Below are 72,089 nucleotides of genomic sequence, written 5' to 3' on the forward strand. Positions count from 1 at the left end.
CTATCATCTGAGTAATTAAAACAGAGACACCACCCTTGCACACATTCAAATTATGTCTCACGGGAGTGTCAACTGTAGAAGCACTCTCATCAATTGCCATGCGTTCTTCAACCATGCCCATGATTTCATATTTTGTTCCAGATCATCATCATTGCATAAATTATTAACAACCATAGTCATATCAACATTATGAAATCCTTCATCAACTTCCATATTACAATCCAATTTGCATACACTCTTATCAATTGCAATGGTTGGAGCAAAAACCCTATAGAAATTTTCAACAACTGGGAAAGTAGTATGAACTAGTTTAGTGTCAGTCATTTCAAAAGAAGGGGAAGACACATCAACATTTGGTCCATTTTCAGTAGTGTTACAATCTAAGTCAAAACTAGTGTCACCTTTTTGAACCTTCACGCCATTGAAAACTTCAATCTCATGTTTGACATGCCCCAAACCCTGCTCAAGAGAAGAAAACTCTTCCTTATATCCATAGTAAATTCCTTTAGAAATTTAATTTGATACTTTATGGAATCCGTTACAAGAGCTATCCTCTGCTCTGCTTTACAGGATGCATCAATTTCTAGAATTAAGGTAAGGTGTCTATCACTTGGTGCTTGAAGAAGCATCTCTTAGCTTGCATTGTTAGTTTCTTCTCTACCAATTTCACTTCCAGTATAAGTGTCTTTAGCAGAGTTGGAAATTCCTTGTGATACAACAATGGATAGATTCAAACTTTTTTCACTGCCAAAGCCATTTGATGTAACAACACTCAATTCCAATTAATCACAATGGGAGTGACCCATATCATTCTCACCAAGAGATATATGTTTTCTGACCTCATCACCTATGTGCCTCTTATCCTCTAATTCAAGAGATTGATCTCTTTCATTCGTTTTTGGATGGTATATCCATGACCAATCAGTGGGGTGTGCCTTTGCCCATGCTCCAACTTCTCTTGCTAGGTTCTTGTGAAACTCTTCACACTTCCGAAAAGTCTATGCTTAGTCCTTCCCAAGAAACATACTAGGTCGACAGTATCATTCCAACAAATATGACAGAGTAAGCACCGCTATCATCTTTTCATCTACATTAGTTTACACAAAACACAGTTTATTTGCTCTATTTTATGTCATTTTCTTTATGATAGGATTTCCATTCAATATGGATAGACATATTATTCAAACTCTATTATTTTCTGAACCTGCTCATATCTTGGGTTTGTGCTTTCAATTTTTTTGTTGATTGGGCTATCGCCTAGCCATAGGCTCGTAGGAGTTTACCACAACTTTCCCACCTTCTATTCTCAGTGCATTCCTTTATGGACTCCACTCGAGAATTCCCAAAGTGATATGTTCCCAAATTTTGACCAATCCTTTTCCAACCAAGAACTGGGTGGCTTTTGTTAAAAAAATGTTTATTAATTTTGTTAGAATTTGTGAGACTATTGTAGTCTATTTCTGTTAGGAGAGTATGGTCCTCCTGGTTTAAGGTCTCTAGGCTATTTTATCCTCTCCAAATGATGTTTTCTTCTTAAGATCAAGGAGGATCTAGCTAACATTCTATTCTTATATCTCAGCAACATCCAAACTACAACACTGCATTACACAAATAAACATTGTTAAAGGAAAGATGCAACATGGATTGGTAGAATCATGTCTTTATCAGTGAAATTTCATCAGATCATTGAACAGTTTCACATTGACAATATTTAAATAAGTTAGAGGAAACGCTTGACCTATACTGTACAAATTTTGGGATGGAAATCAATATGTAGAAATCTTCACTTGGTTTTAATTGGGTAGGGGAGAAATAACTTAGAATGATCTTGTATGTCTTCTCGTTTTAGAGCTCAACTTTTCAAGAAGGCTTTCAGTATCCACATTCCAAGAATCACTAGAAGTGGTTGATAAATAATAAAGGGGAAAAAAACTAACCAGCTGTGTAATCAATGGCTTTCTTGGGAAGTAGATTGACATTGGCCAAGGTAGTGTTGGAAGCAAGTCCAATCTATTGGCATGTTATGACCTACATCCCTAAGGGGTATCGAAATAATTAGAAAGAAATGCTTTAAAGTTTTTGTGGAAAAGTGAGAGGAAGAAAGAGGTCATTCCACTTGTCAAATGCTAGTCCTTGTCTAAACCAAAAGAAACTACAGGTTGGGATTTCAAAGACATTCACTTCTTTGGCAACATTCTAGCTACCAAAAGTCCATGGACTATTATTTCCAAATAGGAACTCTGGAGGTAGGTGATATACCAAAATCTCTTAGACATGGCTCCTCCAACGCTAGGAGGGAAGCCCAAGAAAGGTTAGCACAATTATAGGATCTTTCTTTCTAACAATGTTGTGTACAAGTCTCTTCAATTATGTGTTTTGGAATTGTTTTTTTGGGTGCCAGTTCATGTCATAGGTGTTTGTGTGTTTTTTTTTAGTTGGTTTATGGAATGCCCATGTGACCAAGTGCGTGCCCATTTGTTTCTATAACAACAGTGATTTGGATCGTGAAGTTGGCACTGGAAGTTGGTAAGGCAACTCCAGCTCCCCTTGTTGCTCTAGCATTGGGATCGAAAGGATTTAACATCATGCCCTTATGCAAGGAATACAATGCCAAAACTACAGATAAAGTTGGATATGTCATTCCTGTTGAAATTACGGTATATGATGTGAGTTACCCCATATATCTAGTTTTGTTTTCTAATAAAAAAATTATTGTTATCTTTAGAAACATTGAACCTTGGTGAGAGCAATAATATGCTTTGACTTAGCCACTTGATCATAATTTGTTTGGACTAAAAAATGGCAAACCTTAAGGAAAGCACAAAATTAACTTTTGGGCTTGTAATTTGGTCACGTGAACTAACTACTTGTTAACATGTATGACCAATCCATCTTGATGGGATGCCACCATGTGTTGCCATAAGTTCGATCCCATCTCTGAGTGTCCTCATTGGTATCTTCATGTGCCAGGTAAAACTTTTGGTTTCCCATCATTAACACCAAGCCCCTTCTGTAGGACCTTTGCAAATATTGTTAAATGTTTTTCTTCCAAACTGGAAATGCCCCAACCTTATATTACTAAAGGGGAAGCATTGATCATTCCTTCAAAGAATACATACTATTACTAAGTCATCGAATCTGTTAAGCCATCATTAATCAGAATAGCCTTCCCTTTATCATATCCATTGAAATATGACAAATGTAACAGGTCCAGGTCCTATATCTAGCTTTTTACAATATTTTCTTAAGGCAATCACGAAAATGAACATTGAATAGTTATGGAGCGGAAAACCTAGAATTTGTCAATTTTAATTTCCTCTTTTGGGGCAATCTTCAAATTTGATAGCATATCACTTTTGCCACAAAAGGTGAAAACTGGAAAGTGACCATCCTAGTCAATTGCTGGACAATTTAGACAAATTTGTGGCAGCACCAAGGACTCCTAAGATTTATTGCATGCTAGTAGAGTTGTAAAATAAACATACCTATAAAAAGGGCTTGTATCCTAGTCAAGACCTTCAGATAGAAAATGGGTCCCTCTAAAATGCATGGCCACAATCTTCTAGATTCTGGCAATTGCTATTATCTGGTTTATTAATGCTATTTTATGTAACTTTCTTTCATCTGGGAGCACCATGTATAGAATGAACCACACATGATGCCTCATTTAAAAGGGAACCCTTGCATCCAAAATAGCTTGCATTATTTAGTGTCATTTATGTTTCTCATTGTTGATTTTCATCATTGACATCATCCCAACAATTCCCAAACATAGAATCTCCAATCCTACTGTAGATTGGAACAAGACAAAAGTTTTGAAAACTCAGTAGTCCTCTTACCACTATATGTTATCACAAGACTTGACTTTGACTGGAGCAATTGAAGAGTCTTTAGGCCACCTAATAGTGGGAAGAAAACCATCCTTTAAAATCTTCTATTCTGCAACAGGAGCTAAACCATAGAAAATTTAAATAAAAAAGAACCATCACCAACCTAAAAAAAGCAGCAGTTGGTAAAAGTCCATAGAAAATGCTTTGAAAACCATTCTTAACTCCAATGTTATCACATTGCATAAACATTTCCCCAAAGATATATGAGCTCAGAGAAAATTAGTAGCAAGAAAATATAGAATGTCATGTATGATAATCAAACCTAAAGAAAATAGTTACTTGCATCAAAATTAGCCATAAATTATTTTTTCCACAATTGCTAATATAATGTGTGGTGTGGTAGTTTCTCACCCATATTGCATAGAAGTAACTAGAAATATGAGACATGTTATGCAAACTTATGAATTCATAATAGTTTGTTTTAAAAAAGATACAAAGGTATGCATGCATTTCTCTCAGTGAAGAAATGCCTTCAAACAAACACAAAGAGGCAGTGGATGATTTCTAAAGAAAAAAATATAATGAACAAATCCATTCACAACAAAAGATGAAGATATAAACTAATAACAACCTATTCTATATAATGACAATAAGGGGGTTATATAGGAAAACAATGAAAATATTAAGTACAATTCTTTTTTGCGGCTAGGAATTCTTTTCTGGAACCACTTTGCTCTTTTAACAATAGCTAGACAACCTTGCTTAGATGAGATCTTTTCCATGGAAGATCTCAAAACTCCCAGTGATCAGTATCTCAAGGAGGAGGTAGCATATTTCCAACTCCTTTTTGTGGAATCTACGAAGCAAGGAAGGAATGTGCACTCAAATCATGAACACTTCGTGAGGAAGTTAGAAGAGTTCCTGCAAATAATGATCCAAAACCCCACTCTCCAAATAAAAGCCCGTTTGGTTGTAGAGAAAAGCTTAGTTGGAAAGTTGATGGGGCAATGGCCAAGTTACAAGGACCCTGATATCTAGATAAATGAGTATTGGATCCCTTTTATGAAGGGCTTGGTCATTGTTTTTCTTTACAAAAGAGGACATGGATTTCTTATTTCAGATTAAGAAGAGCCCATGGCCTCATCTTAAAATGTAGTCCCTACTTCCAAAGCTCTCAAGGGCTACATTTGAATCATTGGATGTTGAAATTAAGCATAGAAGAAGATCTCCCTATGGCTAAGTTGGAAAGAACACATAAACATCTAAAAGTTTCCAAAATGGGGATGCTTCGAAACATGAACCCCCAAAATGGGTATGTATGGGCATTGTTATCACTCCAGGAAACTCTCCTAGGTTGCAGCTCGGAGATTCCTAGTAACATATAATCTTCAATATTGTTCTCAGAACTATTGGAATGGATGCTGGTTTGGATCAAGCCAGATAACCATTTCAACTATGTTTTTACTCAAGACATGCATGAACACCCTCATCTTACAAGGCTTTATACCACTAATGCTCAATATTTTGTAGATTCAATGAATGGATGGAGAATACTTACCATACCGGCAGATGCATATATATAAAAACATATGAATAGCTAGCTACAGGCAGCAAATGTGAATATTGACTATACTGGCAGATGCATATATAATAACACATATGAATGGCTAGCTACAGGTAGTAAAGAAGCTTGCAAATCTAATTTATCAATGCAAAGATAAGATGACAGTTATCTGGCATTAGATATAGAAGAAACATGAATAAACTATCTAAGTGCAGTCTTAGAGCAGAAGAGAAATGGACATTGAACATATAACAACAAAAGAAGCTTGTATTACTAATGAATTCAGATGAGAAGCTTGAGTAGCAAAGTCTCAATAGTTTCCAAAAGTCGAACCTTTGTTACCTTTAGTTTCCAGCCTTTTATAGGCCTTTTACAATGCTCCTAAGCTCTCAAAGGCTCGGAGTCTTAATCGACCCTTCCTGTTTCTTTTAACAACCTGATGCCATGACTACGCATGCATAGGCTTGAGGGTTTCTTCTTCTGATAGAACAATAATCGCATTCTAATCTTTTGGCTACGTTGGCAGGGAGCTCTCTCGTGCCAGAGATACTCCATGATCATTGTGTTTGTTTGGGTGAACTACATTGTCCACTCCATGATCACTTCTGTTTGTTTTGGCTGCATTGTGTTTGGCCCTGTTGTTTCCCTTTCCGGTCTCTGTTCTACGTTGGAATGGCTATTCGGGCCCCTGTTATCTTTTAAATGTTTAGAGTGACTGTTTCTCTATTAAACATAGAACAACACAACAACACTGTAAAAATCCTGCCAAGCTATTCCTTTCAGACTTCAAAAGTCCTTAAACATGGCATATATTACTATTGGGTCCACCTTTGGGGTCATATTACATCTCCACCGTTGATCTGGGAGTTATAGATCCAATGGTGGTGATCCATTTCAAGCAACTCTTTTGTACTGGAGTTAACCTCCTGATGAGGGTGGTTTTCTCTATCCTCATCCTGGACACGTGACAGCCGATGTATAGCATCAGGTGGAGCTCGGCCAAAACCATTTACCGCCCACAGCCCACCCAAAATCTTGCCTGTTTCGCGATTTCTTTTGTGTTTCAAAAATGCATTAAAACATTGAAAACCATTAAAAAATGGTTCTGGCAGACCTGAAAAATTATTCATTTTCATTCCCAAACCCTTTCGAGTTTGGGCTTCATTGCAATCGCACTGCCCCGGGCTTCCTTTGTATTTCGTTTAAACAACGAAAATACACAAAAAATATTAAAAAATGGGCTTTTGCAGACTTGAAACCATATATATTTTTCTTCTGAAACCCATCGAGTTCGGGTCTTATTGCATCACGCACATGTATGCAAAGGCCCCACTCCATGGTGATCACCGATGTGATATACCGATGCGATCAATCGCCATCACATGTCGCTCATTCTATAGGTCTTCCATATATTATGGCGTATGTACCCACCGATTGTGACCCACCGATCCAATCATCAGAGATCCTTGATCGAATGTGTCCTTTGTCAAACCTTAAGTCCTCTCTGCTTGCCGATTTGTGATTTATCACTTAGATCTGGGCCATTGAACGGCCAGATCTAACGGCTGTTGTGCATTACTATGCTCAAGCCTACGATACTTGGTTTTTTTACTGTTTTAATGTGTTCTTTCCTCCCCATAGTGTATTTTCGCCCTTCCAAGAGCTCTTGGCATGCGATGGTTTTGACTTTGAATGATCCTTAAGAGGGTTTTGAAGACTTTTGGGGCATACTTGGATCTTTTGGCATGATTTTAAGCAAACTTTGGAGACTTTGGGAGTGTTTTGGGTCCATTTTTGAGCTAAACGCCTCCAAGGCTAACACTGGCTCCTAGTGGGGATGAAATCTTCCCTGTGAGGTTTCAAGAACTACAAAACTATGCCTTTCCTATAAAAAACAAGATCAAATCTTCCTCCTACTGTTACATTGGGCATGGAGTCTATTTAGCATGAAATAAAAACTTGAAAAAACATATTTACAATACCAAGGCTTGAAAGCCTTAACTGAAATAAAGTTTCAAAAACTACCCATTGACTGGGCCATCAAAAACATCTCCTCCTTCCTTTGATGCATCCCTTTTGAGAAAACAGTCACCAAACTGAAAATTGACCCTTTTTACCTTTCTATCAAAGGTTTCTTTCTCTTGGTCAATGTGCATATTAGCAAAATCATCAAAGACTTGCAAATCCTATTGATTTAATCATCTACTTCAAAAACTTTCTAGCATTTGACATTATTAGACAGAGATGGTCTATATTTCACCTCATCTCTGTATGCTTTCAGCCTTGGATGTTTTGCTTGGAAGGTTTTGTACACCTGTTGAATAATAAGGTCTGCTTCATACTCTGCTGTGTCATTTGTGATCTGAAAAGTTAATATAAAATATGAATCAATGCATTCTTGTGTGGGGGACACAAGGACTTCACCTGTTCCTGCAACTTCCTTAAAGTAAGCCCCATCAAAGAACATGTCCCAAATCTGTGGGCCTTCTTCCTCTGTGATCTGGAAAACTGGTTTCTTAAGTTGAGTGGAGGCTTGGATGGCTTTAGGCTCAAGAGCCTCAAGGATAGATGTCTTGAAGGACTCATTCGCTATGGTTGGAGCTTTGAGGACGATAGGATCAATTGTTGGTTGCTTCTACTGATTAGCTTGTTGTTCTACGGGGACAACAGCTTTATGAACAGGAGTTCCCTTGACATTATTCATCATCAACCTCAGATTATATTGGTGTTGATCTTCAGTTTGTAGAACAGCTTCACCATCCCATTCTTGGCTGATCTGGTCATTGAATAATGACTTCTCATAGGCAGCTTTGGCTTAAAAAGGGGCACTACCTTTTTCTTCCATACAATGGATCTCATTCTCTTCTTCAAACTGCTCTTCTTCCATGATTGCATTCTGAAACAGGGTCTGCACCCTTTGGTCTTCATTGGCATCTTTGTTTCTTTGCAAGATCTGCAACTAGTCATTTTCCCTTCTATATGGATTTGTATTTGGAGGACCAAAGGTATTAGCAACCCTTCCTTTCCCAGACTGTTGCTCAACTTTTAATTTGGAAACTTTAGAGGCTAATAACTCTATCATCTCGGCCATTTTATCAATCTTGGGATCTAAAGATGATGAAGGCTCGCCCCTTTGTCTCCTTCTATCAACATTACCTTTGAGCTTTTCTGCAGCCATGATGTTTGATTCCACTTCCAGGGCTGCATCTTTCATATCATCTAAAGAAGCACATCACCTCTCCCTCAATAGTAAACAGAGTCAGAATCAAAGGCACTGGCATAGATGAGTCTAGCAAAGGTAGTGGTGGGTTTCACTTCAGCTGGTATCTTGTTGTACATGCAGTTAAATTTCTTATTAAAATTAGACAACAACTCACCATTTTCCCTCTTTAAGTTCCCAAACTCAATGTGGTAGTAAAGGAGATCCTTCTTATCCACCCAATGCTTTAGAAATGCATCATTTAAAACCTCAATATCTGCTATAGATCTTGGGGTCAGTTCCCTGAACCATTTTCTAGCCTCTCCATCTAGGCTTTGGACAAAGACTCTCATCTAGACATCATCTTCACTAATGTCTAGGTTATCATCACAGCTATAGAATGACTCAAGATGTTCTTCAGCTAAAACACCTTCAGTTCCAGTGAACTTAGGCATATACTTCTGATATTCTCCAGTAGGCATAGCATTCAAAGGAGTGGGCAGTATTAGAGGTCCATACCTAGCAGCTATGATTCTTTTCATTTTGGTAGGTTCTTGTGGACCTTCCATAGCTGTGGTGGCTAAAAGAGTGTTGGCAGTCCAAATGATAGAGGGTTGAGGAGTGATTGATAAGACTAAAGGAGTATGATGGATAGGAGGTGAGGTTTCCTTTGGGCTTACAACAAAAGAAGAACCTAAAGAATAGGGAGCTTTATGTTTTTCTTCACTGCTAATATTAGATGCTATACTCTCAACATGTATTTGTTTTATTACAGGCCTTTCTTGAAGAGATATAGGAGATTGTTTAGGTTTACCTGAACCTAATGCTCCTTTCTGCAATACCTTTCTCTCTTTGATGCTTTTTTCAAGGTCAGGTACTGGGTCAGCTTGTAGCTTCTGAGGATTTCTTCGAGTATGCCATACAAACTGAGCCAGAACTATGAAGTGGAGTTGCCAAGAGGTTCAGCTTCTAGTAGAGTCACCAGATAGATGATTACAACCAAAAAAGTGCCCATAATTGTCTATCATCAAAGCTGGATCTATGTTGTTTCCCAAGGAAGCTGAGCTTCATTTTCCTCTCCCCGACAACAGTGCCAATTATGTTATCACTCCAAGAAACTCTCCTAAGTTGCAGCTCGGAGATGCCTGGTAACATATTATATTCGATATTGTTCTCAAAACTATTGGAATGGATGATGGTTTGGATCAAGCCAGATAACCATTTCAACTATGTTATTACTCAAGACATGCATGAACACCCTTAGCTTACAAGGCTTTAGACCACTAATGCTCAATAGTTTGTAGATTCAATGAATGGATGGAGAATACTAACCATACCGGTAGATGCATATATGTAAACACATATGAATGGCTAGCTACAGGCAACAAATGAGAATATTAACTGTACTGGTAGATGAATATATAATAACACATATGAATGGCTAGCTACATGCAGTAAAGAAGCTTGCAAATATAATTTATCAACAAGAGATAAGATGATAGTTATCTGGCATTAGATATAGAAGAACATGAATAAACTATCCAAGTGCAAGCTTAGAACAGAAGAGAAATGGACATTGAACATATAACAACAAAAGAAGCTTGTATTACTAATGAATGTAGATGAGAAGCTTGAGTAGCAAAGTCTCAATACTCTCCAGAAGTTGAACCTTTGTTACCTTTAGTTTCCAGTGTTTTATAGGCCTTTTACAATGCTCCTAAGCTCTCAGAGGCTCAGAGTCTTAATCTATCCTTCCTGTTTTTCTTAACAACCTGTTGCCATGACTAGGCACACATAGGCTCGGGGGTTTCTTCTTCTAACAGAAGAATAACCACATTCTGATCTTTTGGCTATGCTGGCAGGGAGCTCTCTCGTGCCAGAGATACTCCATGATCATTCTGTTTGTTTGGGTGAACTATGTTGTCCACTCCATGATCACTTTTGTTTGTTGTGGCTGCATCATGCTAGGCCCTGTTGTTTCCCTTTCCGGTCTATGTTCTGTGTTGGAATGGCTATTCGGGCCCATGTTATCTTTTAAACATTTAGAGTGACTTTTTCTCTGTTAAACACAGAAAAACACAACAACACTGTAAAAATCCCGCCAAGTTGTTCCTTTCTTACTTCAAAAGTCCTCAAACATGGCATATATTCCTATTGGGTCTGACTTTGGGGTGATATTACATCTCCACCATTGATCTAGGAGTTCTAGATCCAACGATGGTGATCCATTTTGGGCGCCTCTTTTGTATTGGAGTTAACCACTCGATGAGGGTGGTTTTCTCTCTCCTCATCCTGCACACATGGCAGTTGATGTATGGCATCGGGTGGAGCTTGACCAAAACCATTTACCACCCACGGCCCACCCAAAATCCTTCCTGTTTCACGATTTCTTTTGTGTTTCAAAAATGCATTAAAACATTGAAAATCATTAAAAAATGGTTCTGGTGGACCTGAAAAATTATACATTTTCATTCTCGAACCCTTTCGGGTCCAGGCTTCATTGCAATCACACTGCCCCAGGCTTCCTTTGTATTTCATTTAAACAATGAAAATACACAAAAATATTAAAAAATGGGCTTTTGCGGACTTGAAACTATATATATTTTTCTTTCGAAACCCATCGGGTCCGGGTCTTATTGCCTTGCGCACATATATACAAAGGCGCCGCTCCATGGTCATCACCGATGCGATATAGCAATGCTATCAATCGCCATCGCATGTCACTCATCTCAGAGGCCTTCCATATATCATGGTGTATGTCCCCACCAATTGCGACCCGCCGATTCGATCATCGGAGATCACTGATCAGTGTTGTCCTCTGTCAAACCTTAAGTCCTCTCTACTTACCGATTTGTGATTTTCTGCTTAGATCTAGGTCGATGATCGGCCAAATCTAACCACTACTGTGCATTGCTATGCTCAAGCCTACGATACTTGGTTTTTTGATTGTTTTAATGTGTTTTTTCCTCCCCATAGTGTATTTCCGCACTTCCAAGGGCTCTTGGCATGTGATGGTTTTGACTTGGAATGATCCTTAAGAGGATTTTGAAGACTTTTGGGGCATACTTGGATCCTTTGGCATGGTTTTAAGCAAACTTTGGAGACTTTGGGAGTGTTTTGGGTCCATTTTTGGGCCAAACGCCTCCAAGGCTAACACTGGCTCCTTTTGGGGATGAAATCCTCCCTATGAGGTTTCAAGAACTATAGAACAATGCCTTTCCTTTAAAAAACAAGATCAAATCTTCCTCGTAATGTTGCATTGGGCATGGAGTCTATTTAGCATGAAATAAAAACTTGAAAAAATATATTTACAATACCAAGGCTTGAAATCCTTGACTGAAATAAAGTTTCAAAAACTGCCCATTGACTAGGCCATCAAAAACATCTCCTCCTTCCATTGATGCATCCCTTTTGAGAAAATAGTAACCAAACTGAAAATTGACCCTTTTTACCGTTCTATCAAAGGTTTCTTTCTCTTGGTCAATGTGCGTATCAACAAAATCATCAAAGACTTGCAAAAGCCTATTGATTTAATCATCTACTTCAAAAACTTTCTAGCATTTTACATTATCATGCAGAGATGGTCTATATTTCATCTCATCTCTATATTATTTTAGCCTTGGATGTTTTACTTGGAAGGTTTTGTACACCTGCTAAATGATAAGTTCTGCTTCATACTCTGTTGTGTCATTGTGATCTGAAAATTTAATATAAAAGATGAATCAATGCATTCTTGTGTGGGGGACACAAGGACTTCACCTATTCCTACAACTTCCTTAAAGCAAGCCCCATCAAATAACATGTCCCAAATCTGTGGGCCTTCTTCCTCTATGATTTGGCAAACTGGTTTCTTAAGCTGAGTGGAGGCTTGGATGGCTTTAGGCTCAAGAGCCTCAAGGATAGATGTCTTGAAGGACTCATTCTCTATGGTTGGAGCTTTGAGGATGATAGGATCAATTGTTGGTTGCTTCTGCTTATTAGCTTGCTATTCTGCAGGGAAAACAACTTTATGAACAGGAGTATCCTTGACATTATTCATCATCGACCTCATATTATATTGGTGTTGATCTTCAGTTTGTAGAACAACTTCACCATCCTATTCTTGGCTGATTTGGTCATTGAATAATGACTTCTCATAGGTAGCTTTGGTTAAGAAAGGGGCACTACATTTGTCCTCCACACAATGGATCTCATCCTTTTCTTCAAACTTCTCTTCTTCCATGACTGCATTCTGAAAAGGGGTCTTCACCCTTTTGTGTTCATTGGCATCTTTATTTCTTTGCAAGATCTGCAACTGGTCATTTTCCCTTCTATATGGATTTGGATTTGGAGGAGCACAGGTATTAGGAACCCTTCCTTTCCCAGAATGCTGGTCAACCTTTAATTTGGAAACTTTAGAGGCTAATGACTCTATCATCTTGGCCATTTTATCAATCTTGGCATCTAAAGATGATGAAGGCTCGCCCCTCTATCTCCTTCTATCAGCATTACCTTTGAGCTTTTCTGCAGCCATGATGTTTGATTCCACTTCCAAGGCTACATCTTGCATATCAGCCAAAGAAGCACATCACCTCTCCCTCAACAATAAACAGAAGTTAGAATCAAAGGCACTAGTATAGATGACTCTAGTGGAGGTAGTGGTGGGTTTCACTTCAATTGGCATATTGTTGTACATGTGGTTAAATCTCTTATTAAAATCAGACAACAGATCACCATTTTCCCTCTTTAAGTTCCCAAACTCAGTGTGGTAGTAGAGGAGATCCTTCTTATCCCCCCAATGCTTTATAAATGCATCATCTAAAGCCCCAATATCTGCTATAGATCTTGGGGTCAGTTCCCTGAACCATTTTCTAGCCTCTCCATCTAGGCTTTGGACAAAGACTCTCATCCAGACATCATCTTCACTAATGTCTAGTGAACTTAGGCATATACTTCTGATATTCTCCAATAGGCAAAACATTCAAAGGAGTGGGCAGTATTAGAGGTCCATACCTAGCAGCTATGATTCTTTCCATTTTGGTAGGTGAATTTGGACCTACCATAGCTGTGGTGTCTAAAAGAGTATTGGCAGTCTGAATGATAGAGGGCAAAGGAGTGATTGATAACACTAGAGGAGTATGATGGATAGGAGGTGAGATTTCTTTTGCACTTACAACAAAAGGAGAACCTAAAGAATAAGGAGCTTTATGAATCTCTGAGAGTTTTTCTTCACTGCTAGTATTATATGCTATACTCTCAACATGTATTTGTTCTATTACAGACCTTTCTTGAAGAGATGTAGGAGATTGTTTAGGTTTACCTGAACCTGATGCTTCTTTCTGCAATACCTTTCTCTCTTTAATGATTTTTTCAGGGTCAAGTATAGGGTCAGCTTACAGCTTCTGAGGATTTCTCTAAGTATGCCTCGCGAACTGAGCCAAAACTATGAAGTGGAGTCACCAAGACGTTCGGCTTCCAGTAGAGTCGCCAGATAGATGATTACAACCAAAAAAGTTCCCAGACTTTGTCTATCATCAAAGCTGGATCTATGTCATTTCCCAGGGAAGCTAAGCTTTAGTTTCCACTCCCCAGCAACGGCGCCAATTATGTTATCACTCCAGGAAACTCTCCTAGGTTGTAGCTCGGAGATGCCTGATAACATATAATCTTCAATATTGTTCTCAGAACTATTGGAATGGATGATGGTTTGGATTGAGCTAGATAACCATTTCAACTATGTTTTTACTCAAGACATGCATGAACAATATCAGCTTACAAGGCTTTAGACCACTAATGCTCAATAGTTTGTAGATTTAATGAATGGATGGAGAATATTGACTATACCAGTAGATGCATATATATAAACACATATGAATGGCTAGCTACAGGCAACAAATGAGAATACTGACTGTATTGGCAGATGCATATATAATAACACATATGAATGGCTAGCTACAGGAAGTAAAAAAGCTTGCAAATCTAATTTATCAACACAGAGATAAGATGACAGTTATCTGGCATTAGATACAGAAGAAACATGAATAAACTATCCAAGTGCAAGCTTAGAACAGAAGAGAAATGGACATTGAACATATAACAACAAAAGAAGCTTGTATTATTAATGAATGCAAATGATACGCTTGAGTAGCAAAGTCTCAATAGTCTCTAGAAGTTGAACCTTTGTTACCTTTAGTTTCCAACCTTTTATAGGCCTTTTACAATGCTCTTGAGCTCCTAGAGGCTTGGATTCATAATCTATCCTTCTTGTTTCTTTTAACAACCTGATGCCATGACTAGGCACACATAGGCTCGGGGGTTTCTTCTTCTGACAGAAGAATAATTGCATTCTGATCTTTTCACTGCGCTGGCAGGGAGCTCTCTCGTGCCATAGATACTCCATGATCATTTTGTTTGTTTGGGTGAACTGCGTTGTCCACTCCATGATCACTTCTATTTGTTGTGGTTGCATCGTGTTGGGCCCTGTTTTTTCCCTTTCTGGTCTCTGTTTTGCATTGGAATGGCTATTCGGGCCCCTGTTATCTTTAAATGTTTAGAGTGACTGTTTCTCTATTAAACACAGAAAAACACAGCAACACTGTAAAAATACCGCCAAGTTGTTCCTTTCGGACTTCAAAAAGCCTTAAACATGGCATATATTCCTATTGGGTTTGCCTTTCGGGTGATATTACATCTCCATTGTTGATCTGGGAGTTCTAGATCCAACGGTGGTGATCCATTTCAGGCACCTCTTTTGTATTGGAGTTAACCGTCCGATGAGGGTGGTTTTCTCTCTCCTCATCCTGGACACGTGGCAGCCGATGTATGGCATTGAGCAGAGCCCGACCAAAACCATTTACTGCCCATGGCCTGTCCGAAATCATGTTTGTTTCGTGATTTCTTTTGTGTTTCAAAAATGCATTAAAACATTGAAAATCATTCAAAAATGCTTTTGGCGGACCTGAAAAATTATACAGTTTCTTTCCTGAAACCTTTCAGGTCCGGGCTTCATCACAATCACACTGCCCTAGGCTTCCTTTGTATTTCATTTAAACAACAAAAATACACAAAAAAATATTAAAAAATGGGCTTTTGCGAACTTGAAACTACATATATTTTGCTTCCGAAACCCATCGGGTTTGGGTCTTATCGCATCGCGCACATATATGCAAAGGCCCCACTCCATGGTGATCGTCGATGCGATATAGCAATGCAATCAACTGCCATCGCATGTCACTCATCCCAGAGGTCTTCCATATATCATGGCATACATCCTCGCTGATCTGATCATTGGAGATCGTTGATTGGGGGTGTCCTTTGTTGAACCTTAAGTCCTCCCTACTTGCTGATTTGCGATTTTCCACTTAGATCTGGGTCGTTAATCAACCAGATCTAATGGTTGTTGTGCATTGCTATGCTCAAGCCTGCGGTACTTGGTTTTTTGACTGTTTTAACGTGTTTTTGCCTCCCCATAGTGTATTTCCGCCCTTCCAAGGGCTCTTGGCATGGGATGGTTTTGACTTTGAATGATCCTTAATATGATTTTGAAGACTTTTGAGGCATACTTGGATCCTTTGGCATGATTTTAAGCAAACTTTGGAGACTTTGGGAGTGTTTTGGGTCCATTTTTGGGCCAAACGCCTCCAAGGCTAATATACACAGTATATAAAAAGAAAACACATAGATGTGCAGTTTTTATTAAATAACACATTGTCTTGCAAGAGAGTAAGAGTGATACACATGAATGACATTTTAGGAGACCCATGTCTATGTTGACTCTCATAGATGATTACATGATGCAAAATCCCATAGCTTTGTAACCTATATAGCTGCCCCAAATTGGTAGATCTTGTTGGAAGTAAGAGGATGGATAAACCTGAAGTTACTGGAGACCGTTTGAAGGAGGTGCAATACATAAATAAGTCCCTTTCATATCGAGGTGAATTTATTGCAGCATTGGCACATACAAATCCACAAGCCATATCGAAATAGAAAATTGATTCAATTTCTTTAGGTTTCATTAGGGAAAAGTAAAATGCTTTAATGTTTGGGCACATAATTCCTGAACCAGATTCATATGAGGAGTTGATAAGAACCCTTAAAATTGTGGAATGGGAGTCCCTTTTTGAACCAAGTACTGCTCGCTTGAATAAAAAGAGTGGAGAACTTCATGAACTTAAAAAAAAGGTGGATAGTTGAAGAACTCGTTGGCAAGGAAAGGAAGTTGTTAGTATAAGAAGCTTATCATAGACAAAAATGCAAGAAAAGTTCCCGAGAGTTTTGTTAATATTACCAACCAGGGAACTAAAAAAAAATGAATGATTTAGTGAAGCTTGAGGTGCAGATCATGTTTTCCATCCTTCTTGGATTTGACTTCATTCAAACCATTCATATTTAGTATGCATGTTATCTCCATGAAAGAGAAGATTTAGTTACATGCCTGGATGGGGATGATGTGATACTTCATGAAATAGTTTCCCCTATGGTTTCCTCCAATCTTGGTTCTCTGGGATTTTTCACTGCACATCATTTTACAGGTTTTTGAAGAGATTTGGAGTCCATTATTCATGGAAATATTACAACAATTGGAGTTTACGTAACACTCAAAATGCGACTAGGTAATGGGATATTCCACAATGGGAAAGCTATAACAGGAAATGTGTTTGATGTCCTTAATAAAGTTGGGGATGATCATGTTTCCAATAATTACCTTTGTAAGAATGAACGTTATGAGCACAACCACCTTATAACTAAAGTGCAACTGATGGAGTCATAGTAGCCACCCCTACTAGAAGAAAAACCTATTCTACATCAACTGGAAGCTCCATAGTGCGTCCTAATGTCCCATGCATGGTTTTTACTACAATAATTTTCCACTCACTGTCATTTTAGCATATGATAATTCCATATTCAAATCAGCTTGAATCAAACATTTATGGTGTTGCTCAAAGTAATTCATGGGTATTGTTTGAAGGTAAGAGATGGGAACAACTCTTAGGAGATGATTCTCTCCCTATTTATGTGAGCAAGAAACCTCTTCCAACTATAAATGAATGCGGTCAAGCTAGTGACTGTTTTCAGGAAATTCATATTTGTGTTCAATATGATGATGGGATCAGATCTGTGTTTCATATGTTGATGATCAGTCTTCTTAGAGCCGCGTCTGGAGTGAATAAGCCTAGAATTGAGAAAACGTTAGTATAGTGATGTGGGAAATGGTCAAGTTTTCAAAGATACATGTTGTGAGTTGGACCAAGAAAATATTTATAATCTTGTACGAGATAAATCTAATAGGTAAACAGGGGCTAGGAATTCAAAAAAAGTCCAAGAAAATTGTAAGTGTCCACTGGAAAGAACAAACGATCTATTTTGATACATGCAAGGACAAAGAGGAAGCATCTTCTAACGAAGAAAATACATCCACCCCCTCCACATATCTAGATGCAACTAGTGCTAGGAAATTAAAAGTATATCCAGTCTGGATATTTGATTGATCCAAGAAGCATCTGAACCTAGATACAAGTAGCTCGACTTTCTACCAAATGTAAGGAAGGAAAATTCAAGGATTTAAGCAGACTTTCAAATTAGTAGAATTTAATCTAATGCCTAATAATTATGGCATCAAGGACTAGAATGATATTCAACTTCATCCACTATCAAGAATTAGACTTAAAAATTATTTTCAAATATCTAGGATTTGGTCTCATTCCTAACAACTATGACATCGAGACCTAGTTGTGGTTGAAAAATAAAATTCATTATATGATGACTTACAGAGCCACCAATGGCTTTGTTTAGGTGGCAAACCAGTGTTGGTCAAGAGTGTACTAGAAGTCATTATAGTATTAGATGGCTCTCTCTTTAATTCCCAAAGCATTCTTCCATGAGATAGAGAAGTTGTCATTCAATTTCCTTTGGAAGGGTTCTAGGGAGGATAATACCCATTGGTGAAATGCATGAGACTCACAATGGCTACTAAATCTATATGGATTTTCATCTCTGGAAGGAGTTTACAAAAAATATAATTCTATAGAAATACATTTCCCAAGCAGTAATTTAAATTAGATTAGAAGCCTAGAGAAAACCTATGTGTGAATTTCATTTTTTTTAGAGCCATGGTCTAAACCAACCTTGTAGGGGATTGTCTTACCTACAAGATTTGGGGTGGTACTTGTTGGAGTGGGTATGGATCCTTGGATTGGCCTGAGCCAATATTTCAAGATATCTTTGGACCTAGTCAAAAACCTTCAAAGTTAAAAATATTTATTATAAACAATGGTTACAATGATACTCCAACAGTAAAAAATGGGACATAAGGTGGTTGTTATATGGGGAGGAGTTAGGATTTGGTAGAAAAAAATAACAAGGGTACGAGATCTATAGAATCCATCTATCTAAAGCTTCTATCAAGCTTAGGAGCAAAAATATTTATTAAGTTGGGGAGAAAATGTCAATTCAAGCAATATATCATCAATATGTGTTTTCATGTCTCCTTAAATCCCAATGCTAATAAATAAAATATGTGGGAATGGCTAGGTAATGGTACAAAAGAGAATAAGTGCATGGATTTTTGTTTCAAAGGTGATGCATTGACAGAACACATAACAGGTTTGAAGAGGCCTTCTTCAATCATACATACTGGAAATTGATGAAAATCTGTAGGCGTATGTGAACAAGTCTTACCTCTCTCTTGAGAAGAAACAGAATGATAGAAGCTTCTTATGTCCTTTTTCTTTTAGTAGAACACATTACTTATAATTTGTTGTTAAGCCATTTTATTTTGGTTTTTAAACCAAGCCATTTGAGGAATGTGATATGGACTATTGTACTATTTTTTTACTATTGGTGAAATCCTTCACACAACAAAAAATAATAACAAATAGTTTAAGAAGACATAAGGAATGAAAATAATTTTCAATTGAGTACAAACATGTTTAGAATCATTAACAAACAAAACTATGAGAGGTATCATGGAATAAATGGGAAAGTTGGCATGAGATTCCTTGCAAAGTTCATACCAGTCTAACTAAGGAAATAAAATCCCTTGCCATAATTTCCTTTCAAATTCCATGCTTTCTTCCTTTTCATTCACTTCCAACAAAGCCCCAAGCCACGACAACAACAATGTCCATGAATACCCAACTGATAAGGAACTATAGGACATCCCCATTTGCAGGGGGAGTTAATAACTGGAATGAGAACACACCCAGCTACTTCCCTAAAGTATCTAGCATACACAGTACTTCTAGAATGCACCCAAGATGTCCCAAACATTTTCCATATGTAATTTGTGCACAAAACGTATCCCCTCGATGTGGGGACACATCCATGTGTATCACTCGATATGACACTACTTATCATTGACAATCTAACAATTGGTATTTGCCATCTTGTGGCCACTTTTAATTTAGTTTATTGTGTGTAAAATCTAAATCTAAATATGCATCTGAATAATGTCAATATATCATTTCCCAATCCAATTAACATCAGTGACATTAGTTATGTACTACATGCTCATTACTGCAATACCAATTCCTAGTATCCTAGCATAGCCTATATGTAACCAATCTCCATAAGACCTGCTTCATCCTTCACTATCTAGAAAGCTATCATAACCAACGTTTCCAATAAATGAAGATAAATTGAAAATAAATTGACCTCCCCTCCAATTCAAAACAAAGGTGCAATGCACTAATGGGCACTGCAAGCCCATGGTGATAACTGTAGTTCAATAGGCATGAAAATGTGCAATGTTGTTTATGGTTACTAGTGGGAGGTATAAGTGGTATGGCACCCTTTGAAGCAGGAGTTGAACCTATGGCTGGAGGAAACTTCAGAACTAGGGTCACTGCACGAACCCCTAGAATTGGAGGTCGTGGAAGGGGAATCACACCCATGGTTCTTGGTGGACATGGAGGAAAAGTGGGATGCACCATAGGAGGGTAGGAAGCCAAATATCAGGGCATACCTGCAGGTGCAGCACCAAGAACTGGACAATTTTTGTGTCAAGGTATAACACATTTCCAATAATCAAACAAACACATCATACTGAATAGCACTTATCCAGAAACATATATTATAGGCAGGAGGGAAGGCACCTACATGATCACTGGAGACTTCATTACAATAGAGAAACGAAGGAATGAGAATGTTTACTAACACAATCAAAAGTCCATAATGCAAAGGAACAAATTACTCAATTCACAAGAAAATAGCAATCCATTTCACTTTCCTTCATTATTTCACTTGAGTTAAAACCATCTGAACACCAATTTCTAAACTATGTATTTAAAACTCCAAAGATAGGTAAGGTCTTACAGAACAAAAATGAACAACAGGTCTTCCTTAGCTATTATCTTACTTAAAAGTTCAAGAAATCATTTCCTAAGTATAATAGTGAAACAAATGAAATACTAACAACACCAATACCTTGGTACTTTCTCGTTAAAGGTGATTCATTGTTGTTCAAATGAAGGAACCCCTTGCATGTCATAGTGTTCTTAATCTATAGGAAAGGAACCTACAATGTGGGATTGCTTTCAGATACTGCAGACATGAGGATACTGCTAGTGATGCTGGCACAACCTTTCATTCCTCCTTCGAAATTTGACAAATCTTGAACCAAAAGGAAATTCAAATTCCCAAAGAGTTTGAATATTTGTGTATCTACTCTAAAGAAGATTGCTGCAAAAAGTATTGCCAGAAAAGTACTAAAATATCAGACAAAGTGTTGTTTGTATGACTACAACAACTATATGTGGGGAATTTATGCATACCACAAGAGATGATGTAGAGGGTTATTTAACCAGCTGCAATGGCACTCTTTCCAAGCTCTCACCACAAAATGTGGATACTGTAGGAGAGAACATCTAGTCATCGATTTGCATTGTACTCGTGCATCCATCCCATGCTAACCTACAGACTTGTTGTTCTTTCTACCAATAAAGGCATATCATGCCCTTCACCTATATATTAACTCACCCTATTTCCACTCTTTCCTTTAAAGGTATTGCTTCAAAAAAATAAATTTATTTTCAATTATTTTGCACAGCTTATACTCTTTACATTATTTACATCCACAAAATCCTGATGAATAGCACAACTTACACTCTGGAAAGCTTAGAGGTTTCACTGTTGTTTGCAGTTTGCATATTCTTAACTTGTCCATCAAATAATATGGGGACATTATAGTTTTAAAATAAGAATCCTCTATTGCCCTACTTTCAAAGCATATAAGACAGAAATTGGCATGATTTTATCATGATAATGCTAAGGAACAAATCAAAGAATTCGAATTCTGAATATTTATAGGCCTTACATTAACGGAAAAGTGTTTTGGGACATAATTGATGGGAGTGGTATCTTAGCCCTGCAACATCTTATAGTAGCTGGGGATTTGAAGCTTACTCTTGAGGACCATGAATGTTGGGGGAAGAAAGTTATGGTGGATCCCTTAGTTGGACACTTTAAGAACCTCTTTATCGGAAACTGCTCTTGGACATTGTTCCACAACCGTTGTGCCTGTCCTGGAGGAACGGGCAGTCTAGAGATGATGGTATAGCCAAAATGCTTGATTGGTTCCCAATGCATTCTTCCTTGAAAATGAGGCTAGTCAATCTACAGGCCTTGTCTTTTTTTTCTGAAACCTCTGATCACTATGCAATTATGATCCAATGGAAGGGTGTTGAGAAGTAGGGAGCACTTCCTTTTAAATTCAACCATCATTGGATCGAGGAGCCATATTTCAAGGAATTGGTTGTTCAGTCATGATCTCAACCTCTTTGTCATGCCTTCAATTAGAAAATGGATACCTTCAGCTACAAACTTAAGAGACTTAAAGGAATTATCAAGGCCTAGATCCACAAGTGTAAGGAGGAGAGAACGCTAGAACTTAGGCAAATTGAGGTTGATATCACTACTTATCTAGACCCATCACTTTTTTTTTTTTTTTTTTTTTCTAAATCCCATTTGAATCTAGTTAAGGATCTAGTTCAAAGGAATAATAAACTTATTTTGGCCCAAGAGGAGGAGTGGTTTCTTAAGAGCAGGGCTACCTAGATAAAAGGAGGGGATAAAAATTCTAAATTCTTCCACAGGGTTGCTTCTAAGCGAAGGGTTGCTAATACTATTTGGAATATTAGGAACTCTAAGGGTAGATTGATACATTCTCTCAAGGATATTATGGAAGAAGCACATAGGTTTTTCAGCAAACAGATCACCGAACGGGAGGAGGATAACTTTACAGATAAAGTAGATTTGGCAAGCCTCTTTCCCATTTTTGTTAACGAGGATGACATCAGGTGCATGGATTTTCTGGTTTTTGAAAAGGAGCTCCTCCATATGCTCAAAGAGATGTCCAAAGAAAAATGTTTGGGCCTTGATGGTTGGCCATTGGAGCTCTACTTATCCTATTTTGACCTCATGGAAGCTAAATCGTTGCAGGTGGTTGAAGAATCTCGGGTATCTGGTTGCATCTCAAGAGCCATCAATGCAGCTTTCCTTGCATTGATTCCTAAGAAATCAAAATCTACTTCTTTCTCTGACTTTAGACCTATTTCCCTTTGTAACTATGTTTATAGATTGATTTCTAAAATTGTAGCTAATAGAGTTAAACGATTCTTGCTCTTCATATATTCCCAGAGCAATTTGGCTTTCTTCCTTAAAATAGAATATAGGATGCAGTTGCAATCGCATTAGAAAGCATAAATTCAATCAAATCAAACAAACAAAAAACCTACCTCGCGAAAATAGATCTACTGAGGGCATATGACCCGGTAGACTAGGATTTTCTTCATCTGATCCTTCACAAGATTGTCTTTTGAAATCATGGGGTTAGATGGATAATGGCATGTGTGACTTAGGCATCTATGGTTGTCCTAGTTAATAGGTGCCCCTCTGATTTCTTCAAAATTTCTAGGGGCCTGAGGCAAGGATGTGCTCTCTCCCCACTCATTTTTATTTTAGTTATGTATTCGCTCAGTCGAAGCTTGAGGATAGCAAAATAAATGAGGGATATTACTAGCTGTAGGGTCTCTTCCACATCCACCTCAACTCATAGTTGCTTCGTAGATGATGTCCTTTTCTTGGTGCGGTCAAATTTTTAGAATGGGAAATTATATATTAAATTCTTTCTAGATTGGGTAGAGCCTCAGGTCTCATAATCAATAAGGAAAAATCTGAGTTGATATTAGATGAGATGGATGTATCAACCGTCCAACAAATAGAATCTCAATTTGGGATTAAGTCGATCCCTTTGTATTTAAGTTTCAAATACTTGGGATGCTTTATCAAACCTAGTTACAAGTTGTTGGACTGGGAATGACTAATCACAAAAGTCTAGAAAAAGATTTATATTTGGTAACACCAATGGCTGACCCTCAGGGCATGGTGATCTTGATAAAATCGGTGCTTCAAGGAATTTATGTGTATTGGATGCACTTATTCTTTCTCCCATTCGAGGTCATTCACAAAATCAAAGTTATCATTGCCAAGTTCTCATGGGCAGGATCTAGCCCAGGGAAAAAATACCACCTCATCAATCTTGGAATGCTTTCTGTCCCTCATGATTTGGGTGGTTGCAGATTAAGGGACACAAAGCGGTTTAATCTAGCCCTTCTTAGTTGTAATCAGTGGGGGGATTTCAATTCTCAGGGCTTATGGAGAGATATAATATTAAGGAAATATATTCATCAACAATGTATGGAAGAGTGGGATGCAGCAAGAGCTCCCTCTAAATATAAAAAATATGTTATATGTGGCATCTTGATGGCTCCTAAGATTTGGCTTTATGCAAATATGAAATGGAAAGCTAGAAATGGGGCTAAGATACATATTGGGTTGGATGCGATGAAGGGGATGAATAGGGGTCATTCATTATTGCCATAATTTATCTTGGCATTGCACCAATTGGGGTTTAGACTTCTTGTAGACTTAATGAAGTGGAATTCCCTAGACTACACCTTACATACACGGCCACATTCTTGAGAGTTGGGACTGAATGCAGAACTGTATCTTGAATGGGAGTCTTATAGACTCAATATTATTGAGGTAGGGATAACATCAAATTATAGGAATGATTTCTTTCATGGGGTGACCGAGCTTTTATAGGAAACATAGAAGTCAAAGAAATTTAAGCATTCAATTCTGGTTCTCCATCCCCTAGTTCCTTTGATGAATGGACTGTGCCTATGTGGAAATGTGATGCACCCTTGAAGATCAAATGTTTCTCCTGGTTGACCCTTTTAAACCGCATCTTGACCTAGGAGAATTTGATGAAAAGGGGCCTTCAGGGTCCGGGTAGATGCCATTTTTTCCATTTTTCCATTGAAGACATTGTTCACTTATTTTTGGAGTGTCCCTTTGCCATTTTTCCATTGAAGACATTGTTCACTTATTTTTTGGGGTGTTCTTTGCGGGATATGGAGGTCTAGAAATGCTACAATCTTTGAGGATAGACACCCTGACTGTTATTCTGCCAGTGTTAGATTGTTGGTTACTTTCTTGAGATAGGCTCTTGGGTTCCTAGGTCTCCTCATAGGATTTTTCGAATTTTGGATCTGGAGACACTCTTCCCTACTGGATTTTTCGACGGGGCTTTTGTTGGGGATGATGTGGTTGTGGAGATTTCATTGAGCTTTGTCCCAATATGGTTTTTAGATTCTGTTAGAATGGGGGTGATGGCACTAACTACAGGGCCAATATTGTGCCACTGTCGGGTTTACCTTAGAGTGTTGTTTGGCTGGTGATTGAATGCATTAGGATTCTTGGAGATTCCAAAACTATCATTGACTGGTTGCAAGGGATGAGTGCTCTGGATGTTCCTTTGATACATCACTAGATGGCTAATATTGATTCCCTCCATTCTTATTTCTCTTATTTATCATTCCTCCATGTGTATAGAGAACAAAACATGGAGGTTGATGGCCTGTCCAAGCGGGGGTTGGATAGTATCTTTGGGTTTATGTTTTATGAGCTATGGATTGATGGAACCATTCATTCTTCTGGGTCATTTGAGTTATGAATGATTTTCTAGGATCTGTCTAGTTTCTCAAATATTGTTGTGGCTCTGTTTGGGTTTTGGCTAGCTGTTTGTTTTTCAATGATTGAGAAGCACCTTATGCATCCATCCTATGACAGATGTTCTCGGTTGGTGCCTAATACAAGATAAGTTACATCTAAGCCATTGGCTTCGTTAGACAATAAAAATCAAGATAATTTTATCAAATTAACAAGACCCTCCCACTGTGAATTTAACAAAGCCACACCTACAATAAAATGAGTTAGGAAGCACTCAATACACCTAATAGTATCCATATAATCATCTCGTTGCTCTGATCCTTTATTGTTTCATTCTGAGTAGAAAATAAACACTTGGAGTGGAATTCCCTGGACCACCCCTTACATACATGGCCACATTCTTGGGAGTTGGGAGTGAATGCAGAATTGGATCTTGAATGGAAGTCTTATAGACTCAATCTTATTGAGCCAAGGATAACATTAAATGATATGCACAATTTTCTTTCTCAGGGTGGCCGAGCTATTGGAGGAAACATAGAAGTCAAAGAAATTTATGCATTCATTTCTGGTTCTCCATCCCCCAGTTTCTTTGATGAATGGACCGTGCCTATGTGGAAATTGGATGCACCCTTGAAGATCAAATGTTTCTCCTAGTTGACCCTTTTAAACTGCATCTTGACCTAGGATAATTTGAGGAAAAGGGGCCTTCAGGGTTCGGGTGGATGCCATTTTTTCCATTTTTCCATTGAAGACATTATTCACTTATTTTTGGAGTGTCCCCTTGCCAAGGCCAAATGGGACAATGTGGAAATATTACTGAAGCTTAGGGTTGGTTCAAATTGGTCTTCATTATTGAGTATATTATGTTTCGGTCCTTGAATCTAAGACCATACAAGGTGCTCCCCATGTATGTTCTTTGGGGGATATGGCAGTCTAGAAATGCTACAATATTTGAAGATAGACACCCTGACTGCTATTCTGCTAGTGTTAGATTGTTGGTTACTTTCTTGAGATAGGCCACTGGTTTCCTAGGTCCCCTGAGAAGACTGTTCGAATTTTGGATCTAGGGATACTCTTCCCTATTGTATTTTTCAATGGGGCTTTTGTTGGGGGACAATGTGGTTATGTAGCTCTCATTGAGCTTTGTTCCAGTAGGGTTTTTTTATTCTATTGGAATGGGGGTGATGGCATTAACCGTAGGGCCGAGATTGTGGCACTGTGGGGTTTACTTCAGAGTGTTGTTTGGCTCGCCATTGAATCCATTAGGATTGTTGGAAATGCAAAAAATATCATTGGCTGGTTGCATGGGAGGAGAGCTCTAGATGTTCCTTTGCTACATCACTGGATGGCTAATATTGATGCCCTCCATTCTTCTTTCACTGATTTATCTTTCCTCCATGAGTATAGAGAAAAAAACATGGAGGTTGATGGCCTGTCCAAGTAGGGGCTAGATAGTATCTCTCGGTTTATGTTTTATGAGCTATAGATTGATGTAACCATTCAATTTTCTGGATCATTTGAGCTATGAATGATTTTCTAAGATCTGTCTGGTTTCTGAGATACTGTTGTGGCTCTGTTTGGGTTTTGGCTAGGTGTTTGTTTTTTCAATGATTGAGAAGCACCTTATGCAGCCATCCTAAGACAGATGTTCTCAGTTGGTGCCTAATGCAAAATAAGTGACATCTAATCCATTGACTTTGCTTGACGATAAACATCAGGATCATTTTATCAAATTACCAAGACCCGCCCACTATGAATTTAATAAAGCCATGCCTACAATAAAATGAACCACGAAGCACTCAATACACCTAATGTTATCCATATAATCATCTCATTTATCTGATCCTTTACTGATTCATTCTTAGTTGAAAATAAACACTTGGAGAGGGCATAAAAATCATTAGGGCCAAAATAAAGACACCCCGCATCTAATTCATTCTCAAATAAACCATAACAAGCTCCCCTTCAAAATTAGAAATATGATAAAACCCATCAAGGATGATCATACTATATTCATTACTAGAAAAAAATAATGATGAGCCAATAATAAAACCCCACCATCTTAGCCTGCATGTTATTGGTTCCTGTGGTCACCATTCAGTCTGGGGATTCGATCCAGACACACAAATTCTTCGATTTTTTCTCTACAAATTGTTGAAGTTCTGCAGATTTTAGATCAACAGAGGAGTGAGAAGGAAGATAAGGGGCTAAGAATTTGGTGATTGCAACGAATCTAACAATATACGATACAATGATTTTTTAATGAATTTACTCCTCGCTTCCCAATGAGAAAATCTCAAATTGCTATCGTTAAGATTTGAGATTAATGTTGCCTTATTCATACACTCCGTGTAAAAAGGATGTAAAATGATGTATGACAATGCATAAAAACCTCATCACACAAAACTCATTGATACTAGTTAAATTATTCTAGCCGATACAAATTCCTCCTTAACTTCTCTCCAGTTAAGGAAAAAACTGAAACAAGTTATCCTCCACAAAATCTGTCCAACAATGCTAGTAGTTTATTTATTCTTCTCAATAGCTCCAAAAACCCTCATCTTTCTAAAGAAATTGGACATCTCCTCTCGCTTCTTCTTGGCCCTCTTGTGTGTTTCCATCTTATACTTTGCCACTTTCAAGGCACACTTATCCTTCCCCACTTTTGGAAACTCAGTGATCTGCTTCTAGTATGGGGAAAAACCTGCCACTTCTTCCCTTATCAACTTTCTCACAAAATCTGTTCATTTTCTCCTCTTCCCTTTGTTGGCAGAGTGGTGGGGAGCTAGCTCGTGCTTGGTAACTATATGCCTCTGTTCATGGCTACGAAAATCCCTGCTTTCGGTTGTGCAACGCCAAATTTATTTTAAATAAAATTTACTATTTATTAATAAGTGCTTGGTAACTATATGCCTCTGTTCAGGGCTATGAAAATCCTTGCTTTCGTTGCAAACATTGAGCGCGTTTTCAAATCCTGCGATTAGGTCAAGGAACGCTGCATGTTGAGCCGCCGCCATGGGTGCTCCAGGGGGCGGAGAGGCCTCTCCCCCCCCCCTCCATTCTCTTCTACAACCGCATTTAGAAACCTCCTGTCTCAGAAAGGGAACGTTCATCAAAAAGCTTGAAGAAATACCCCCAAAGAGAATATCCCCCAAAGAGAATGGAACCCATCCTAATACCACCCTGTAACTACCCCTCCCATATTTACCCACTTTGACAAGCTCTGTAGGGTAAAAATGAGTTGAGTGTCACCATGATATGTCTCAATCTCCAAGTTCTAGTTATGGAAGTGGGGCCTACAAACCGAAAGTAATATTATATCCCTCAGAGACTACATATCACACAAGAGCCTACCAACCACCCCATGTGATCAATCCCTAAGTTGGAACTCTTTTTTACTAGGTTTACTCCCCAACCATACCCATAACACTTCATTCATGCAGTTGGGAGGCTATAACTGCACCCATATGCCTGTCTCCATGTAGTTATGACCCATTTTCCACTGTTTTGTGCATGTAGTAGTGACATCTATGTCATTTTCTCAGGCTATCCTCTAGATCACTACCCATAACTGCCTGTAAATTTCTAGAATCATGACAATGATGATAACAATGCTAAACAATCAAAACTTGAGCAAGATATTAACATAGACATGCCTAATACAAGATAGACATTTCATAAAAAAGATAGTAAATATATAAGCTACAGGTCATGAATACATATATGATCAAAAACTTTTGAACTTCACCTAAAAATCACCAAGAAGGCTCTATGCCCTCTTAAGCTAGTTTCCACAACACTTGTTAGCCCATGCATTCATCAACCATTCAATAACTTATCAAATCATGAGAGAGATCCATAGCAAGAGCACATCATAAAACCATGCATATAACCAGCATATAACCTGAATAGAAACTATATGAAATATCAGCCATAAGATCACCATAATAACCAATAAAATTGCTCATAGATCACAATAATAAAATAGTTCATATTAACGTATGAAAATGGCAATAAAGTGAGGGACTTCAATGTACAACTTGACCATATATTAGGTTGAACCAAATCTATCTTTCAACCAATCACCCCCGCATCATATTCGAAGTATGAAAGTGGGATCATAAGGGTTAAACCAAAATAAAACCAACCAGGGCTTCTAGAGGCCAAATGATCCGGATTTAAATAGGAACACAACAAAATACAGAGATAACCATATACACAAAGATGCAGCGGAAATAATACTTCATTTCATTAATGTAAAATACTGAGATATGCTTACAAACATAAATGGAAATGAACCATCTAGGGCAATGGTAGCTTATCTTTGAGAAGAGATGTGGCAGCTACATGCCTCTGAACTGTATTACAATGAGGCTCGAAGGCCTATTTATTGTTGAGAAACAATGGAAAACCCTTAACATCCCAAAACCTAACCCTAGAAGATGAAATGCCAAATTGTGGGCCCCGTTTTGGGTAAGTTGGTACATCAACTTCCCGGGGTCGTAACTTGGCACCCGATCTCCATTTGACGCGTACAATAGCTCATTATAAAGATCTATCCGAGCACTACAACTTTGGGAAGGGAAACATGGGTCCATTGATGCATATTGTCCCCATATTTCCCAAAAACGTCATTTAGGGCTTCAAAACGGCTCCGGAAGTTCAGGACCCGAAAAAGTGCTAAAAATAGTAAACTGTGCTACAATTTAGGAAACTGAAAGAGATAGTTGTGGGGGTCCAAATGGGATAGGTGGGTGACCACCAACATCCACTTGGATCATTCCTCCCCCCTTAGGAATCAATGGTCCCCATTGCATTGAGTTCCTCCATCTGCTGAACTTGGTCCTTAGTGAGTTGTTCTGCAATCTCAAATGTGTCCAGTAATGGTGGGAAGCATGGTCGAGGGCCGTACACATTGAACACTTGGTGCAAGCGAAGGAATGGAGGAATGTTGTGCACCAAAGAATTATTTCCCACAGCCTTAGTAATGGTGTAAGGACCATGTCGGCGTGGTCGGAGCTTCTGATGGGCTCTTATAAGGCGTTCTTTCTGTAGATACAACCAGAATTTGTTGCCCACCTGAAGCTTGTGTGGGACCCCTGTGGGTGAGGAGAATTTTTTCTTGTGTTCTATCATGACCATATTCCTTTGCTGCTGCTGCTACGTGGAGGAACCCTTCGCGGGGGTCATGGATGTGGTGACGATCTTCTCCTTACTTTCGGTGCGAATCAGATAGAAAATGAATTTCCTAGTCTGGGAGATGAGCTTGCTGCCTTTCTTAGTAGAGATCAAAGAAGTGGCAGTAGGTGGGGCTACCTTTGGTATCCTGTATAATGAATTATTCAAAGAAATAATGACAACGCGAGCCATTGAATCATACATAGCATGTCGCATCCACAAGTATGGTTGGCCTAATAGTACATCACAAACATCAAGAGGTGTAACATTACACAATACCTCGTCTGTGAAGGGCTTGATGTTGTAGGGAAGGCGGCACAGCTGGCGAACTTTGAGATCTCGTCCTTCATGAAGCCACCCGATATTGTATGGCTGCGGGTGTGGTGTAGTCGGTAGGCCCAACTGCTTCACGACCTCTGCTGAAATGAGGTTCTTTTGGCTTCCACTATCAACAATGAATTACAGTGGCAAACCCTTCACCCACATCTGTATGGAAAAGATGTTCCCCCTCCTCTGGATCTTCGGGCTCATTTTTCTGGATCTTGGTGCTGGCAACAGTGGCGCTGGGATCTGCATCAATGATTTGCTTCCCTTTTCCATTCCCCTTGTCGAGTTCTGGCTCAGGGTCGGAACATGCATCTGATTTGGAAGCCTTCAACTCGGTCACCAGCGACTACTTGGTCTGACACTCACTTGTGTTGTGAGTGGGGCTCTTGTGGAACTCACACCACTTTCCTGTGTCCTTCTTTGACTTCATGGTGTTTTTCTTTTCTTGTGGCTTTGATGGGTTGTCTTGGGTCATGCCACCTTGGCTTTGTCCTTTGGTCTTCTAATTCGCAGATCCAAAGTCTCGCCTCTTCTAGTTAAACTTTTTCTCGATTTTGGCAGCGTATCGATACGTCATGCCAAGCGAGGAGATATTCAGGAACTCCATCTCTTCCTGGATGTATATTTGTAGGCAGCCATAGTATTTGAGTAACAGATGCAGATCAGAATCTTTGATACCCAACTATGTGTGAAGGGTATGAAAAATTTTGGTGAACTCTGGCACATCTTGGTCCCTTCCCTGTCGCAGCATGGTCCACTTTATGTATTTGTCCTCGTAGTTTTTGATAGGGTAGTACTGCTCCTTGATGGCATCCCGAAATGAATCCCAAGTGGATGCGACTGAAAATAGTGAGCCTGTGCTTTCATCCTTCTGCTCGCAGTAGGTTTCCCACCAGTCCTTGACATGGGGGGCTGCTTTGAGAAGAGCGAAAACAATCTTTTCCCGACTCGAAAATTCATGAATAGAAAAATACCCATCTAGCATATTTAACCATTTATCTACAGCATCTACGTCTATCTAACCCTCAAAGATGGGGATTTCAAAATTAACTTGTACCTTAAATGGTGTGGCATTTCTAGAGTAGCTGCTGGAAGTCGATGCTTCGCCTCTAGGTAGCCGCTGAAGGATCTGGGCAAAGTTGTTCATCATCGCGTTCCTTTGTCGCTCGAGGGCTTCTTCGAGCAATATTTTAATAAGATCTTGTCAGGCGGAAAGAGTCGATTGTGCGGACACAACCAACCTCCCTAGGAGCCTAAGACTCTCTAGTGACAAACAAGACAAATTGGAGCTATCCTTCTCTAAACATGCATTATGATATGAGAAATCAAGTGTTTCGTTCTTACCTTTGTCCAAACGCTGTTGTAGAAGTCCAAGCTTTGTTGATCTGGATGAGCTCCTCCTTTTCTCCAAAACCTGCAATCACCAACAGTCAAACAATTAAATAGCACCTGATTATAACATAAAACAAAGCATATTCAACATATAGACCAAGGAGTACATGAAATAACCCATAAACAACAAGTTATTGAGAAGAATGGACCAATTTGCATTAAAGGTAATCAAAAGGAACCATTACAACCTGAGCCTTGGTGTTGTGCAAGCTCCTTCCAGGGTCCACAAGAGTCTTCCTCTACTTTGACAAAGCTCACCCACTCCCAAATAGAACAAGCAAAGATGGCAATCTCTCCTCACAAGCTTCTAAATGGGAGTCCTAATTCCTGCAGCATTTACCCTTAGAAAATGTATAGCTTCAACCTCTTCTCCTTCTGGCCCAATGCCTGTACTTATAGTGCTCAAGAGGAAGTTAATCAGGTCCACCATCAATGGGATAATCCCCTCTTTGGATGGGATAGCTCCCCTATTGATGGGATAAGTTCCTCTTTGGTAGGAGTGCATGAACCATCTGGAGGCGCTCAATACACGTCGAACAACCTTCTAGAATGCTCTAGAAATAACCACAAGTGACTTTTTAAAGATGAAACTTGCGCATTTTAACCTTTTCAGGGGGACGCACCTGCACCTTTACATACAGAGCGTCCAAAGACGCAGTTTTTGTGAACATTGGGTGCGTCCCCGCAGGTAAGGTTGAGAGAACCTGCATCCCCAGAGATAAATACATTTAGAAATACTTTCTCTCTTTTTTGGAGTTTGACATGGAAAGCAGAGGCATAAGACTTGCCTAAGAGGGTAGCATGACTGTTGATAGAGTCATCCTAACTGTAAATAGTCATGGTGACATTTTTTAGTGTAACAGATTGCCCCCTAAAGTGCGAAGCCTGAAATAGATTAGGGTTTTGTATTATCTAGGAAGGGTGAAGCTCTTTATCATTTCAAGGATTATCTCGTGGAGAGCCTGGTCAGAACCTGCAATTTTCAACACAAAATACATGTATAAGATTATATCATCACTGAGGTAGGCATTCCCATACTCAGATTAAAACTTTAACTAACAGACTAACTACTCTGATACAGGAATGATCTTGCAGTACATCATAATCATAGACTTTTGTAGACACAGTATGGACGCAGCCATCTGTTTGTGATTAGTCTACTTAGATAATGAATACAAAACTCCTCGCAGCCTGGATGGTGGAAACTAGATCCAGGGTCTTCATTTCTACTTCCCGAATTGGTACGATTCTAGCCATGCGAATAAATGAGTTGATGTCGAACATGGTAGAAACCACTTGATTACCAGTCGATGATGTAAACTGTTAACAAGCGTGAGAGAGACCACCAGTAATGTCAATGGTTCTCAAAGTACCCAGTACAATCCATGAGATGTGAATGAATGAGTTGATGTCGAACATTTCACGGAATCCTTTGATCGAAAGTCAATGATGTAAACTGACGTCAAAGGCGAGAAACCTGCCATTGATGCATGCAGACTTCAAGGTACTGACGATCTCTAAGTCATCTCTCTAGATAATGTGCTGATGTCGATAGAAAGCGACTCGTTGCAGGCAAGCCTGCAACACGAAATCATTGTTCAAGTTGAAGAAATGTTGTTGTAAGGACTGACTCAGGGATGGTCAAATGGATGATAAGTATTTTGCAGATGAAAGTTTTACTTGCAGACCTCTTGAACACATAAAGACACGACAGATGGCTTGGTGATAAATAATTCAAAGTTAATCCCCGGAACCCAGTTAAAGACTTTCAAAGTGGTTTGATCAACTGTGAGGTAAGGATTTCCCAACCCAGGTGAATGAAAAAGTGTCGTGTTCAAGAGTGGTAATAAAGTTTCTTCTGAGACAAAAGGTAACAAATAGGCTCATTCTTCTCTCTTTTCCCCCACCATTTCTGGCAAGTACCTCTTTATTTTTAACAAGCTTGAGGAGGATAACATATGCTTGATTATAAGCTCATCCTTCGGATGAGTCCAACCTAGTTTTGATTCGAACCCTAGGAAGGAGTGGTTCGTTCCTGTTTGTAATTGAACAGGTCCTTTACTGTGAAATGTTTAACGAGCCCAGTATAGGAGAAACTCGGCGTTTTTCAATTTTAGAGAGTCTGAAAAACTTAAGAAGACTCCAAGTTGAACTTTTTCGTAGATTTGTGTCCCTCAAGCCCGAAAAAGTATAAAATAATACCTGGGGGAACCGCTTGATCTTGCGACCAAGGAGTACTTTCATAATTAGTGCCACTGACCTGAAAAGTAAAAAGCGATCAAGGACACGTCATTTTATTTCCAGTATCGAGTTTGAAACGACAAAAACCCGGCAATCTTTTCCTAATTTTACGGTCAGAAAAGAGCTATAAGGGGACCGTCTTTTAATTCCGTTTTAACGAGTGTAAAAGAAATGCTCGGCAATCTTTTCATGTTTTAGGAGTCAGAAAAGGGCTTAAAATATGACTCTGAGGTTTCACTTTTTCGTAAGTTTTAACGAGTTCGAAAAAGGGATAAAAATGTACTCATGGTTTTCACTTTTTCGTAAGTTTTAATGAGTTCGAAAAAGGGATAAAAATGTACTCATATGGCCGACTTTCAATTTAATTTACGAGCAGGAAAAGACGGAAAGAACTCGGCATTTTCATTTGTTTTACGAGAATGAAAGATAGCAAAATAATCTCGGGATTTTCATGAGTTTAACGAGTCTTGAAAATAACTGAAATTGACTCGAGATAGGTTTCATTTTTACAAAAGCTTGAAACAGAGAAAAACTATGCTTCAAAGTAGTTTCATTTTTACACAAGCTTGAAACAGAGAGAAAACTGTGCTTGATGCCCCCTAAGCGTAACTGCTAGAGCACATGCCCCCCAACTTCATTTCATTCAACTAAGCACAAGCTGGATGGAATGAAGGTTCATGAACGAGATCATTTGAAAGACTCGACCTAAAACTATAAGAAAATTATGCAAAAAACTGAAATAACTAACCTAAAAACTTAACATTTATAAGATCTCGTCAATCTCTCGACTCAAGTAGAGGAGGATTTGTTTCATTTTTTAACAAGCTTGACACAGGAAAAGAACTATGCTCGGATTCGGTTTCATGTTTACGCAAGCTTGAAATGAAAAACTATGCTTGTTATAAGTCCACATGCCCCCAGCATAATGACACAAATCAAGGTACATGCCCCCCAAGCTTCATTGCATTCAATGAGGTGGATGGAATGAAGCTTTACTTTCAAGATCTTGGAAAGAATTGTGGGAGGTGTTTCATTTTTTAGTGAGGTTGACACAAGAAAAGAACTATCCTCAAAATCCTTGTTTCATTTTTTAAACGAGCTTGACACAAGATAAGGAACTATGCTCATAACTACTCTCTACAACCTACCTAACAAAAAATCTACTCTAAAAACCTTGATTCATTTTTTAACGAGCTTGACACAAGACAAGGAACTATGCTCTAAAATCCTTGATTCATTTTTTAATGAGCTTGACACAAGACAAGGAATTATGCTCATGACTACGCTCTACAATTTACCTACTTAACCTACCCTTGTTTCATTTGTTAACGAGCTTGACACAAGACAAGGAACTATGCTCAAAAATTTCGCATGCCCCCAGTTTAATGATGCAAAATGAGGTACATTCCCCCCAGGCTTCATTGCGTTCAACCAGATGGAAGGAATGAAGGTTTACTTTCAATATTTAACTTGAAAAGGGAGTTGTTTCATTTTTAAGGAGGTTGACACAAGAAAAGAACTATCCTCCAACCTGATTCATTTGTTAACGAGGTTGACTCAGTAACAGGAACTGTCCTCACACTTGATTCATTTTTTAACGAGGTTGACACAGTAAAAGGAACTTTCCTCGTACACACTGATTCATTTTTTAATGAGGTTGACTCAGTAAAAGGAACTTTCCTCACACACATTGATTCATTTTTTAATGAGGTTGACACAGTAAAAGGAACTTTCCTCACAACTCCTTGTTTCATTTTTTAATGAGCTTGACACAAGACAAGGAACTATGCTCATGACTTCCAGTTTCATTTTTTAATGAGGTTGAGACTAGAAGAAACTATCCTCACTACAGCCTATTTCATTTTTTAACGAGGTTGATATAGGAAAAAAGTATCCTCGAAACATCCAATTTCATTTTTTAACGAGGTTGAGAGAGGAACAAACTATCCTCGTACACACTGATCATGGCTTCCAACTGGAAGAAAGACATGTCAATGGACACACCTTGATCATGGCTTCCAAAAGGTCTTCATCAGAAGGAAGAACACTTCTCTGGAAGGAACACATGTCAAGGGACTCAAAAGGGGTAAGAACATCGTGTTCAAATAATCCCATAGAGTTTTCCATGTCAATTACCGGATCTAAATCAAAGGAAGATGAGCAAACAGTGAGAGGCTCACTTACATCGGTAACTGAAAACATGGGACCAGTTGCCACATAATTAACCCGTGGCAGGGTAGATACCACTTTAGAATCAGGAACATTTAGGGGTGTCATATTATTGGTAGTCGAGACAAGACTAGGGAACGAAAGCTGGTCTACAGTCACAATACTGCCATTGTGAGGGAAAGACATCACGCAAAAGAGTGTCGATACGACAGCTTTCATTGCATAAACATAGTCTCACCCAAGGAGTAAATTGAAATCCAAGGGACCTCGAACTACCATAAGATCAATACAGACAGTTTTACCTTCCAAGGTAATAGAAAACTTAGGAAGGATCCCTAAAGGTTCACTAATGGTTCGGTTAAAAGCTTTCAGATTCTGCGTAATAGACGCAAGCTGAGGGGAACCCAAAGCTTTCCAAACAGTTGAGGATAAAATACTAACAGAAGCACCTTCATCTACCTGTGTACGATGTATGTCCCTACCACCAGCCTTGACAATGATTTGGAAAGGGATGGAGGAAGGAAGACGAGGTTCTGTCAGTCTATTCCAATCAAAGGAAAAGACCTCAGTGCTTGGAGGGGGTTCTGGAGAAACAGATGAAATGCCCCCCGGCATAGAAGAATCTGATGTAACAAGAAGAACCTGAGCGGTATGAAATTCACTCTCTAAATGGAAAGTGGGATCGACTGAATGTGAAATTGAATCGACCACTTGATCAACTAATGGACCATCAAACTGAGTGACATGAGTTTCACTCTCCAATGGAAGAGTGTGATCGACTGTATTTGAATTTAGATCAATCACTCCGTCGGTTGACGGTAGGTTGGGAGAAAGTTTACGGTAACCAGTTGGAAATTCTTGTTGTGGAACAGTAAGGTTTTCCAACAATGTTGAGGCTTCATCCATGTGAGGGAAAATGTGAGTTTGATGACTCCCTTTGCATAACTTACAAGGAAACCTAACTTTACCCTTTTTCCCAGGAACCTGACTATCACTGGTTGATGGATCAACGGAAAGTTGATAAGATTTTTCTGACCATACTTCCAAGACCTTTGGAATACCAGGACAATTGACAAGGAAGTGGTCACCCTTACAAAGCCTGCAAGGGTATTTGGGTTTACGATGCATGTCGGATTTTTCCTCAACACAACTAACACTTACAGTCGTGGTTGGTTGGTTGACTTCTTTCTTATCTTGCTTCTTCTTCTTCTTCTTCTTCTTCTTCCCTTTCTTCTTCTTCTTAGCCTCCTGGTTACTAGCATCAAGGCTTTTACCAGGCGAAGAGGAAGAAATGGAGGAAGAAAAATTAGGCGAAGAAGGTAAAGGGTCAACAGAAGGTTGGTGATGTTGAGATGGTGAACTCTGTTGAGGTGAAGCATCCAGTTGAGATGGAACAGTTGGAGTATTTTGGGCCAACGAAGTTGAAAATAACCATATCGGTAAACCTATTGTAAATCCAGGTAATGACAAAGTAGCCATATAAGGAGGACCAACATTTCCAAAGGAAAAGTACTAGGATTCTCGTTAGGAGGGGTTCCTAGGTTGGTAAATTCCGGAACATTTGCCATTATATTCAACTTCAGTGAATTTTATTAACAATTTTTAAAACTAAAATTAACAATTCACAGTTCACACTTAACAATTAAAATTCACAATTCACACCTATGGTCTCTAAAAGTAAAAACAAACAAATTAACACGTGCTATCAAATCTAGGAGTCAAACCACACACAAACAGTAAGCTCTCCGGACTGAAAACACTAGTTGGTGATGAAGCCCAACCTTGCAGAATTCAGTACAGAAATGGCGGGTGGAACAGTTACCCCGGCAACCTGCTTAATGAATAGACTGGACCAAGTTCCTCCACTTTAACCGTCTCGAGTGAAGTGAACCCCACAGAAAATCCAAGTGAGTCTAGCCGACGTCTGCTCCAGGTACAGTGGGATCTTCCCTCCACCGTCACCTTGGGTAGAACCCTAAAGATAATGGTCACTAAGGTCACCAACAGCAACAAATGCACCTGGGGGAACAGTCTACACTCCGACAGCACGCAAGGGCAGAGTATCAAGCTCAATCCCCTTGCCGGCTCCTTGACAATAATCCAAGTTTTACCGACAAGTGACCTCTGGCTCCTCGACAATGGTTAATCCGAGGTTTACCGTTTGTAATACGTGCGTGCCTGGCGTCGTTCCCAATGAGGGAGGATTGATCCCCTCACTGGTTCGGACACGAGCTCGTGCTTCTCCTTTAAGAGGAGCTTTCCCAGAGTACAAATGAAACAATTGGATTTATCCTACCACAAGATGAGCTACTTGTTTGGTTTTGCTGTCTTAGAGAGTTGATTACTCTCCTACTCCAAGACACTAGCCTAAGCTATATTGGTGTATCAGAGCCCTAGAAATGTAAAAATTACTAGATGAATTTTAATTAAGCGTTGTGTTATTAAGGTTGTTATTACTCAAATGGGAAATGGATATGAAACCAATGGTGTTATGACCCGACTCAATTGAATGCAATCGAATATGATAATGTAATCTTTTCAATTCGATGAATCCTAACTAAAGTAAGGAGAGAGTTTCCATTCACTTCCAACAATGCAAAAATTGATCACTAAGAGAAAATATAACAAATTCTCTAATGCACTAATTTCATCAAGAAAAACTAATGCATATCAATTCCAAACCATTTTTTTTATTTTTGTGTAAATTCAAATCAAAGAAAACTGATCTAAATCTACGATTGATTTTTCAGAATGTAAACTATGCAATTGTAATCTATGCACAATTCACTTGAAAAGTATGCAAATGTAATCTATGCACATTTTTCATTAATATTCTGAAGACGAGAATTCTAATTATGCAAATGTGATCTATGCAAGAGAATTCTCAAAGGCGATTAACACTCATACACAATTTAGCCCCCCCCCCCCCCCCCCCCCGGCGAATGAGGGGGAAATTTTTTTGCAAAAACAAAAGCAAAAAGATGCAAAATTGTGAAAGGACTGAGAGAAACCTCCAAGTAATGACCAAAGGAAAACAAATCGAGAATTTCTCAATAAAGAGACTCAAAACACCCAATTGATGAAAGCTTAAAGCAGGAATGCCAATGAAACAAGCTTAGGTGAAGATTTATGGCAGGAGACTAATGGATATGGGCAGTAAAAACTAAGAAAAAGCAAAATCTAAGAGAAAAAATGCAAAAAATGGAATTTTCTTAAATTTTAGCAGGGGACGCAGGCAACTGGTTAAGCCAGGTGCGGGCCCGCTCTGTGCACACAGCGACAGTGCGTCCAGGGACGCACTGTGCAATACTCAGAGGGTGCGTCCTACTGGAAAATTCAAGAAAAACTAAAATGAATCTAACCCTAAGCTAACCCACCCAAAAACAAAGTCACAGAGCCAAAAACCAGAAAATAAATGACTTTTCTCAGAGCAAAGTTGCATACAAAGGAAAAGACTTTCACATTAATGGATTCCCCAGTGGAGTCGCCAATTTGTCAGGCGGAGAGAGTCGATTGTGCGGACACAACCAACCTCCCTAGGAGCCTAAGACTCTCTAGTGACAAACAAGACAAACTGGAGCTATCCTTCTCTAAACATGCATTATGATATGAGAAATCAAGTGTTTCGTTCTTACCTTTGTCCAAACGCTGTTGTAGAAGTCCAAGCTTTGTTGATCTGGATGAGCTCCTCCTTTTCTCCAAAACCTGCAATCACCAACAGTCAAACAATTAAATAGCACCTGATTATAACATAAAACAAAGCATATTCAACATATAGACCAAGGAGTACATGAAATAACCCATAAACAACAAGTTATTGAGAAGAATGGACCAATTTGCATTAAAGGTAATCAAAAGGAACCATTACAACCTGAGCCTTGGTGTTGTGCAAGCTCCTTCCAGGGTCCACAAGAGTCTTCCTCTACTTTGACAAAGCTCACCCACTCCCAAATAGAACAAGCAAAGATGGCAATCTCTCCTCACAAGCTTCTAAATGGGAGTCCTAATTCCTGTAGCATTTACCCTTAGAAAATGTATAGCTTCAACCTCTTCTCCTTCTGGCCCAATGCCTGTACTTATAGTGCTCAAGAGGAAGTTAATCAGGTCCACCATCAATGGGATAATCCCCTCTTTGGATGGGATAGCTCCCCTATTGATGGGATAAGTTCCTCTTTGGTAGGAGTGCATGAACCATCTGGAGGCGCTCAATACACGTCGAACAACCTTCTAGAATGCTCTAGAAATAACCACAAGTGACTTTTTAAAGATGAAACTTGCGCATTTTAACCTTTTCAGGGGGACGCACCTGCACCTTTACATACAGAGCGTCCAAAGACGCAGTTTTTGTGAACATTGGATGCGTCCCCGCAGGTAAGGTTGAGAGAACCTGCGTCCCCAGAGATAAATACATTTAGAAAGACTTTCTCTCTTTTTTGGAGTTTGACATGGAAAGCAGAGGCATAAGACTTGCCTAAGAGGGTAGCATGACTGTTGATAGAGTCATCCTAACTGTAAATAGTCATGGTGACATTTTTTAGTGTAACAGATCTCCTGCCCCCTCGTCTTTCTTTTCATCCACCATGGGAGGCCATTAGGATTTGTGAGGCTGGTCTTGCAAAGGTTCGACCAGTTCAAGCCCTAACTCCTTATATCCCGACCTCGTTGGGGACATGTAAAGAAAAACAGAGAAAAAAGCAGACCACTTTGATACCACTGATCCAGATTTAAACAGGAACGCAACAAAATACAGAGATAACCATATAGACAAAGATGCAGTGGAAATAATACTTCATTTCATTAATGTAAAATACTGAAATATGCTTACAAACAGAAATGGAAATGAACCAGCTAGGGCGATGGTAGCTTATCTCTGAGAAGAGATGTGGCGGCTACATGCCTCTAAACTGTGTTACAATGAGGCTCAAAGGCCTATTTATTGTTAAGAAATAACGGAAAACCCTTAACATCCCAAAACCTAACCCTAGAAGATGAAACGCCAAATTGTGGGCCCCATTTTGGGTAAGTTGGTACATCAACTTCCCGGGGTCGTAACTTTGGCACCCGATCTCCGTTTGACGCGTACAATAGCTCGTTATAAATATCTATCCCAGCACTACAACTTTGGGAAGGGAAACATCAATCCATGGACCCATGTTTCCGCCATATTTCCCCAAAAAACGTCATTTAGGGCCTCAAAACAGCTCCAAAAGTTCAGGACCAAAAACTGCTAAAAATAGTAAACTATGCTACAATTTAGGAAACTGAAAAACTGAAAGAGACAGTTTGTGGGGGTCCAAATGGGATAGGTGGGTGGCCACCAAAATCCACCTAGATCACCAAACCACCTCAACCCGCAAGCATAATGATCTCACCTATATGGTCCATAAATCAGTAAAATTAACCAGATTGGTCTCTACCCAATTTATCTAGGGCTCTAGGAACTAGTAACCCAACCAACAGCCTCCAAGAAAACCAAGTTATTACAGGGATTCATAGATATCCCATCTCAACCCATAACCTCTAGGGAACCCAAGTTGTTTCAATGTTCCAGAGAATGTGTCCCAACCGAACCCACTACATGATGGTTATCTAGGAAATGGACAGGCAAGGTTGAAACCATTGCCAATCCAAGAAAATATCATGCCAATGACAACAAACATAAACAAATAACCAATGCATGCACCATGCATTTGAATCCTATCATGGTAAATCTCATATGCACATTGTTACCTGCAATCTTTAGCTAATTTATGTCCTTATTTATATCTATCCAAGCTTCCTCTTGTGCTCTCTTGGTTTCCATTTCTCTCTTTTCCAAGTGCTTGTTCTCTCTCATTTGCTACACCTGATCAAAAGCTAGGCAAAAGTTGTCAACTATTTCTGAGGTGCTTATTTATCATTGATGTCTAATCTCTTCCTTTCCTTTTTCCTTTTTCTTTCATTTTCCTTCATTTTCTCCCTAATTTCCCTTGCACGCATATTTGTGTCACTTCAACTTCCTTTTCTCATATTTTTCTTTATTTTCATAATTAAATGTCATTTATTTCCTCTTTTCCTATGCCAAATTCCATAGCCATTATTAAACTGCAAGTGATTGCCACTATATTTTTTACCCACCATTCAACTTGGAATATGTGTCCCATGACCTCAGTTTTATTTTGTTTACATGGAAAATCAACCAAGGGCTATTACAAAGAAGAAGGTTGGGCATGGAAGAAACAAATCTCAATGCAGCCAAAAATAAGAAGTAGACCTCCATGTAGTCATAAATGAAAAACCAAACCTCCATGTAACACCTTCAACACATTCTTCAACTCCATGGCACCATCAAGAAACCCCACATTGACGCAGGTGAAACGGGATTCCAACAAGCAGTCAAAGAAGATCAACATCAAGGCCTAATAATTCACCTTCAAGGCCTCTATCCAACCTCTCTTCATCCATTCTACTCATTTCCTCACATTTTCCAAGCTTCTTCCATCATTTCCAAGTCATCTCATCTCTTTACTAGTCACCTGAAATGATATAGGAGAGTTCTTATATTGCTATAAGAAGTTTTCGAGCATAGAAAGGAGGGGAAGACTTGAATTTTTTCACTGTGGTAAGGAAAGGAAGCCTATGGTAGCCCTTAACACCTATCCACTCCATCAACATTCACTTTCTCACCATTGTCCTACTAACCATCTACCAAAAACTCGATCCTCCATCTCATTTTCACCCATCATTATCAAAGAAAGACTCTCTAATTACCCCATCAATATCATAATGAATTATCAAAAAAAATTAATGCCACACTCAGAGAAAATTATGAACATGAGGAGCTTGTGTGGTTTGCTAAATGAAGACACAAAATCTTGTAGTAGCCTACATAAGCCTTATAGGCTCGAATTTGCAGCACTAATCCGAGAACTTTGAGGATCACAACACTTCAGGAGGCTTAGAAAACAAGCCTGAGTAGCTATAGTATTTCATGTAGGCTACTACAAGACCCTTAATCATCAAGAATCAACAACACCAAGTCGGCTACAACAGTAGTAGTATGACAACTTGAACTAGGGAAACTTTCATTAGTAATAAAAACCATAAAACACCTTCAAAGGTAATGAAGGGACTACTCAAACTTATAGATTACATCACCAACAACTTCATGACCATCAAGAGGAGTTACAATAAGCACATCAATAGTTCTAGTAGTAATATCAACAACCTCAATATCACTTGCAAAAACACATCAAGGATAAGGCCCATGTATGCAATCCTTAAAAACTCTCCCACAAATTTATTTTAGCTTGAAAAAGAAGGTTGCAAGTGTATGAAGGAAAATATTTTTTTATAACCAGAAGTAGTAACAGAGAAGCCTTGGTATTATCTAGTAGTCAACCTCACATTTCCACTAAGACACCCACACATGTGGGAAAGGAACAAGACAATACTGAAAAAATCGATAAAGTTGGTTGTAATCATGTAGTCATGATAGAGGATAAGGAGTGTGAAGGGGTAGGTGGGAGCAAACTCAATTGACTCAAAGTACTCAGAGTTTCTTTTTCATCCAATATTTAAAACCATACCATCACCACGGGAGTAAATTACAACTCCATGCACGGTTATAAGAGATAGTCATATTGCTACAAGATCCTACAGGTTTCTATAGGAGATAGACAAATTGCCACAAGAAGTCAATTTTTCCCAGAACAACACAAAAGTTTCAAATGATTTAAAAGGAAAGTGAATATTAAAAATAAACATAATTCACAATCCTTCCCACTCACATCTAGAAAAAAAAATCAAATTATCTCAGTTATCCAAGAGAATTTTCTGTGTTAGAAAAATTTAATTAAACAACAAAGCATCTAGGTAATTTGATTTTTTTAAAGAGACACAATGTGGAAAAATGAATAGGAGTAATCAATGACAAGCCTTTTCCTTTTCTACCTTTAAAATCATCAAAAACACACATGAAGAAAATCGAGGTAGGGAAGATGAGTGGGTTTCTCAAATGGTGAGCAACAATTTTAACAACGGGGTTTGATGGGCCACCAAATCAGATACAAGCTAAGGCCCATCTAAACGTTCCTAACCACATTACACTTTTCCTTTTCCACTTAATAATGTATTTCTTGGCATTAATATGTTCTTAGGAATGTTTAGAGATGATTTTCTATTATGTGCCTAATATTATTTATTTTGCAGAATATTAAGAGGATATTGAGTAAATTCTAAAGATCTACAAAATGAAATAATTTAGGGACTTGCTCCCAACTATAGGATGCTATAGGATGGATAATAAATGAATAAGATATTATGAAATTATTGAATAGATTCTAGAGCCCCATTGTTTGAGAAAATCTAGGGATGTGTTCCTTGCTACAGGAGAAGCTGGAACTTAGTATTAAATGAAGATTCCTATTGTTGGGGACCATATCCACTTTTTGAGGGATTTTGGAGAGGAAAATTGCCTCCTTTAAAGGAGGATTATTCCCCATTAATTTGTGGAAGTACCAATTCGTATTAGCCTCTAGGGGCATAGAATTTTTGGTCTTCTTGTGAATAAAACATCCTATTTAGCAGTTATACTTTCATTTCCAGTAGGGATGTACTTGACCTAATTCTAATATTGAAGTTTGATTTCATTTTCAGCTTCTAAGGCTTGGTTTCCTTCATACGTCTTTGAGTATCCTTGGGCTTGGCCATCCCGGAAGCCTGAGATCCCTTCTTTACAATTTCTTTATCTTTTTCACGTTTCTTATTGATATACATATCTTATTCTTGAACTTCTTAGTTTCGCACTTAGTATTCATGCCTTACTTGTTGTAGGTTAGATTGGTTAAATGATTGAACAAGTTTTTTTTTAGGTCATTTATACCATTACAAGTATGATGCATCCTTAGAACAAATCTATAAAGGCATATTCATCATTGAGTTACTTTGATTGGTTTACTAATTCACAATTCTAAAATTTCTAGAAGTTTCATGTTGCAAAACAATAGTAATTTTTTGTTGAATTTTAGCACATTATTGAGCGGAGAGGCTCATTCTACAACCCAATATGATGTGTGATGTTATTTGTCCATCATAAAATTTGAAATTTTTCTCATGACGTCAAAAATTAAAAAAAATTAAAAATCTAGAAATCTAAAATTAAAAATTAAATAACTATACAAAACATTTAAATAATGTTGGCTCATAAAAAAAATTGAACGTGAAGAAATTGGATCCCTCTTGGCTCATGTTAGATCCGTATTTAAAATCGATATATGCTATTAATAGATTTATTTTTAGTTGATTCCAATTGTATTGACTTCTAAAAGAATTCAAATTAATAAAAACCCACAACATTTTCACTTGATTAGCTTAGGCATTTGGTTACTTAGATTAGCTTACTAGTTCATTGTTTTGGAATTTCTATGTTTAGTAGTAAATTTATGTTGAATTTTATCACATGTTAATAAATATCTTTTGAGTTTATTCCACTTGTATCGAAGTCTAAAAACATTAAAATTAATAATAAAAAATACCCCATAGAATTTCCACTTGATTAGCTTAGGAAAATGGTAGGTTGACTCAACATACAAGCTTACTGGAAGTTTCCAAGATAGCAAAATAGATCTTCTTGTAGCAGTTTGTCTTCAAGCGCTTTCCTTTCCCAGATTCACTCCAAATTCGTGGTATATGTAGATTTATGTCTTAGAACATACTATGAATTATTTGAGACCACTTTGGTTAAGCTAAGGGTTGGTTAGGTTACCATTTATCTTTTGTATTGCTTTCTTCTTAAATGTTGATTTTTGCAACTAGTCTAGATTTCCTTTCCTGCAATTTACTTTAAGAAAAGTGTGATTTCTTCCCCACAAGAGTAATATAGGACTTTCCTTTCCTGGAATTAGAATATATTTCCATGATTTTCCTTTCCTTTCCAACAGGATAAATTTGATTTACTTATTTATATTTACCTTTTGCAACTTAGGACTAACAACTTACCTATATCCTTGCTCATTTGAAGTTGTTTCATTGCCTTCTTTCACTTGCATCATATTGAGTTAGACTAGGAAGAGGAATATGTCTATTGTACATATAGTGTCTACCCCTATTAAGTTTGTACAAACCCCAGGTTGATAATTAAAGTTGAGACCATCAAAGGTTTCAACATTTTTTTGTAATATTGAGGCCCATCAATGTGTTTTGAGCATCCGCTATCAGTAAACCATTTTCTTTCTTTAATTTGAACATATACATCAAGTCCACATTCCTCTTTTTTTTTCTTTCTTTTTTTTCAATACCTTTATGCATTGTTCATTATGCTTGTTAATATATTCTTCCTTTCTTTTCTTAGGAAATCTCAACGTGTTGCTTCTAAAACCACATTCCTTGTGCCCATAGTTATCACAGTTAGCATTCAACATTATCCAAAATGGGAGTAAATGAGGTGTATCTTCTAAAACCACCTTCATTACTTTTCTTGGTCACAAAACCATTCTTTGAGGTCTTATGAGATCCTCTATTTCTATTTATCACATAGAAATTTCCTACACACGCTCTACAATTTAATGCTTTATAACCAAAATTATTACAATAAAATTTATATCCAAATAAGATATGTTGATATCAAGATGTGAAGGCCTTCTTGGTGGATCATATCTTCTGAATTCATTCTTATTAATATTTTGAGAAAAAATAGTTATGTTCTAATCTTCATATCATTTCTTGGTGTTTCTTTCATTATTGAAGGAGCTCATAAGAACATCAACATAGCTTTTGAGATTTTATTCATTTTCCTTTTATGGTGGCTTTCTGCTTGATTCTCCTTTAGAGGTCTTGTGATTTTTCTTATATCCAATACATTTTTAATAAAAGGTATCCTATAAAAACTAACAATATTATCTAAGTTGTCAGTACTCTTTCCAAACTTCAAGCTTTGACTCAATTGAACATTTTATTTCTCTTGTTCCTTTCTCAATGAAATCACTTATGCTTCTAGCTTTTCACAATCTTATTCCTTTCCTTTCAACTGGTTTCTCACTACTTCTTATACCATTTTTTACTCTTCTATTTGTGCGTTCACAATGGAAACTATTATTTCATCGAGATCATGATCCTTTTCCTTCTCATATTTTTGTAATAGCTCCTTCTAGTTTTTTATCTTGCCTCTAATTCTATTTATTTATTCTAAGGAACTAACAAGTTTTGCTTCAAGATTTACTTCCCCATCAATACCATCATCCTATGAATTTGTTTTCTCTTCTTGATTCTCTTGATATTCTTTATCAATAGTCTTTCCATATATGGCTATGAAAAGAAGTTATTCTTTGCCAATATTATATGGATATTCATCACTCTCTTTTGAGGAGCTACTATCTTCTCTCAAATAAAAACATTTTTTCTTGGAATAATTTCCTCTTTTGTTTCTATAATACTTTCTTCCATTTTCATGCTCTTCTCCATCATCACTATCCTCATAATTTTCATATGGACATTTAACAACAAAATGCTATATTCTACCACAATTAAAAAATTTAAATGGTAGCTTACCTTTGTATTTTCTAGATCCTCTTTTTAGATTTATCACAAATTATGCTTCTTCTACATCTAATTCATTACTAACATAATCATTTGATTTAGGTTATTCTATATTCTTTGAATATTTTAAAGCTACTTCCTTCAAAATTGACTTTCCTTTTCTTGTCCTTATTTTATCTACAATGAGAATTCTGTGTAGCTCATTTATCTTCATATTTTCCATATCCTTTCATTTATTTAATAGCTATGATCTTTGATCAAATATTAATGGGATATATCTCAAAACTTTTTGTACAATCATTGTTTCCTTAACTTCTTCACCAAGTCCTATGATAGTATTGCCAATGTCATATGAATGAAGGAAGTAAGATGTAATATCTTCTACATCATTCATCTACAAACCCTCAAATTGTCTTCTATGGTTTTGAAGTATTTCCTTCTTCACCTTCTAATCTCATTAATAGATATTTTGAAGTTTGTCTCAAATTTCCTTTGTATATTAACCACACATTACTTTGACAAAAAATGATTATGATAGGCCACATAAGATGGAATTCATGGTTTTTTCATTATTTACACAAGCCTTCTAACCATGTTACTCAGATGGAAAAGTTTCTAAATCTTCAAAACCATCTACTACAGATTTCCAAATGTCAAAACCCAACACATTAGATAAGTCTTCATCCTTACCCTATAGAAGGAATAATTTGTTCCTTTGAATGAAATAACCTTCATGACTAGCCATGGTCGCTTTGAGATATTCCTTCTAGTGGTTAGAATACTTCCAAAGGAACTAATTCTGATTCTAATTTTTGGATTCACACTTATACTAGGAGGAGGGGGTGTGAATCAACATAAAATAATTTCTTACTCATTTAAACATTCATGTATCATAACTATGGAAATCTCACATATGGAACATAATATATAAATGAAAACTTATTTATAATAGATCTTTGTAGGCACCAAGATATTATAATGAAATATGTAGGAACCTATAGGAGACACCTATTCCCTCTGTTGTAATATATGTAGGCACCAACATAAAAGATACACCAATTCCCCTTACTACAATATTTGTAGGAACCAACCTACAAGACACACCAATACTCTTTTTTACCAGATTTGTAAGAACCAACCTACATGAGACATTAATCCTCTCTACTTCAATATTTGTAGACACCAGCCTACAAGAGACACAAATACCCCCTACTGCAATATTTATAGCCACCAACCTACAAGATACATCGATCCCCTCTGTTGCAATATTTTTAGGTGCCAACGTATAGGAGACAACAATCCCTTCTATTGCAATATTTGTAGGCACCACCCTATAGGAAACATCAATACCCTTTGCTACAATATCTATAAGCACCAACCTATAAGAGATTTCAATCTGTTGGGTCCCTATAATACTAGTGATTACCCCATTACTATTGTAGTTGTATCCCTTATTAATATTGTTGTGCCCCTATTGTTCCCATATTGTTATTACTGTGCCCCATAGAATCCCTCTATTGTTATTTTTGTGGCTTTGTATTATTATTGTTAGGTCGGTTGGGTTATATTGTTACTCCTTAGAGGTTTTGTCATTTGAATCATCCAAGAATTGTTCATTTATGTAATGTAAAGGAGGTTTCCCCCTCGAAGAGGTTAAATTCCAAGGCATTGATCTATCTTTTCTATCTTTTCTTGAGCTGGTTTCATAACATTTGGTATCGGAGCTTTAGATTCTAGGGTTTTGTTGCTCCAAACAAGTCATCGTGGCATTTTCGCTATAACTTTTTTTTTTGCGACGTTTCAGAAGCTAAAAAGAAAAACCCATTTGAGAAGAGATCGCACTGAATCTCAAGTCCGAATTTCAGAGCTTTTTGCACTATATTTGCGGAGATATGATATGAGGAAGTTGGTATTTTTGCAGACTCCTGAATTACATTCCAAACTAGTGACCTGGGGAAAATCGTCATAACTTTCTCTCTGAGCATCGGATTTAAATTTCGTAAGAAGGTATAGAAAGAGGATGGACTGTAGTTTCTTATATATATCTATATATATATATATATATAGATATAGAGAGAGAGCAAAAGGTTGAAACAGTGACTCGTGGCACATCGTACAAGTTCGCTCTACTGAACTAGTCTATAATCAGGTCACTATGGGAGATTTCATATAACTCTTCCTTGGAGAATCCAATTTGGACCACACTTGTGGCATTAGAAAGAGGACACAGAGGGCTACTGCAGGTCGCAAGTTCAATACTGGATGATCCGAAAGTACAGAGATACATCAGAGGCAATATCGAGCTCCTACAAAGTGAAAAAAGGTGTGTAGATTTTTTTAAATTTTTGGTTAAGCTTGGTTTGAAAATTTATATTGAAGGAATTCAAAGGGCATAGTAGAGAATTATTATTGGTAACTGATTCCCCGAGGAAAGAAAATGCAAACACCTAATGGACACACCTAATAATACTCCACTTTATCATAAATTTCCAATGATTGAGAAATATATATTCCAATCAAAAGTTACACCACTTGTAAGTTAAACCTAATTTGGATTGTTTGGGTAGTTGAGCTTAGTCTTAAAATATTTTTGAAATTTTAACCTTTTTAAGTTTGAAGTTTATTCCAGTAGTAATTTGATATCTATTATTAAAAACTTGAAGATATCACAATCTGACAATTCAATAAAGAAAAGTTATAGTAAACATTTCAAAGAGACGTGTTGAAGGCTAATTTAGGACTAGTCAAAACCCCAAACTTCCACAAGTTATATCATATAAAATATATTGAGTAAAAATATTAAAAAAAAATCCAAATGTAACTATATATGTCATTAAAACTTTGAAAAATTTAGAGTCTAAAACTTCACCAAAAAAAGGTTATAAAAAAAACTCTAAGATCTTTCTTTTAAAATTGATTTCAGGATTAGTTACAAACCCTATATTCTGTAGACTATATTTATAAAATTATGGTGAAAAAAATTTGAATATTTGACCATGTATACTATGATATGTCTCCCCACTCTCCATTTTTTCTCACTCTATGAAACTTCCCATATAAAATGTTATAGCGAAAATTCCAATAGGACTTCTTTAAAACAAATATGAGGTTGAGTCACAAATTTCATATTCCATAGGCTACATCTTCAAAATTATAGTGAAATAGAACTTGAATTTTTATCACATATATCTTGATATTTATCCTCAGTGTCCCAAAAATTTCATTGTCTAAAACATCCTAGAAAAAAGGTTATAGCAAAAATTCCAAGATGACTTGACTGAAGGAACAAAAACTTAGGATCATAGCTCTAATACCAAATCCTATGAACCATGAACCTTAAAAATGATAAGAATTCAATGAACACAATCCAATTCAATAGGGGAAATTCCTTTTAATGAATTTAATACATAAGACAAGATGATATGATCCTAATACTATGTCTCCATGCTCTATATATAGGGGACAAAGGGTATGATTATCATGAAAGTGTACAACAAAAGGTTCCATTCGACCTACTAATATAACACTAGAAATGTATTAACTCAATATATAGAGCTTAATAGGGGTTTTTATTCTTAGCATTAAGGGAAATGATCTTAATGCTCAATTTTTTTTAAGTTGGGCCTACTTGTAGTCAAAGGTGTTTCTTACTTTTCTTATCTAATATCTCCTTTTATAGGTACTTGATAAGGTCCTTCTATAGATTAAGTATGAAATACATTTGTTGTTTTGATTATAGTAAATTCAAGTTGATATCTATCATCTAAAAATCCTCATTTGTTTCTTCAATGGTATTATTCCTTGACTTTTGATATTATGTCCTTTGGAATTTCCTCATTATTTACAATTTTTTTTATTAGAGTTATAAGTGACCAACTACTTAGCCATGTTTCTTCCTCTCTAAATTTTCAACATTTTCCTTCATGTTAAGTTGTTTGCTTTGGTTATGGATAAGTACCACATAAGGCATTATGATTTATTTTCTCTCAGCCCTAGAATCTTAATGGTTTTTACTAATTTTTCCATTTTACTGTATGGATTTCATTCTAGTGTCATTGAGTTATGTTGGCTACAACCCCTTCCTCCCTCTATTTCTAGTTTTTTTTTCTTTGTTAATTCGTCCTACTACTCATATTGATATTTTTGGTTAGCTAAGGCTCAAAATAAATTAGTATGATCCTTGTGTGGTTTCTCATCAGATTTGTTTTCACCTATACCCATTTTTATTTTCTTATTTACTTATTCAAATCCATATTTTTCATAATTGTTTTATTATATGGTTGAAATGTTCAATGAAAAATAACGAGTAACATAGCTATGTTCATTGCATTTCCTGAAATAAAAGGGGACATATTTATAATCTAGGGGTGTTTCCAATCCTAGTATTGGTAATCTAGGATGATGGATTCAAGATGAGGGTGTAAGAAATTCAAATAAACACATATGCATGCATAAATCATGTGTTTTCCCAGTCTATTACTTCCCCTAGTTTTGAGGATGGTACCCAGGGAAAACCCTAGAATATTTAGGGCATAAGATTAGTTAAGAATAACGCCTAAATCCCTTACAACAACATACTCATTATGCATGTAACATTTCACTTATAGGAATTGAACCTAGGTGGGAAGGACATAATCATTCACCCCATCCCCCAAATATAAATCTAATTGACATACTACATGGTAATGCATATATTAGATACAATCAATAATTACCCAAGGTTCTATCTATATTTTGGGTTTCTCCATTTCCTTGTCTCAATATATTCTTAATTTTCTACCAAATTAACCTCCATTTCAAACATTTCCATTAAGGAATAGAGGGAACTTCCCATTAGCATTGACTACCATTACATTGTAAGAATGACTATTATGAGGGATTGGTAGTGTCCCCCTCTTCCTAAATCAAATTTCAATTGAGAAACTTCTCTCTTCAAATCCATGCCACAAAACCTAGTAGGAGAGCATTCTTTCCACAATACTTATGTTACTCCAATTAATCCCTTAGCCCTATGATTCCTAAATCTATTTTTAGTTTTATGTTTCAGCACAAATAATAATATTAAATTTATATTTGAACACAATTTCGCTAGGAGGAGATTTCTATTAAAGATTGCAAATTAAAAAAGATATAAATGAATTTGCTTAATTGAAAAAATTTAATCACAATGTCAATTATTTAATAATACAAGAGTGTCATTAAAAAAATTATTAAGTCATAATCCAACATACAAATGTGATCATTTAATTTGAATTATTAACTAAATTAATTTAATGCTATTTTTTATAATAATAAATGCAATTTTCAATATAAAATATCATTTTTTTGTAAGTCAAAGAGTTTCTATTAATCAAAAAACATATACAGAGATGAAAAAATGCATGTGGTTTCACCCTGACTAGTTTTCTTGACCAATCCCTTAACCATACAACATACAAAAAGAAAAATTCCCAGCTGAGAGGTCCATAGCCATATAGGCCTAACATACCAAAAAACTAGAAGAACAAGAAAGACACTAGCGATCATAATTAGCCGTCTAAGGTAATTGAAGTAGGATTATCTGTCCCTGTACTTGGAGGAGGAGGAGGAGGGTGATACGGGCAATTGATGTGATGTTGAAAGTGAGAAAGCCAAGCTTCCATCTTTTCAACTATCTCTGTTAGCATATTTTTCCCGCACCACACAACCACAACTCTTTCACAAACATGGCACTGGAAGTATTGAAGTTTTTCAAGCTTCGCTATGAAGATCTCATGCTCCTCCCTTTGGGCTCTATCGATATCTTCTAGCTGAGAAATAACAGATTGAACTAGTTCCTGAATTGTCATGGAAGTGTCACAATTCCTAGAAGGAGCAAAACCTGCTGACCCTGCACGACCTTGACTGTTGTACCAATCCTAAGAGGCCATAGCTCGACCATGACCCTATCCTCTTCCACCTCCTCTAGCGCCACGACCACTCTGAATTAACATATTGGTTCTTCTTCCCATCATGGAGACAGTCGAAGACATGCGCCCCCCATGGGATCTACAACCCCCACGCCCAACACTAGGCATTGTACCTATGCCATGCTTGGAGCTTCCACCTCCCACATTTGTTGCGCCACCCTGAGCACCTATAGGAGTATATGATCCTTCCACCTTTTCTTGGGCCAAGGCATGTGAGGAGCAAGGATTGGCCTTCATGATGAAGTCCAGAAGGAAGCTGAGGCCCCGGAGAAAATATCCAAATCAAACCAAAGGCCATTGGAATGAACCCAACAACACATAGACCAGAGGCCAATAATACCCCACTGCAGACTAAGGGGGGAACAGAATCCAATTCATCAACTTCCCCCATGGAAAATTCACCACATGATAAGAATTAAGCCAAACTAGAACAAGCAAATGAATCAACGAGAGAAAAGGCCAGAAGGTGAATAGAAAACAACACATGATAGTAATTGAAAAAGAGGGCACCCAAAATCTAGACCGACACCAAATCTGCAAGGCAACGCCGAAAGGAAGTCTGAAACTAGTAACCCCGAATGGGAAGAACCACAGGATGATAATGTTCAAAGAGAAACACCACCCTTGAGCCAATTTCACCACCCAAAAGGAAACAACACCACTAGAAGACCCGGAGCCAATTAAACAAATGGCAGACACCAAACACAGAAGATGCAAGAGGCACCAACTAAAAGATGAAGGCCAGAAACCAAGGGAACACAAAGTGACTAAACATGGAATTAACTAAAACCACAGACAACACACCCTTCGTCTTAAGAAGGATGGAAAGTTTCACAATTTTCAGGAAGGAAAGAGAGATTACAGTATTAGGCCCACAAGAGGAGAAAAAGATAGAAAACCACCACCCTAGCCTAATGACCAGGAGAGATAGGGGCACAAAGGAGTGCACGTCCCTCGATGAACTAGAGAACAACCATAGAATTTTGCAAACCATGAAATTTAACCGAGGGTGAAACAATGCCATTAAAACCTAAATTAGAATAAATCTATTGCATGCAGACGAGGGAGATATTTTCACACAAACGAGTCCAAAGACATTAACTATTGCATGGTGGAGGGGTTGATGTCCTGCCCTCCCCCGCTTTAACAAAGAACCAGTTGTCATCTATCACATGACAGGTGACTTCTATAGCCTGACACCCCCATTGGGGAATATAAAATATCATTTAATATTTGCATATCTAACTTTATTAAATAGCATATTCATAATAATATATAAAATTATCTATTCCCCATATGGGGTGCTTGAATCGAGAAAGAGTGGGGGTGGGTTGCCACTGTCCCACGTGTCCACATGGCTAAGGGACATGGAAACATGCCCCCTTAAAATATTTTATATGGCATATAGGAGTGGCACGGGGGAAATCCCCACTTCAGCATCTAGCACCCAATACATGGACTACCGCCTCTAGGGTTGCAATACTTTACAGGTTTCTTGAACTTGTCACTGGATCTTCCCACCTGTGATGCATCTTTAAGCACTTCATGTGAGTGGTATTTTGTTGCACTGATGTAAATCTTAATTACATGGTTTATGGATGTAACTCATAACAAATCAAGCTGGAAATTCGTCATAATTGCTTCTAGTATGGTGGCATGCAACTCATAGTTATAATGTCAAATCTAGGAATGGGGAAACATTATTAGTTATTGGCTTGGAGCAAAGGCATCATCTTCAATTTTTCGCAATTTCGTTTATCATTCTAATGTGGACTTGAATTATTCTCTCAAACATTTCTCTTTAGTTATCTCAACCCTCTATGTGGAGAGAAAGGTTGGGAGTGCCAACTAAACACAATTTTTCCTCCATTACTCTAATGTTTTGCATCCATAGATCGCGACAATATTCAACTTCAAATTATAAAGTAATTCACTAGAATGTGTGAGATCTCTAATTTCTTCATTGGAAACATTTATCTAGTGGAGATGGGTGATTTCCTTTTTTTCTTTTTTTCTTGTCATTTTTCTTCTCAACTTTGCTACCTTTTCTTCCCTTTTGGGTTCTCCACTCGTCCTTATCCATAGTTTGGTTTAGGTTTTTTTATCTTTTTGGGTTGTTTGGTTTCGTTCTTGATAGGTTATATTTCTTTCTTCCTTAGTTTGGTTTAGTGTCTGGGGAGTTGGACTTATTTGGGCTCTTTTTCGAGCCTCCTCTATCTAACTAGGCCACCCTTTGGGGCCATTTTTTTCCATTAAATTCTCTCTCATCTCTCCCGTGTCCCACTCATGAATATTTTCTCCTCCTACTTGAGAATAAATTCTCTCTTTGTGTTGCACTCATGTCTCGACAACAAGCTCATGTTCACCATGGGGATTCATATTATCAAGAGTGTGGGGATCAAGGGACTATAAGAGCTCAACTTAGTGCTAAAGGTTTGGTAGTATGGTTCTAGGAGCTCACTCCCCCTCCAATCCAAGTAGAAATTACTTAGGTTGAGAGGGATATTTCCAACCAGCGGGGACTCCTCTCAAAAATGAAAATTTTTGGCTGATGTGGCAGATTAGGTACCCAAAGCAGAACACACATGCAATTGGTACAACCAATACATGCACATATGGACATCTACTATCACATAAAGGATCTTGCTAGAAAAGTTCTATTGGAAAGGAATGAAATCCAAGGGGAAATTCTCCTCTTCTTGAACCACTTGCAGTGTCAAATGCCAGTTTTGGATTGTCGACTGGGGTGTATTGAAAATCATATAAGCATTCCTCTAGAATCTAGATACTCTTTGGGCATAAACAAAGAGCCTATAATAGTAGAGGCCACTGTCTCAAACCATTCCTCCTATGTAATCTTTTCATACTATGGTTTCAGTTTCCAATTTATGTTATTTCCTCATTTTCCTTAAGGCCTAGTTTATTGCACAAGTATTTTCAATTTTTCCTCTCTAGGTAATCTTTTGTTTTATGCTTCTCTGAAAAGACTGAATTTTTGGATATGCTCGGATTTTCCTAGAGACCATTCTCTCTAAAATTTCTGTTCTTATCATGTAATATCTTGTTATGAAGGAAATACAAATATTCATTTCACACACACACACGCACACACATGAATCCATATTTAAGGAACTTAATTATTTTTATTAATTTTTCCAGAGAAAGAAAAAATCATCCTTTTCATTATAAGAAAGAAGAGTACATAGTCAAGATGGTTGTCCCAGTGAACATCGGGAAACTAGAGAAAAAAAAGAAGATAAAATCAACTAAAATACCTTTGATGTTCAATGTTTCCTGAGATATTACATAAAATATAACTAAGTACTACAAATGGAGTGTTACCCATGGATAAAAAATGTGAAAAGAACAAGGAAAACTGTAATAGAAACATGGAAGGTCTTGAAGCATAAAACCAACAAAATATATTGAAAATTGGAGTTGTTCAAGAGAAAAATGAAAATAAAGTAGACCAATAGAAGATTATGAGAAATCACAAGCTAGTTGAAGATTACTGGGGAATGGGAAACTCCCACACCTCAATAATCGCATACCCTGACTTCCTTCATAGAATATTCGACCTTCCTCCATAGAGAGAGCTTGTTTGGATAGTTTATCAGCATGGATATTCCATTCACCAAGAGAAATCAAAATCTTAACATAACTAAAATCTTTTAAACATTAATATAAAATTAACAATAATTAACAACTATTTTACTTGTAAATAATAATTATAATTGTTACCCCCTTAGGGGTGGAAGAACATGAATAACTAGATAGCATTAAGGAGTAACTTTGCAACAAACCAAATCCTACACCTCGAGTCAATCTACCCATTCCATGGCATTATTGATATATCCATGTACTTTTGATGGTTTTAGTTAACTTCTTGTTTTTCTATCTCACTTGGAATTTACCAATATTGTATCATAATGTATAACATAATAAAGTATTGGTTTATAGATCTTTTTCTTGTACCCATTTAGTGTATGGACATTCGTAAAAGACAATAACCTTCAAGACCCCATAAGATTTTAAGTGTTTGAGTAACATCTCTCAGAAAAATTGGTGGTTATCAAAATTTAACTCTTTAATTGCTTGGACAAGTATATAAGATTTTAATCAAGTTTAGTAGTTGGTATATAGTAAAAGTTGTTTGGTTACCAATTACTTATTGAATGGTTGACTATGTTGTTTGATTTTGTTTCTTCAATTTTTATAAATTTAAGTGCTTACTAATTTAAGTTTTGTAATTTGAGTTTGATTTGAGTGAAGATGTCTTTTTTTTTGTATACTTTTTTATTTTGTTTTGGTAGAAGTATTTTAGAATCATAAGTTTGAGTTGTGAAATTTGCATAATCCAAATGTTACATGGATTTTTCAAGGCATTGCATCCATTTATGTATTTTAAAACACATTTTATCGCGACTAAAAAAAATTATCTATTTTATTTATTTAAAAAATATATCATTTTAAAAAAATGGAAATTTAAAATGACATTATTTTAATTAATTATTTACAATTATAATTATGATGAATCAATTAATGGTTATATAATTTTATGATTTTAAAAATGATCGCATTGCATTACATCCCTTCTTAATTCAATTCAATAATAACAATAATAAATTTAAAGGGCCCCAGGGGATAGCTCAATTGGTGGAGGAACCAAAGTTGAAAAAAATAATAGTAATATATTATGTTATTACCCATGAATGTAGCGGCTACTAGTGACTGTGAACCACAGTTGAAAAAAATAATAATAAATTTAAAATATGTAGTATTTAAGGTATTTTTAAGTTATTATTAAAAAAAGTACTTACTTGATGTGTGTTGCATTCATGATGGTGTCACAGAAATAATAATGTGCATGTGACATGCCTTTTAATTATGTGGCCAACTCTGTACCAAGAGATGGTGAGAATTTTTATAATATCTATTAAACTTTTATTAGAAGTTTTATCTTTAAGTTAATTATTTTCAAATTTCAAATTGTTTTTAATTGAAATTTTTTTAATTTTTAATTCAGAATTTATATAAATTATACATGAGTTTGCAACATGTTTTAAAATTGTTTTGTTTGGTTAAGAGTTCATTTTCCTCATAAAGGAATAGGTTAACAACCTAAGACTCAAAGGCATACTTATTCTAGATTACCAATAAGTAGAGGTGTACTTATTCTAGACTATGAATAAGTAATTTGAGGTGGCATGGTTTTCCTTACATAATAATGATAAATGAATCTACATTGGCAAATAAACCAATAATAATTGTTAATTGAGATATTATTAAGGATGTTCCTCATGAGAATATACCAATTTCAACGGTTAATGGAGAAGGGAGGACGCCTATTCAGATTTTTCCCTTTTAATATTCAAAGTAAACAAATTGTGATTTATGGTTGATTCTTCGCATTCCTACCTAGACATCTACATGGACATTTTTTTAAAAGAAAAAAGATCGGGTGTGACCCTAAAGGAGATTTCATTTTATTGCTATGGTAGTTTAGATGAGAAAACAAAGTGCCCACGGTTGAAAATGTTGTGTAGTTTCACATATATGAAACATTAATAGATTTGTTTTCTAATTCATTTTATTTTTAGTTAATATAATTTGATTGGAATATTTTTAGTTTGGATTATTTTTTCATTGAAATGATAAATTATTTTTTTATATAAAGATTACAATAAAGTTTCTTATTTTAGATATAGATAAATATAGTTTGAGTGGTTTTAATGGTTAAAAATATGTGTTTCCTCTTAATATGTTATAGGTTCAAATATAAAAGAGGTCGAGTATGTGCATATCTTTGTTTGTGACCTTAAAAATATATTATTATAATAAAATTTGTCTTTTGCATAAAAATATGGCTAGTTTTCATTCTCAATGAGGATCTCTATTGTATGCCTAGAATGTCTAGCTCTCAATAAGTAGAGTTCTAGAATTATAATTACTTTTTTGGTGCTCAATTATGGTGGTGTTTTTTCTTGGTATTGCTCATTCAAGGGTTTGTATTTACTATTATTATATTCATTTTTCTAGTAGCGTTATGAGTTTAAGTGTTCTTTTTCATGACTAGGTCCATGTTTTCCAATGTTATATTTATAGTGGTTTTCAATGGACTTGCAATTTATATTGTTACATTAATCATGTTGTTGTGTCCTAGATTGTATTGTACTTAGCACCCTTCATTGACTATTGAGAATTTACAAGGTATTTCTGAAACAAATTTTCCTTCTTGAACTTGCTCTAATACCACTTTGTAATTTCCTTATATCCACACTAGGGCACATAATCACATATTTTTTCTCCGATTTTGTAATATTCTATCATATGGCACAATGAAATATGTATGCAATATGACATGAAAACTCATGTAATTTATAGGTATGTTATAAAATTATGGAAATAGGAAAGTCCTTAATAATTAAAACATATTTAACAACAAAATACATAAATAACATAGAAGATAACAGAGCAACCATAACACTTATCTTATGAAGAAATGCCACCAATTTTTTGCATATGAAGGATGTTCCTCCCAACTGTAAGCTCTACTACTCTAATTCTCTTATCAGAAGGCCACCCTTATGATGGGGCTATAACTCCACAAGGAAAAAATGACTCCTATGGTTTGGCTAAGATCCCTCACATAGCGCAATATCCAACAATGTCACCATACAAACTCTTACAACATTTTACACCACGTAGCTCTCTTCCCCAACTTGCAACACCCTAGGGATGGAAACCATTTCTCTGCTCTACAATTCCTCAAGAAATTCTCACTTCTTCTAGAGCTCTAATGTAGACTACCCAGGAATCTGAATGTTGGGGCTCTAGAAAATCCAATTTTTTATGGAGTCTCGATCATTACAATCACAAGCTCAAGATTACAAACATTCACATATCAAATTTTCATAGTAGTCATCACAACCAATTATCATAGGTTTACAAATTCTAGTTCAATATATTTTCATGGTGTACTCTCTGTATTTTTCTCTAAAAGATTCAATTTTCCCTAAAAACACTAATATGTAAAATTATGGTCAAATCATCCTCAAATTCCCCAAACTTGTGGAATTAGTATGCATGAGCTAAAATTGCCACTTAACAATCGATGAACTCCACTAGCTCCTTGACATACATCCCCATATATTTTTCCTTTATCACACTTTAAGGTATGTGGAATTTGGTTTATAATAAAATAATATATATCATACTGTTATCATCCTTAACGCCCTCTCACACTTAAATCAGAATAAAATAATATTTCCTTAGACTCTAGTTGACCCCTATAATATTTTAGTTGGTTTCAAGGATAGGTCAACTAGGTAGTCATGATAGTCAACTAGACAATTGATCTAGTTGACAATTGGATTTGGTTGGCCAATAGGATAATTCAATTCCCTCTTGTGGAATCATATCCCCCAATTCTATTCTCCCTCTCCTATCCTGACCAATGATGTGTTTTTATTAATAAATTTAATGTACCATATACATATACTAGCCCATGGCCATACTATCTAACTCACCAACCGATATAGCATATATACATAATTAGATTTAAAAAATTGGGGTGTTGCATATATTTTCTACTCCCCACTTCAGATCACCTCACTTGGGAGTAAATATAGTTTTCATTAATTTGAGGTTAATATATGTTAAGGGCCAAATTTTGAAGGGTGACAATGCATATTTTCCTTACCCTAGTTTCCATATTGGGTACATATGTAGCATGTAATGATTATCTTCATAGGTGCTACTTCCAACTTTTGTGTTGTGGGGTAGAGAAATAATATTCTTTTTCATTTTGGAAAATGGGTCTTCTCCATACCTTTTGTTTCTTCTCAATTTTTTGGCCACTCCAATTACATGTGGAAGGCCTCTTTAGGTTGTGCGCATGTGACACTTACATATTTACATGTGCAGTTTTGATGAAAAAACTTAACAATGGTATCTTGTTGTGGGTATAAGTGTAATTTGGGCTCTTTTTATCTTGTTTAAACATGGATAACTTGATCTCAGTAAAGCCCCTGAAATCCCAAATGGTGCATTTTCTTAAATGTAAGAACAAACATCAAGAGGTCATTTCACTTACTTTTTACAACATCTCTAATATTTATCAATTAGTAATCATCACATGCATAATAACATAAAAACAAATTCATTTGTGGCATTTAGTCGTTAGAACTAGTTCTCATATCAATCGGAGAACAATTAATCCAAATGAAAGTTGACTTATTTTTCTTAAACTATAACATCCATTACCATAATAGTGGGGGCATGCATTTCTTGCAACATTAACTCCCTCGTCCTCTCTCAGTTATTTCATTTTTTTAACAATGAAAAATATCAAAAAAAAGTTATAAAAAAATAGTGGGGGTAAATGTTGGAATTATTACGAGTACAAGCTTTTCTCAATTTGTGAAGTCCCCACAGGTCTTATTTTCTAGGCATTGGTGCCACCCTTGATTGTAGCATTTATATAGATTCATCAAATTATGTCCTTCCACTTGGTTGCTTAAGTTTTGTTGAAACTTATATTGTTTTTCAAAATTAAGTATTCATTTGTGCAATTTGCTTACAATTACTCACTCTCCCTTGTTGAGGAATCCTTAATTTGCAACTTTATTTTAGTCATGTTTCCCCATGATTTGTATTAAAGTGGAATATACCCATGCTTGTCATTGCGTGTTTGATCCATTTTAAATAATTTTTTGTATAACCTCTCCTATAACTGGGCTAGTTCAGTTGAGTTTAGTATATGTCTTGATCCTTCATCAAATATATTTTTACTACATGTTAGTTGAATGGATGCATCAATTCCCTTATTCTATTAAATCTATTCCTATAGACTTTGACATGGATAATGTAGGATTTTTATCTAGAAATTTTGTATCCTAACTTGCATTTTCCTCATTGGTGGAGTCATTGCTTTTGGCAATGTATACCATCAATTGGTGCTTAATAGAATGGTTCCTTCAATGTTTGACTTCATACCATATATTCATATTGTTTAGGAGCATACCAATGCTACCATGAGGTCCATTTTCACTATCTCATTTGAAAGGGATTTTTTTTATTGATTTCTACTTAGATGGTTTTTCCCATGTTCAAGTTCAACTCATCATCACATGTTGAGAAACATATCTAGTGGTCTTAGTGTTCATAATTTTTTTAAAGATCATGGACATTCATGGTTGTTTGTGGTCAACATTGGAACCTTGATTTGAATATCCTTTCATCCAACATTTGAGTTCCTAATACTTATTGAAGACCCTTTAGATTAGAATCGTATTCTTTAGTGATGCGTTATTTACCTTTGTGACATTATGCCATTGATGGTAGAGGATGTATATTAATGGTGTATTAAGATATTGATGCACTTTGACATGGAGTATTTATATTAGTATATAAATTGATCAATATATATGATTTGTTGTGCCATGAACTTTTCGTTTTGTTGTAGCATGAGCCACTCATGTGTTGCACTTGAATTGATTCATACATAAACATTAGGATTCTTGACTCATGAAAGGAAGGATTATTATGTTATCTTTCTCTATGGTTATGTGTGGTTTACTTGTCCTATATCTATACTAAATTATGTGGCGGTGACTTCATCCATATGCTCTCAAATATCCAATTTTGATGAAGAAGAACATAATGTATCTCAAACATGAGATGATCTACTGATCTCAACATTACTAGGCACCCATTATTGTGGGAATTTCTCTTGTATGTACCAAGTAGTTCTACCCTCACACTATGGTCTATTTTGCATGGAAAATCATGATTTTTCTTATAAATTTGGGAATATTGATAATTTCCATTGACTTTTTTATTGAATGCAACCTTTCACTGAAAAGTTGCATGTAGGGGTTAATGAGTGCATATTTTCATTCTAAAGTTGTATATTAGGTGCAAAAACAAAGCCAAAACCCTTGCATGCTCCTTAACTTAACGAAAACTGATCAAGGGCATGCTCTAGAGTTAATTAGCCCACTTTGGTCATTATTGTGGTGCCCAAAGCATAGATATATTAAGATTATTCTAGATTCTGAACCCTTTTGTCATGTAAAAACTTTAGAAGGATCGATGAAGCCAATGAAAAGGCCTCTTTCAAATAGGATTTGATAATCTTTTAATCTAGAGATCTTTGGAGAGAAACACAATTGTTTTTCATCTCACATAATGGAAGGAACAATTTGTCCCTTTGTATCCTCTTGCCTAATTTTCTTGTGGAGGCCTGAGGAGAACCATTGGAGGATTATTATAATTTAGATGAAATCTTTGATGACCATTAGATATGACAGAGCCTTGAAGGGGATGAACTCAAGGAGATGGGAATTGGAACCATCTCTCAAAGATATGGATATAGGGATGTAATATTTCCTCTTGTGTAAATTCTTCTTACCCCTGCCTCCCACACCCTTATTTTCATGTTACTAGTTTAATGTTTTTACTTTAATAATTTGGCATTTCATTCATTCAACTAATAAATTTGATTTAAAAGGGTTTTCACATAGTTTTCCAAATGAGATTGAGGACTTTGTTACTTGTATAATAATAATGCATTATTTGTTGTCTTATGTGCAAGACTTATGGAATTGGGACCACTTTAATTCTCTGTTATGAAACCAGCTTACGAAAAGATAGAATAGATAGATCAACACCTTAGAAATCAGCCTCTTCGAGGGGGCAACCTCCTTTATATTACACAAATGAAAAATTCTTGGATGATACAAATGACAATACCTCCTTTCTATATATAGAAGTCTAAGGGGTCATAATGTAATTAGAGCCGACAGAACAATAATAGTGTAAGGGCACAACAATAACAATATTAGGCTTCTATGGGGCACAATAATAACAATATGGGGACTACATGGGCACAACAATATAATAAGGGGGTTGCACTAATAACAATAAGGGGTTACACTAGTAGTATAGGGACCTAACATGCCCTTCTCCTTCAAAAAGTGTTGTCCTCAATGCTTGAGTAGTTCCGGATGATTTTGTATAAAACTGTCATCCTTCCATGTGGAATCTTCAACGGGTAAGTTCTTCCACTTGATGAGATACTCTGAAATTAATCGATTTCGTAGTTTTCGACTTCTCGGTTCTGTGACTGCTTTAGGTTCCAATATGATTTTTCCTTCCTTGTCAAGTTTTGGGAATATTATTTGAATTGGGATCTTTTGCAACTTTTCAATGAGTTCCCACCCTGATTCGTCATTCTTCCATTCATCCTTTGCTTATTTTGTCAAATTTGGTTGGATAATTATACCAACCTCAAGCATTTCTACAACCCTACGCTCAATTTCACTCCTTTGGGCACATGGATATCTATAAGGCCTGATGTTTGGAGAATCACTTCCTGGAATCAAATAAATAGCATGATCATTATCACGAATAGGTGGGAGACCTTTAGGAGTCTCAAATACCTTGGAATGATTGTCCGATACTTCTTGGATATATGGAGAAATATATGATTTAAATGTGGGAATCTCTAGCGAACATAATTGTGCAATTACACATCGTTGTTCTTTCTTTAGTAGCTTTGTCATACCGTTAGAGCTGATTATCTTTCTCAGTTTCCCTATGATACCCCTTAATTCAACTTCCTTTCCTTCCAAAGAAAATTTCATGAAAAGTTATTGAAAATTAAAAGCTATTGTACCTAAGGATTATAGCCATTGGACTCCTAGTACAACATCAACACCATCCATTGGAATGGAAAGCATTGAGCTATTCAATACATATTCTCTCATGGATAGCTTGATATTGTAGCACTTTCTAGAGCAATTTATGGTTCCTCCACTTGCAACCATCACTTGACATTCTGGTGCTCGATATAGGAAGCAATTCAATTCCTTAGCTATCTTACAATGAATAAAATTATGGGTACTACCCGAATCAATCAACACTATTACTTTTTTCTTATTGATATGTCCTTCTATCTTTCTAGTTTGAGTGGTAATTCCAGCCAATGCATTACAAGATATGGTCAAATTCATTTCTTCTCTCTTTGGGGTTGGTTCCTGTGAGTATCCTTTTCTTTTGGCATTTCTTGATACTTTTCTTCTTGATATTTTATTGCTTGAACCTTCTTCTTCTTGATATGTCCTTCTATCTTGAGAGTTTGAGGAGTGGTAATTCTTGCCAATGCAGTACGAGATATGGTCAGATTCATTTGTTCTTTCTCTAGGGTTGGTTCCCGATGTATATCCTCTTCTTTTAATGTTTCTTGATTCTTTTCTTCCTCTTCTTCACAATTTATGTAAAATAATTTGTTCTTAGCACACTTATGATCTTTAATGTATTTGCTATCACATTCATAGTAACAAAGCCATTTTTCTATTTTTTCTTCCAATTGTTGTGGTATCAACCTTGTATGTTGTGGAAGGCTAGGAGAAAAAATAGTTACACCTTTATAGCTGTGACGGGTAGACTTCCTTGTTTCCATAATTTTGCTTTCCACATTTCTTGCCAACTTGTATGCCTTCTTCAATGAATCAAGTTCCCAAAGGCGAAACTCATGTTGGATGTTATCTTTTAAAGTCCCTATGAAGACATCAATCCTCTGCTTCTCTAGAATATCATTTACCCTTATATTCAATTTTTGAAAGTCCTCAATGTGCTCTTCCATTGAACCCTTTTGTTTGAGATTTATCAATTAGCTAAAGAAGGTGTTACTCTTTGTATTCTCATAATGTGTTATCATTTCCTCCTTGAAAATTGACCACGTGACAAGTGGTTTACGAGAACAAAGCCCTTTATCATAAAAATTGATTCAGTTCTAAATATAAATATGCCCTATGTACCTTTTGTAACAGTTGCACCTCATGTAGATCAAAATATTTCTCCATCTATAGTATCTAATTTACTGGATCTTTGCCATCAAACTTCCTCATATCATTTTTTCTTGATTTTAGGAGCTCGATCTTGAAACAACTGTAACTCTGTAATTTCATATCTTTAAGTTCTGAAATATCATCCCGTGATAGCCCTCTGAGTTCTGTTTCTAACCCCACAATTCTGATCGCAATTGGATTCTCAAAGAAAGAGTTATGTCTAATCTCCCACGATGACCTAATTATAGACTTGTTCAGTAGAGCAAACGTACCACATGTCATTGTTTCGACCTTGGGTTCTGAATCTGATACCCAAAAAAATACAGTCTGTCTTCTTTCTTTCACTTTTTATGCAATTTGAATTAGATGCTCCGAGAGAGAGTTATGACGATTTTCCCAAGGTCACCTGTTTGGGATGTAATTCGGGGGCCTGCAAAAACCCTAAATGTCTTGGATTGTTTCTCTGAAAATATAGCGAAGAAAAATTTGAAATTCATGGCCGAGCTTCACCACGATTTCAGCTCAAATGGGTTTTAATTTTGGAATCTAAAACTTCGTAGAAAACACTTTATACCGAAAATTCTACAATGACGTGTTTGAGATGTAATTCTGGAGCTTACAAAAACCCTAACTTCCTCAGATCATATCTTCGAAACTATAGTGAGACAATATCTGAAATTCGGACCCGAGGTTCAGAACAATTTCTTCTCAAATGGGTTTTTTTTATCTTCTGAAGCATCGCAGAAAAAGTTATAGCGAAAATGCCATGAAGACTTGTTTGGAGTAGCAAAACCCTAAAATCCAAAATTCTTATACCAAATGTTATGAAACCAACTCACAAAAGATAGAAAAGTTAGATCAATGCCTTAGAAATCAACCTCTTCGAGGGGGAAACCTCCTTTACATTACACAAATGAACAATACTTGGATGATACAAATGACAATACCTCCTTTCTATATATAGGAGTCTAAGGGGTCATAATGTAATCAAAGGCGACATAACAATAATAATGTAAGGGCACAACAATAACAATATTGGGCTTCTATGGGGCACAATAATAACAATATGGGGACTACATGGGCACAACAATATAATAAGGGGGTTGCACTAATAACAATAAGGGGTTACACCAGTAGTATAGGGACCTAACATTCTCTTGTTCCTCCAATTAATATTGGAAGATCCATCAATCAAAATAAGTTAAAGGTTCCTCTCTTCCCTTCTTTATATAAATCATCATTACTCCTTGCTTGCTTAATTTAGTCAAATAAAACATGTTTTCTTTATTAGTAGCCTTCCAATTAGCTAATACGAGTTAATTAGTACACTTATAAAAAATCCTATCCATAAACAATTATCTTTGTATCATTGTGAGAATATTTGCTGATCTTATTTTACACACCAAACTCTAGCATTCAACATCTCACTCAACAATTGGATTTTGTCTCTTCCTTTGATGTATTTAGGGGTGACGATAATGAACTTGTGACACAACTTGGTAAAAGGGTATGTTAATATAATGCAGGGAGGTTCTTACCCCTTCCAGCCCCAAATAATTATTTAAGGAATCTAATATGTTAAATTACAGCAAAATATTTTTGTTACAATTTGTCTTTTATTACAATCTATATCAACTTCATCTTTAGGAAAATGTTTCATTTTTAAATGTTTCATTTTTACAGGACCCATTGTTTGATTTTACAAGAATACCCAATTGACTAGACTGGATTTGGTTCTATGTGAAGTTTAGTATCATGTAAAAAGTCAAATGATTTATTACGAAACTATTTCATGTAATGTTAAAAGAGATACAGATAAATCCCATTTTATATAGTAAGATAAGCATAAGAAATATTTAGAATTTATGACTATCCGAAATATTTATAAATCAAAACAACAAGCTGAGCAACCACATTACTAATGATGTGTAAAAAATATAGATATGTACAAGTTAAATTGTTTTTAATATTAAAAAAAATAAAATATTTTATTATCGTTTACTTAAATCAATTTGGCGTATTCCACATGTCAAACATTTTAATGATGAAAAGAAACCAATTTCCACGGTAGAGAGGTTAAAAATCTCGTCACAAGCACATGCACAAGGGCCATTACATATAGAGTTTGAACATGATGCCTTGTTTTCACCACTTAGCATCCCATATAAGTAAAAATCAAGGATACTAATAATTCATTTAAATGATATCATTTTGGCCCGCAATCAATACACTAAATGGATTTAAAATTTAATATATAATTTCAAAACATAATTTATAAACAAATGAATAATAATAGTTAAATCTACTAATGATTGAATATGTGTTTAAAGTTTATATTGTTATTACGTGTTTAAAGTTTTATATTGTTATATATTAAGGCAGTTGTTTATAATGTAATTTTTTGGAAGTTTTTTTGGTAGGTTTTTCTGGTCAAAATCTGGCAGCAATTTATTGGAATCGCAAGTTTGATAACTAGTTTCTGCACAATCAAAGCGTCCCAGGGGTTTTTCAGGTGCTGAATCCAAATATGGAGTTAAACAACCATTTGAAATAATACAAATCAAGATTTAACCTCAATTTTTTCGGCCGGATTCCGGGAATCTCCAAAAAGTTGCATTATAGACAACTCCTTTATCAAGCGTCAGAGGATCAAATTTCTTGAGACACAAATTTACTTTAAAGTGAAAAGAGATTTGATATTTCCGGGACTTGGTGGACTTGGTAGATGGAGAATTAAGATAGATCTAGACTGATTTTATTTTTATTGAACGTTTACGTAACTTAACAAAACAAGGCATGACAACATGTCTTCTATATTTAGCTCAAAAAGCCTTTCAACACAATAACCAACTTTTAATAAGCATAGTTTAATTAATCCATATTTTTTTATTTTTTAGGTTGAAATTTGAAAAAAAAATTTTCCTTAAAATAATAAATTTAAATTCCTTGAAATGATAAATTTAAATTCTTAGAAATCCATTTATACATTAAAAAAATCATTTTAAACAAAAATAATTCTAAATCCGGTAAAAATTATATCACCACATTTTAGCCAATTTCTTTTTTAAACACAAAATCATCCGAATAGGGCTTTTTTTTTTACATCGTCTTTCCATAAATAATCATAATCATAGTCAAAGTTTTACCACTCCACGTAGATCTTACCTAGAGAAAGTTTGGTTATTCCAAATAGATCTTATCTTTATGGTTCAGAATTCCAAACCTATTGACCCAAATCTTATTTTAGAGAATTGTAAACATTATTCACTGTATGTGTTTTTCCATACAAATGATAAGATTGATTTTGATTGTCCACATATTCAAATTGAATAATGTTGGGAAAAGGCATTGCAAATGAATCTCACCCGTTATCCCTTTCAAATATAAATATTTGCACATTGCTAATGTGCAATGCATTTTACCATTAGTAGTTGACCCTTGGTTTCTCCAAAGGTCACATAAATTACGACACACTACTAACGCATGTGCTTGCTTCTCTATTCACCGGCATCACAGGTTACGATACCCACCAACCGGGGAGGACTTTCAACCGCACTGCAGAGGCGGCCGCCTTGAAGGGTCACATCAAATCACAAGATCTGGTCCACAAGAATCACGCGCCAACCAGGCAGTCCTATCCGGTTTTCTATTTCAACGTTTTGTTAAAAAGGACTTGCCATTAACCGGCGGTTTTCTTTACTACCAATACCGCTAATCACGGCGTTCAAACCGCTGTGTATTCACATGCATACATAAATCAACATCAACTTAAAAGTATTTCACTGAGTAACGGAATTTCTAACAATATTCTAGTTTCGGGGAGATTAATAAATTAAGTTGTCGGTAATATTTATTGTACCCCAATTTACTAAAAATATTATTAATAAATATGAAGATTAAAATATTTTTCCGAAAAGGTTGATGTTTCTCGTTACCGTAATCCGTGACGTTAATAAACGAGATTGATTAAAATAATAATGCAAGAGCAAGTCAATTCATATAAGATTAAAATATTCATTTTTAAGATGTATGTTTTATCACTATGTCATAATTTTTTTTAAAGATGTATATTTTTTTTCGTTAAATAAAAATTCTAGTAAATTGAAAATGAATCAACTTAAGTTGTAAAAGAGTTATTAAAACATTAATCTGTTTTAAAATAAAAATATATTAAAAATTAAATTACATTGTTTTTAATAAAAAGTCATTTGAATAGTAATCTTTAATACATAAATTTATTTTAGTTAAATGGTTAAAACAATCATATGAGAGGGGTGGTAAGTCTCAGGATTTTTATTTATTGGTACTCTTATATACCTGGGGATAAAGAATTTCTTCTAATAACAAGGGGCGGTAAGTCTGGGGATTTCCATTAATATCAAAAGAAAAACAAAACTCTTATATACATGGGGATAATGAATTTCTTCTAATAACCAAGTTGGAGCATGTGCCTTATTTTAATGATTGTATTCGGTATTGGATCTTCCAATCCAAAACTTTATAGTGGTATGAGGCTTCAGCATAATCATTTATTCAATGAACAAGAAATTATCTCATTTAACCCATTATAAGCTTGCTTCCATTTTGGTTCATCTCAACATGCAGTCACTAGTCACTCGGTTTAAAAAAATCCTTCAATCACTAGTCATTCGGTTTTAAAAAAATCCTTCAATCACTAGTCACTCGGTATAAAAAAATTCCTTCATCGTATTAAGGGAGAATAGTCACGAGGGAGACTCCCTTGCAAATGATGCCATTGGTTTAAAAATAAGGGAGATAAGGGCTAATGGTTTAGTAATCTCCCAAATCATACTTTATTTGATCCACATGCACATAATGGCAAGTAATAACAATTTAATAGGCCACATGTCATTCATGCAC

This window comes from Pinus tabuliformis, chromosome 2_1 (genome assembly GCF_031772625.1).
Source record: "Pinus tabuliformis cultivar Carrire ecotype Pingquan chromosome 2_1, CPIR1, whole genome shotgun sequence".
NCBI classification, from domain to species: domain Eukaryota; kingdom Viridiplantae; phylum Streptophyta; class Pinopsida; order Pinales; family Pinaceae; genus Pinus; species Pinus tabuliformis.